The sequence below is a fragment of the Arachis stenosperma genome, chromosome 4, assembly GCF_014773155.1.
Source record: "Arachis stenosperma cultivar V10309 chromosome 4, arast.V10309.gnm1.PFL2, whole genome shotgun sequence".
NCBI classification, from domain to species: Eukaryota; Viridiplantae; Streptophyta; class Magnoliopsida; order Fabales; family Fabaceae; genus Arachis; species Arachis stenosperma.
This window is the reverse complement of record NC_080380.1, coordinates 130,094,751-130,164,311: the sequence shown is the minus strand read 5'-3', so window position 1 is coordinate 130,164,311 and position 69,561 is coordinate 130,094,751. Positions and strand designations below refer to the sequence as shown.

General features: G+C 36.8%; 3 protein-coding genes and 1 non-coding gene across 4 annotated transcripts; all 4 read right to left on the bottom strand.

The window, feature by feature from the left end:
• Positions 1–3,564: 3,564 nt before the first annotated feature.
• On the bottom strand, positions 3,565–5,426 carry LOC130976268 (NADH dehydrogenase [ubiquinone] 1 alpha subcomplex subunit 1). The gene is made up of 3 exons (XM_057901086.1): positions 5,241–5,426; positions 5,026–5,125; positions 3,565–3,798 (listed from the first exon to the last, which is right to left on the bottom strand). Exons 1-2 carry the CDS (start codon positions 5,346–5,348, stop codon positions 5,036–5,038), a joined length of 198 nt encoding a protein of 65 aa, XP_057757069.1. The 5' UTR covers positions 5,349–5,426; the 3' UTR covers positions 3,565–3,798; positions 5,026–5,035.
• A 7,365-nt stretch (positions 5,427–12,791) lies between these two features.
• LOC130977172 (small nucleolar RNA R71) lies at positions 12,792–12,899 on the bottom strand. The gene has a single exon (XR_009084877.1). It is a non-coding gene; the product is annotated as a small nucleolar RNA R71 (small nucleolar RNA).
• A 24,676-nt stretch (positions 12,900–37,575) lies between these two features.
• LOC130975516 (sucrose transport protein SUC1-like) lies at positions 37,576–41,617 on the bottom strand. Its single transcript, XM_057900303.1, has 4 exons — positions 41,492–41,617; positions 39,179–39,619; positions 38,961–39,024; positions 37,576–37,844 (listed from the first exon to the last, which is right to left on the bottom strand). The coding sequence occupies exons 1-4, from the start codon at positions 41,615–41,617 to the stop codon at positions 37,576–37,578; spliced, it is 900 nt and encodes a 299-aa protein (XP_057756286.1).
• Positions 41,618–43,022: 1,405 nt separating this feature from the next.
• On the bottom strand, positions 43,023–43,943 carry LOC130975515 (sucrose transport protein SUC1-like). Its single transcript, XM_057900302.1, has 3 exons — positions 43,701–43,943; positions 43,225–43,614; positions 43,023–43,061 (listed from the first exon to the last, which is right to left on the bottom strand). Exons 1-3 carry the CDS (start codon positions 43,941–43,943, stop codon positions 43,023–43,025), a joined length of 672 nt encoding a protein of 223 aa, XP_057756285.1.
• Between the last annotated feature and the right edge of the window lie 25,618 nt (positions 43,944–69,561).

The window sequence follows — 69,561 nt, the reverse complement described above, 5'->3', positions numbered from 1 at the left end:
AATTGAGATAAATAACACAAATAAAATATTTAAAATTTATATTTACACAAATATAACCATCTGAAACAAATTATGTTTGTATCCTAATTGAAATTTGTGTAAATCGTAGCTGCTTATCACGTTTAAGCATTTACATGTAAATTGTAATTTACATAGAGTCAATTAGGACATAAATATAACATGTTTTAGATTATTATTTTTGTGTAAATATAAATTTTAAATATTTTATTTGTATCATTTGTCTTTAAAATTATGTCTATTTTTAAATTGTAAAAAATTATTAACATGATAATAATTTTTAAAAGTTTTATGATAAATATATTTTTCTTTAGGATTTTGAGTTCTTAAATAAAACTTATTTTAGAATCAAGATTTTGTATTGATTCTAAAAATTTGTGCTACTAGAACTAGCCTTTATTAAAATCATTTTTAATAAATTATTTGCGATAATTTAATATTTTTTTTCTTTTAACTCTTCAAATCTACTAAGTGATTTTATAATATTATTTTTATTATTTTAATTATAATTTTCAAGTATGGTTAAAATTTTATAGATGTCATAATCATTTTAATCATGATAGATAAAACAAAACTAAGTTAAATTTTAATACATTAATAATATAAAATGTTTTGCACGTTCGTAATCGTATTCATTCTTTAGCATTACTATTTACAATGTTAATATAATTATTTTGCTCACGTGACATTACATAATTAGATGCAATGATATTGTATTAAAATTAAATTCTAAAAGTAAATCAAAAATAAAAAATAATAAAAACTTGTTTTTGGCCTGTGACATTTCATTGTCCAATGTAAAGAGTCACAGATTATAGACACAAGAATAGCACATGGTGGCATCAAGGAATCAAGTTCTTGTGCCATGGATTTGAGCTGTGAATCAGTCAAAGCAGCAGCCACATTTATTAGTACCTTTTCAGTTGAAGTGCTCTTCTTACCAAATAAATGAATTTAATGTTGATACACGGTCACTATACAACCATTTTACACGTGCATTTAATTACATAATTTTATATTAAAAAAAATAATTATTTTTTATATTAATCGCATAAATAATCATTAAAGAAAACGATTGTAATTGCACGACTGTTGTAATGAATTAAAATTAAACTCTTAAATAATACATTCAAAATATATAAAATAAATTTAATTGTTTCTAGTTTCTACACTAATAAATCCTAGCAAGAGTGTTTGAAAGCAACATGAAAAGCATATGAATTATTTGTGGCTTGCATGATCTTAAATAATTCTTATGTATCCTTCTGTAAAGCTACCATTATATTATTCTCTGTTTAAATAAATTTAAGTTTGGTCACTATTTTCAATATTTTGTGTGAGTGAAGCACTCAATCTATGCACATTGAACAACCAAAACCAAAATCAAAGAAGAACAATGTCTCAGGCTTCACGCATGAGATGATAAATTGAGTGATGAAGCAAAGTATATCAATTTCACAGCTCAGCACCACCAACCCCTCACAATCATTTCGGTTTCTCAAAAATAATAATTCTCACTTTTTAAGTTGTTTTTAGTAGGTATCTTTAAGATAAAAATAAATATAGAAATATTAAGGATTAAAGAGAAAACTTTTTGTTTGTATCATTGTCCTATCTTATTCCAATTTTTAGGTAAATGAAAAATGGACAAATTTTAATGCAAAACATAGAGTGCATTTTTTTAGTGTAGCTATATTTATGCACTAACACAATTATTAATTGGAATATTATTGTAAGGATAAAATATTTTAGGGAACTATAAATCCAATATTTTAATTCTTTAGACATTTTAGTATTTTTGTCTTAAAAACTTACTTGATACTTTATTTACCAAAATTTTCGATTGAGTTAGTTATTCTGTTACCCTTATTCTTATATATACAAGAATGAATTTTCAGGCCTAAACTCATATAAAAGCTGGCAACCGGAACTCTCGTGAGGCATATATAATGGAGCCACACTCAACAGTCAATACACACAGCAACAACAATCAAAATACTTGAATAGTATTTATTATTTAATAATATTTTGTAAAATAAACCTAGGTCCTATGTGTGTGATAGTGGTCACTATAAAATAGTGTCTTGCTCTCCCTAGTGGGGTCCCAAAAGAAAAAAAAAGGGAAAAAAAAGAAGAAAAATAAGGGAAGTGGACCTAAAGTTGCATAGATCAACCATTCAATCCTATGCACCTCATCCGTATATGTGACACTAACTTGCTATGACAAGGAACTCTTATTTTACATGACAAGATTTTGGCTAGGAATTTTTCACCATGTTTAGTATGGGATAAAAAGTAGCGGAAAAAGTTTTATGCAATTTTACCCTCCATAAGAAACACATAATATGAACGTGGTAAAGTTGTTAGGAAAATACTTTTTGGTACAAAAAATAATTTACTAATATCTAGAAGTAGAAACTACACTACATGTATTCTCCAATTCATGGTAATTCTATTTGAGTATTTAAGATGTTCGTTTGTTCATGTTATTGTCGCACTAAAGAGCATTGCTATCACGGGGAAGGTAAAATGTCGCTAGCTACGATTGATGCCAAATACCATACATGCAATCACCACAGATATTTGCTTTCTTTTTCTAAACGCCTTCCCGTTAATCATTCATACAAATTTCTACTCTTTAACAACGAATTATTATATTATTATATGAAAACCTTTTTTCATCATCATCATCATCATCATCATTATTATTATTCCAAATGGGAGTTGATTGTCCATAATGTAAAATAATCGAGAATTACAACTGCATGAAGATAATAATAGTACAGAGTAATCTACTAACATTCATTTTACAAATTCTTTTCTTTTTTTGGGTTACGAGTAAAAATATGCTAGCCTTCATTTTCACACCTACCCCAGTTTTCCGTCTCTTTAGAGAGAACATATCCAATAATATTAACACCAGATTACCTGACACCTGTTGAATATCACGTTTGTCTTCAGCTCAAGATTTTTTTCTTTTCATGCCAACCACCTATGCTAGGCAGTAGGCTCTTATTTTAATTCAATTTATATGCAAAATAATTCTCCCAACAATAATGACCACCTTTTCATAAGAAATGGTAGCAGATTGGATTTTTCAGAAAAGGAAGCCGTGGAATGAAACTTCATTATTGAAGCATGCACGCTAAACCACATTATAATTCACACTCATAGCACAAATGATTTACATTGCAAAACTCTTATTTACCTTCTAACTTAGATTGCTGTAGCATGTTTATATTGAATTGTGTAGGCAGAAACAGCTGATTGGGAGGGTATTTGATTGCTTGAGGCTTGAAAGGAAAGGATTACCGTTTTGGTTTGAAAAACGTTTTATATATTCATTTTGTCTTTATACGTATTTAAGTAATAAATAAATCCCTTGAAAATTTTTATGTATGATCCCTTGCTAAACACATTAACTACAATGATAGCCTTTTCTGTTTCCAACTTTCTCTTCATGCTTGGTGGCGCTATGGGATTGGGAATGAAAACTTTGCATAATTATTCATCAGCCAAAGATTTCAACTTAGAGAGATTTGCAGATAAGCGAAATAAAAAAGTTCTAAAGCTTAAAAGGGAACAAATATCTCAAACTAGCTTTCAAATGCCTATTGCTTTGAGAAAGTAACTTGATGGTATCTTTATAAAGCTTACATTGGATAGCATACAAGAAAAGTGAGAGAAATTTTGTAGTAGTGATTCACCTCGCTTCCTCAGAACACAACTGGAACTCCAGGTAAGCAATTTATTCCCCTCGCAACACATTGATTAAACAAACTGCAGTTAGCAGAACAAAGTGTCATGATTTCTATCATATATCCAGATCATAAAGTTTTACACACAAACCAACCGAATTCTCAAATCCCTACACTGCAATTCAAGTTAAACTGTTAGGGCACTACAGACAACCGGAAAAAAGAAAATTACTTGCAGTTGGAAGAATGTTAAAAGCTTTTATGCACATTCAAATATTTCATGAGCGTGAAAATGCGCCAATTACATCATATTAATTATCAACATGGCCATTTGTCCATCTTCTTCATTAAGGAAAGACATATTGTCAACAAAGAAATAAAGTATTAAAAAAAAGAAGAAAAAAAAGAAAAGAGGATATTATACTTAACATCTAAGTGTAAAAATAAACACATCAATACCAATAGATTGTGATTCAAGTTGCAAGCAAGCTGATGATTAGAATTAGTTGTATCACTTATACTAGAAATATCATAACCAAGGGTTAACGATGGGAGGGAGGAAAAGTGTACTTGTGCTTGTGCAGAATACTTGCTGCTAATGTTTTATTCAACTGCTATAAGACCAACAATCTCATGGGCTTGGCCTCGGGCTAGGGCTAAAAAATCTCGATTTGTACACATTGGAATGAACTGAATGTGACTAGTCAAAAAATGAAAACACACGTTATGGATCTCACCAATCACTGCATGAAATTTTTGACAAAGTCATGAAGAAAGCCAGGTGCGATACTATTTCATCACCAAAAAGGGGCTAGGAAGACAATACTCAAGTAAACAGTAATCATGTTTCCAAGCATAGACACTACACTACTACATTTTGCCTTCATTTCTTGACTTACACACCCGAAATTCCTCTATCTCCATTTCTATGATAATCTGTTTCACTAAATTTTAAAACAGACAAACTTCCTCAGGGTAAAAAACAAAAATGCTATGTACACACCAATATAAGAAAAACACGAATTTTATATGTTCAGCTAATTTAGTGACTGATTTCTTGAGTATAAATGATTAGTAAAAACATTAGACAAATAATTTCAATCCACTTCACTCTCTCCTACCGAAAAGGAAAGAAAAAAGAAAAAAGATTTCAGCTTTTCCCAATTTCTCAATTAACTAAAGCCTCTCGACATAAAATTTCTCTAATCGACAAGCTCTAACACATGATTAATCAATAACTAATCACTATCCATCAACTCGATAGAGCAATTGGTGTAAACTGCAAACCCTAGGTTGATTAATAAATTACCAGGTGGCGATCAATTGGAAGAAGCGGAGGCTTGCTCCATGAGCTTCTTGTCCCTCCGTTCCATGGCGACGTCCCACATATCGTTCCCAATGTGCTTAGGCTGAGAAAATCAAGAACAAGACAAACCCTACGTTAGATCATTTAAGAAGCACGATCTGAGAAATCGATTAACTCCATAATTAACGAAGATTAACGTAAAGAGAGTGTGTAATTACTCTGCCGTGAGCGGCTTTGTGAATGGTGTACTGAATGCCACCCATGGCGCAGAGCATTCCCGCTATGATCCCCAGTGGCAGCATCGCTTCCATCCATCGCAAATTCATTTTCACACTTCTCTCTTCTCTCTCCCCCTCTCTTCTCTTCTCTTTCTTGCTTGCTTGCTTGCTTCTTTTTCTTTTTCTTTTTCCTTCTTTCCTTTCAAGCATGTTACCACTTTTTAAAATCATCACCTAATGTGGGATTTTTGTTTCAATATTGGGCCTAACCCAACGTTTTTTGGGCCAACAAAAACATAAAATGTCTATTCGCTTTAGAATCGACTATGAGGCCTATTAAAACTGTATGAAGAAGTACAGGGAGCCAATGAAAATTTTGTACAATATGTACAATGGAGGTTCAGGGAAGTCCGATTCAATATTAGAGATATAATCATTAGTGTTATCTTTTTCTATTAGATTAAGCTTTTGGGATGAGTGGTTTCATGACATGGTATTAGAGCTCTAGATCCGAAAGGTCAAGAGTTCGATATTGGGATGAGTGGTTTTGAGATGTTTATTATCCCGGATATTCGGATAGTTATTCTGGATAATATGAGTGATGTTCATTTTATTCATATTGAGTTAAAGATTTAGCCCATTATACACATTGTACACTTAGACTATTGATTCTCTAAAAGTACTCAAATTGTATAAATGATAACCAACTTGGTTGGTCTTGTAGTCAGCTAATCATTAGCAAAGGAAAATTTTTGCAACTACTTTTATTTGTTATTAATTTTTTTATTTTTGAAAAAAAAAACTTTGCTACTTGCTAGTTACTTTTAATCTAGTTGGATTAATGCTTGTGTACTAATAGCAAAGATATTTGCCTCCTAGTTCTAGATAATAATACCAGGCTCGATCTCCAGCATCATTTAGGCTGTGGTTGAAAAAGAAAAAAGAAAAAAAATTTATAAACAATTACTATTCACCTCCAAAAAAGATTCTTGCTACTTTCTTAACGGAAATATTGTATTCTATTAATAATATTAAAAATATGTAAATTAAATTGATTACAAATTTTTGATAAGGTTTCTTCCTGTCACAAAGTATTTGGTCTTGTAAGAAACAAGTTTGTTAGAATATGTGCCATTAAATTGCCATCTCTCTTTGATATGGGAGATATAGTAAGACCTAAATATGTGCAAAAGGGTCTTAGTGTTGAAAATTAGAAGTCCAAAATTATTATTTGGTGTGGTAGCCGAAAGAGCGAGCATTTACAACCATAAAGAAAATTATCTTTACTGGTTGTCCAAATATAATATTAATATAAAGAAAATATTGCATTCATAAATTAAGTATATTTTATACTCAATCCTGAACCAGTTTTATTGAATTCAAAAAGAGAACAACACAAGAAAATACACCTAATGAAAACCACCAATGGAGAGAACAGTTTTTTTAGTCGCTTCTGATTGCGTATGGTTGTATCGTAGAAGGCAGCAAAAAAATGGTCATGTTGCGGCTCACGGCGGCCGCCACTGCACCTACCAAAAATATGGACAAGTTTTCACCTTCAAACAAGTTGTTCTATGACAGGTTTAGTGTTGCCACTATACCCTGCATACACCATACATACATACATCTTGTTGGCTAATTCAGTTATTCAAAATAAAATTTTTTACCGATAGTTCTAAAAATATTTTAGTATATTTGTCCTGATAGATTAATTATCTCTTATATCAATATTAAAGATATTATCAAATAGATAACATAAATGACACAAAGTAAGGATATTTACTTGATCTAATTAATATATAAGCTAAACATTTAATAAATATATTTCTAACATTTGAAACCCCAGTTGCAAGATTAAGGGGTAAACCTGAAAATCTTCAATATGAAAAATGCTTGAGTATGTGAGACGGGGTAAGCAAGAATTCCTCCTGTCAGATTTCTGATGTTCTTGAGAGCATCCTCTCTAGTAGGACTAAAATAGTACAATAACATAAGATCAAAATTATGCAATGTAAACATTCTTGTTTAAAAAATAAATTAAAGGCAATAAATAAAACAAACAAACAATCTTGTTTTACTTAAAAATGTCTAGTATCAGGATAGTGGTATTAAGCTAGAGTTTCGACCAACAAAAAAAAACATAATTTTATACTTATGGCACATTTCAAAATGCTAAGAAGGGTAAAACAAATGTTGTTAAAGGATTACATAAACAAATGTTAGTTTTAGAAAGTGAGATTATAAGTTTATATTTCGGTATCTTCTTAATTACCTTTATTGATTGTCCAAATATAATATTAATATAAAAAAATATAGCATCTATAAATTAGGTATATTCTAAACTCAATCCTAAACCAGCTTTATTGAATCCAAATAAGAGAACAACACAAGAAAATATACCAAATAGAAACCACCAATGGGGAAAGCATCTTTTTTAGCCGCTTCTGATAGCGTATGGTTGCGTCGTAGATTACAGGAAAAAAATGGTCATTCAGTTGCTCATGGCAGCCGCCACTACCCCTATCAAGAAGGCGGGAAGGTTTCCACCTCCAAACACGTTGTTCCATGGCAGACTTAGTTTTTCCACTATAATCTGCATACATCATACATACATACATCTTGTTGGCTAATTCAGTTATTCAAAATAAAAAAATTTTAGGGGTGATTTTGGAATTAGTTTAGTATATTTGTCCTAATAGATTAATTAGCTTTTATAGCAGTACTAAAGATATTTTGAAATAGATAACATACATGACACAAAGTAAAAATTTTTAATTGCTCTAATTAATATATAAGTTATACATTTAAAAAATATATTCTGACCTTCGAAATCCCACTTGCAAGATTTAGAGATGTTCATACACTGGTCCAAGCTATAAGGTCGGGCTGGCCAAAGACAAGGGAACCGACCTCATGAAAGGTTGGCTTGCTACCGACCTAGTTATTTAAAAGCTCGGACCATCTCCGCAGAGGCCCAAAGGAGGCCCAAAATAAGGGACCACTGCCTACTAGAAGGCGGTTAGAAAAAGTTGCGATCTCACTCGCCAAAGATAAGATAAGATAACAAACTTATCTCAAAGAAAGATCACCAAGCACCATTATAAATATACTGGAGCACCCAAGTATAACTCATACTCCAATTACATAGAAAACCTACCTAAAGTCCGTACTGACTTAAGCATCGAAGTCTCTTGCAAGTACTATCACCCCCCGGTGAACGGAGATCAGCTGCATCCCGCACTCCAACAAGTCAGACACGACAGATTCGATCAAGCCAGAAGATATCGTCTGAGATCGACCTCAACATTTCAGGTAACCCTCGGAACATTGGCGCCGTTGCCGGGGACCTTGGAAGTCATCCCAAGATCATGGCAAACAACCCTCCTAACAACAACTACCCCGACCTCACCCAAAGGAACCAACCACCCTAAAGGGGACAAACAACCTCAAAACACAGAAATTTTAGACGCCATCCGAGAGCAGCAAGATCGCCTAAAACAGCTCGAGCGAGAAGCTGAACGACAACGGGAGGCCGAGCGAGTCTTACGAAGAGAAACAAGATGACGACGAGAGCTGGAAGAGAAACTCCAGAAGCTCGAAGCCGACCTCAAGCAAAGGACTACTCGATCCAATTGTGAAGCTAGCCCTCACAGAGAACAGGATCCATTTACGGAAGAAATCATGAAGGCAAAAGTCCCAAAGGACCTCAAAGTCCCCGATATGACCCCATACGACGGAACATCCGACCCAAGCCACCATCTCAGCAACTTTAGAAGTCGAATATACCTCACGGACGCCTCAAACGCAACTCGCTATAAGGCTTTCCCGACCACCCTCTCCAAGATGGCTATAAAGTGGTTTGACAGCCTGCTGATGAGCGGATAATTTGTACGCTTTTTGGCATTGTTTTTAGTATGTTTTTAGTAGTTTTAGTTGAGTTTTTATTATATTTTTATTAGTTTTTAGTTAAAATTCACTTTTCTGGACTTTACTATGAGTTTGTGTGTTTTTCTGTGATTTCAGGTATTTTCTGGCTGAAATTGAGGGATCTGAGCAAAAATCTGATCCAGAGACTCAAAAGGACTGCAGATGCTGTTGGATTCTGACCTCCCTGCACTCGAAGTGGATTTTCTGGAGCTACAGAAGCCCAATTGGCGCGCTCTCAACGGCGTTGGAAAGTAGACATCCTGGGCTTTCCAGCAATATATAATAGTCCATATTTTGCCCAAGATTTGATGGGCCCAAACCGGCGTTCAAAGTCACCTCAAGAAATTCCAGCGTTAAACGCCGGAACTGGCACCTAAATGGGAGTTAAACGCCCAAACTGGCATAAAAGCTGGCGTTTAACTCTAAGAAGAGTCTCTACACGAAAATGCTTCATTGCTCAGCCCAAGCACACACCAAGTGGGTCCGGAAGTGGATTTTTATGTCTTTTACTCATCTCTGTACACCCTAGGCTACTAGTTTCCTATAAGTAGGACCTTTTACTATTGTATTTTTCATCTTGGTTCTTCTGGTTCCCTCTCTGGGGCCGAAACCAATGATCACTCTTGTTCTTATGTATTTTCAACGGTGGAGTTTCTACACACCATAGATTAAGGTGTGGAGCTCTGCTGTACCTCGAGTATTAATGCAATTACTATTGTTCTTCTATTCAATTCCACTTGTTCTTTGTCCAAGATATCACTTGTTCTTCAACTTGATGAAGGTGATGATTGACGCCCATCACCATTCTCACCCATGAACAAGGTGACTGACAACCACTCTTGTTCTACAAGCATATGAGGCTTAGTGAATATCTCTTGGATTCTTTAATCGGAATCTTCGTGGTATAGGCAGGACCTGATGGCGGCATTCAAGAGAATCCGGAAGGTCTAAACCTTGTCTGTGGTATTCTGAGTAGGATTCAATGATTGAATGACTGTGACGTGCTTCAAACCTGTAACCTACTGGGCGTTAGTGACAGACGCAAAAGAGGGATTCTATTCCGGTAGGGGAGGGAACCAAACCGGTGATTGGCAGTACTGTGACAGAGTGCGTGCATTAGCTTTCACTGCGAGGATGGGAGGTAGCCATTGACAACGGTGAAACCCTACACGAGCTTGCCATGGAAAGGAGTAAGAAGGATTGGATGAAGGCAGTAGGAAAGCAGAGAGACGGAAGGGAAGGCATCTTCATACGCTTGTCTGAAGCTCTTACATCAATGATATACATAAGTATCTCTATCTTTATCTTTATGCTTTATTCGTTTATCACTATACCATTTGAGTCTGCCTGACTGAGATTTACAAGGTGACCATAGCTTACTTCATACCAACAATCTCCGTAGGATCGACCCTTACTCACGTAAGGTATTACTTGGACGACCCAGTGCACTTGCTGGTTAGTTGTGCGAAGTTGTAGTGATCACAATTTCGTGCACCAAGTTTTTGGCGCCGTTGCCGGGGATTGTTCTTGTGTATGGACAACTGACGGTTCATCTTGTTGCTTAGATTAGGTATTTTTCTTCAGAGTTCTTAAAAATGAATTCTAGTGTTTCAAGGTGATGTTCTTATCATCACCAAAGCTGATTGATCATCATCAATTTAGCTCTTGAATGCAATGTCTTGCTGAAGCTTAGCTAGCTATGTCTAATTCCTTTAGACTAAAGCTTTAGACTAACATTGCATGATTCCTGGAATTCTCATTAAGAATTTTGATACCTTTATTTTCCTTTTCACTTAATTTTCGAAAAAGCACAAAAAAAAAATTATAAAATCATAAAATCCAAAAATATTTCTTGTTTAAGTCTAGTGTCTCATTTTAAGTTTGGTGTCAATTGCATGTTTCTGTTTTTCTTGCATTTTTTGAATTTATGCATGTGTCTTCACTAATCTTCAAGTTGTTCTTGATGATTTCCTTGTTTTGATCTTTGAATTCTATTGACTTGAGTGTTTTGTTGTTTCTCATATGCATTCTCATCTTGTTAGTGTCAGTAGTATACAAACTGCTAAGTTTGGTGTCTTGCATGCATTGTTATTTGATTATTCCTCATTATTAAAAATCCAAAAATATTTTTAATTTGTGTCTTTTCAAGTCAATAATACAGAGAATTGAAGATTCAGAACATACTGCAGAGAAATCACACAGAAAAAGCTGAGCATTCAAAAATGCCCAGTGAAGAAGACAGACTGGCGTTTAAACGCCAGCCAGGGTGCCTGGCTGGGCGTTTAACGCCCAAAAGGGTAGTAGTTTGGGCATTAAACGCCAGAATGTGCACCATTCTGGGCGTTTAACGCCAGGATGGCAAAGGGGGAAAGATTTTGTTTTCAAAATCAATTTTTTTCAAGTTTTCAAAGTTTTTCAAAATCAAATCTTTTTCAAATCAAATCTTTTCAATCAAATCTTTTTCAAAATCAATTTCTTTCCTTTTTCAAAGATACTTACTAACGATTAATGATTTGATTGAACATTTTTTGCCTTTTCTGTTAAGGAAGGTTTTATGTTTGAATCATATCTTTTCTTGTTAGGCAAGTTATTAATTTTTAAAATCATATCTTTTAAAATTGTTTTCAAATCATATCTTTTAAAATTATTTTCAAATCAAATCTTTTTAAAATTGTTTTCAAATCATATCTTCTCAATCACATCTTTTTGAAACCAATCATATCTTCTTAACCACATCTTTTTCAAAATAGTTTTCAATCAAATCTTTTTAATTTCTAATTTCAAAATCTTTTTCAAAAATCACTTTACTTCTTTCCCACTTTTGTTTTCGAAAATCAATTAGTGTTTTTCAAAATGTTTTCAAAATCTTTTATTTAATTTTCGAAAATTACTTCCCTTCTTCTCACATCCTTCTATTTATGGACTAACACTATTCCTTAATGCAAAATTCGAACTCCATCTTCTTTGATAAGTTCGAATTTTCTACTTCTGTCTTCTACTCTTCTTTTCTTCTGACACCTAAAGGAATCTCTATACTGTGACATAGAGGATTCCATATTTTCTTGTTCTCTTCTCTTTCATATGAGCAGGAACAAAGACAAAGGCATTCTTGTTGAAGCTGACCCTGAACCTGAAAGGACCTTGAAGCGAAAGCTAAGAGAAGCTAAGACTCAACTCTCTGTTGAGGACCTGACCGAATTCTTCAAGGAAGAAGAACCCATGGCAGCCGAAAACAACAACAATGCCAACAATGCAAGGAAGGTGCTGGGTGACTTTACTGCACCTACTCCCAATTTCTATGGGAGAAGCATCTCTATCCCTGCCATTGGAGCAAACAACTTTGAGCTTAAGCCTCAGTTAGTTTCTCTAATGCAACAGAATTGCAAGTTCCATGGACTTCCAATGGAAGATCCTCATCAGTTCTTAGCTGAATTCTTGCAAATCTGTGACACAGTCAAGACTAATGGGGTAGACCCTGAGGTCTATAGACTGATGCTATTCCCTTTTGCTGTAAGAGACAGAGCTAGAATATGGTTGGACTCTCAACCTAAAGAAAGCCTGGACTCTTGGGAAAAGCTAGTCAATGCCTTCTTGGCAAAGTTCTTTCCACCACAAAGATGGAGTAAGCTTAGAGTGGAAGTCCAAACCTTTAGACAGAAGGATGGAGAATCCCTCTATGAAGCTTGGGAAAGATACAAACAATTAATCAGAAAATGTCCCTCAGACATGCTTTCTGAATGGAGCATCATAGGTATTTTCTATGATAGTCTCTCTGAACTATCTAAGATGTCCTTGGATAGCTCTGCTGGAGGATCTCTTCATCTGAAGAAGACGCCTACAGAAGCTCAAGAGCTAATTGAAATGGTTGCAAATAACCAATTCATGTACACTTCTGAAAGGAATCCTGTGAACAATGGGACTAGTCAGAAGAAAGGAGTTCTTGAGATTGATACTCTGAATGCCATACTGGCTCAGAATAAGATATTGACTCAACAAGTCAATTTGATTTCTCAAAGTCTGTCTGGAATGCAAAATGCACCTGGCAGTACTAAGGATGCTTCATCTGAGGAAGAAGCCTATGATCCTGAGAACCCTTCAATAGAAGAGGTGAATTACCTAGGAGAACCCTATGGAAACACCTATAATTCTTCATGGAGAAATCACCCAAATTTCTCATGGAAGAATCAAGAGAGACCTCAACAAGGTTTCAATAACAACAATAATGGAAGAAACAGGTTTAGCAATGGCAAGCCTTTTCCATCATCTTCTCAGCAACAGACAGAGAGTTCTAAGCAGAATACCTCTGACTTGGCAACAATGGTCTCTGATCTAATCAAAACCACTCAAAGTTTCATGAATGAAACAAGGTCCTCCATCAGAAATTTGGAAGGACAAGTGGGTCAGCTGAGCAAGAAAACTACTGAACTCCCTCCTAGTACTCTCCCAAGTAATACAGAAGAAAATCCAAAAGGAGAGTGCAAAGCCATAAACATGGCCGAATATGGAAAGGAAAGAGAGGAGGTGGACGCCATTGAGGAAGACCTCAATGGGCGTGCACCAATCTCCTCTGAGTTCCCCAATGAGGAACCATGGGAATCTGAGGCTCAAAATGAGACCATAGAGATTCCATTGGACTTACTTCTGCCTTTCATGAGCTCTGATGAGTATTCTTCCTCTGAAGAGGATGAGTATGTCACTGAAGAGCAAGTTGCTAAATACCTTGGAGCAATCATGAAGCTAAATGACAAGTTATTTAGAAATGAGACTTGGGAAGATGAACTTCCCTTGCTCACTAAAGAACTGGATGACTTGTCTAGGCAGAAACTGCCTCAAAAGAGGCAAGATCCTGGGAAGTTTTCTATACCTTGCACCATAGGCACCATAACCTTCAAGAAGGCCTTGTGTGACTTAGGGTCAAGTGTAAACCTCATGCCCCTCTCTGTAATGGAGAAATTAGGGATCCTTGAGGTGCAAGCTGCAAAAATCTCACTAGAGATGGCAGACAACTCAAGAAAACAAGCTCATGGACTTGTAGAGAATGTTTTGGTAAGAGTTGAAGACCATTACATCCCTACTGATTTCATAGTCCTAGAGACTGGGAAGTGCATGGATGAATCCATCATCCTTGGCAGACCCTTCCTAGCCACAGCAAAGGCTGTGATTGATGTTGATAGAGGAGAGTTGATCATTCAAGTGAATGAAGAATCCTTGGTGTTTAAGGCCCAAGGACATCCCTCTATCATCATGGAGAGGAAGCATGAAGAGCTTCTCTCAAAACAGAGCCAAGCAGAGCCCCCACAGTCAAACTCTAAGTTTGGTGTTGGGAGGCCACAACCAAACTCTAAGTTTGGTGTTGAACCCCCACATTCAAACTCTAAGTTTGGTGTTGGGAGGTTCCAACACGGTTCTGAGTATTTCTGAGGCTCCATGAGAGTCCTCTGTCAAGCTAATGACATTAAAGAAGCGCTTGTTGGGAGGCAACCCAATGTTTTATGGTTAACTATTTTCTTTTGTTATTTTATCTTTTTTTTTTTAGGTTGATGATCATAAGAAGTCACAAAAACAATGAAAAAAGCAAAAACAGAATGAAAAACAGGAAGAAAAACAGCACACCCTGGAGGAAGAAGCTGCTGGCGTTTAAACGCCAGTAAGCCTAGCAGTTGGGCGTTTAACGCCCAGTCTGGCACCATTCTGGGCGTTTAACGCCAGAAAGGGGCACCAGACTGGCGTTAAACGCCAGAAAAGGGCAACAACCTGGCGTTAAACGCCAGGAATGGGCACCAGCCCGGCGTTTAACGCCAGAAATAGCTCAAAACGTGATTTTGAGCAACATTTGGTGCAGGGATGACTTTTCCTTGACACCACAGGATCTGTGGACCCCACAGGATCCCCACCAACCCCACCACTCTCTCTTCTTCTTCACCCATTCACCAATCACCTCAATACCTCTTCACCACTCACATCCATCCTTCATAAAACACCACTTCTTCCCCTCTTTTGGCCTAACCACAAAGCCATATCCCTCTCCTCCATATCTTCTTCTTCTACTCTCTTCTTTCTTCTTTTGCTCGAGGACGAGCAAACCTTTTAAGTTTGGTGTGGTAAAAGCATTGCTTTTTTTGTTTTTCCATAACCATTTATGGCATCCAAAGCCGGTTCAACTGAGAAGGCATGACCTCAAGCCCATCACTAAGAAGAAGATGGAGCAAACAAGAGACCCCTCTCATCAAGAAATCCCTAAGATACCTCAAGGGATGCACTATCCTCCACAAGACTACTGGGAGCAAATTAACACCTCCCTAGGAAAATTAAGTTCCAACATGGGACAACTAATGGTGGAGCACCAAGAACACTCCATCATCCTCCATGAAATTAGAGAAGATCAAAGAATCATGAGAGAGGAGCAACAAAGACAAGGAAGAGACATTGAGGAGCTCAAGCACTCCATAGGATCTTCAAGAAAAAGAAAGAGCCGCCATCACTAAGGTGGACCCGTTCTTTAATCTCCTTGTTCTTTATTTTTCTGTTTTTCGAATTTTAGTGCTTTATGATTATCCATGTTTGTGTCTTATGATCATTAGTGTCTTAGTGTCTATGCCTTAAAGCTATGAATATGAATCCATCACCTTTCTTAAATGAAAACTGTTTTTATCACAAAAGAACAAGAAGTACAGGATTTCAAATTCATCTTTAAAACTAGCTTAATTAGTTTGATGTGGTGACAATACTTGTTGTTTTCTGAATGTATGCTTAAACAGTGCATATGTCTTTTGAATTTGTTGTTCATGAATGTTAAAATTGTTGGCTCTTGAAAGAATGATGAAAAAGGAGACATGTTACTGAGGATCTGAAAAATCATAAAAATGATTCTTGAAGCAAGAAAAAGCAGTGAATACAAAAAAAAAAAGAGAAAAAGAAGGAGAAAAACGAAAAAAAAAGGAGAAAGAGAAAAAGAAAGAAAAAGAAAGAAATAAAGTTGTGATCCAAGGCAATAAGAGTGTGCTTAAGAACCCTGGACACCTCTAATTGGGGACTTTAGCAAAGCTGAGTCACAATCTGAAAAGGTTCACCCAATTATGTGTCTGTGGCATGTATGTATCCGGTGGTAATACTGGAAGACAGAGTGCTTTGGGCCATGGCCAAGACTCAATAAGTAGCTGTGTTCAAAAATCATCATACTTAACTAGGAGAATCAATAACACTATCTGGATTCTGAGTTCCTAAAGAAGCCAATCATTCTGAATTTCAAAGGATAAAGTGAGATGCCAAAACTGTTCGGAGGCAAAAAGCTACTAGTCCCGCTCATCTAATTTGGAGCTTAGTTTCATTGATAATTTGGAGTCTATAGTATATTCTCTTCTTTTTATCTTATTTGATTTTCAGTTGCTTGGGGACAAGCAACAATTTAAGTTTGGTGTTGTGATGAGCGGATAATTTGTACGCTTTTTGGCATTGTTTTTAGTATGTTTTTAGTAGTTTTAGTTGAGTTTTTATTATATTTTTATTAGTTTTTAGTTAAAATTCACTTTTCTGGACTTTACTATGAGTTTGTGTGTTTTTCTATGATTTCAGGTATTTTCTGGCTGAAATTGAGGGATCTGAGCAAAAATCTGATCCAGAGACTCAAAAGGACTGCAGATGCTGTTGGATTCTGACCTCCCTGCACTCGAAGTGGATTTTCTGGAGCTACAGAAGCCCAATTGGCGCGCTCTCAACGGCGTTGGAAAGTAGACATCCTGGGCTTTCCAGCAATATATAATAGTCCATATTTTGCCCAAGATTTGATGGGCCCAAACCGGCGTTCAAAGTCACCTCAAGAAATTCCAGCGTTAAACGCCGGAACTGGCACCTAAATGGGAGTTAAACGCCCAAACTGGCATAAAAGCTGGCGTTTAACTCCAAGAAGAGTCTCTACACGAAAATACTTCATTGCTCAGCCCAAGCACACACCAAGTGGGCCCGGAAGTGGATTTTTATGTCTTTTACTCATCTCTGTACACCCTAGGCTACTAGTTTCCTATAAGTAGGACCTTTTACTATTGTATTTTTCATCTTGGTTCTTCTGGTTCCCTCTCTGGGGCCGAAACCAATGATCACTCTTGTTCTTATGTATTTTCAACGGTGGAGTTTCTACACACCATAGATTAAGGTGTGGAGCTCTGCTGTACCTCGAGTATTAATGCAATTACTATTGTTCTTCTATTCAATTCCACTTGTTCTTTGTCCAAGATATCACTTGTTCTTCAACTTGATGAAGGTGATGATTGACGCCCATCACCATTCTCACCCATGAACAAGGTGACTGACAACCACTCTTGTTCTACAAGCATATGAGGCTTAGTGAATATCTCTTGGATTCTTTAATCGGAATCTTCGTGGTATAGGCAGGACCTGATGGCGGCATTCAAGAGAATCCGGAAGGTCTAAACCTTGTCTGTGGTATTCTGAGTAGGATTCAATGATTGAATGACTGTGACGTGCTTCAAACCTGTAACCTACTGGGCGTTAGTGACAGACGCAAAAGAGGGATTCTATTCCGGTAGGGGAGGGAACCAAACCGGTGATTGGCAGTACTGTGACAGAGTGCGTGCATTAGCTTTCACTGCGAGGATGGGAGGTAGCCATTGACAACGGTGAAACCCTACACGAGCTTGCCATGGAAAGGAGTAAGAAGGATTGGATGAAGGCAGTAGGAAAGCAGAGAGACGGAAGGGAAGGCATCTTCATACGCTTGTCTGAAGCTCTTACATCAATGATATACATAAGTATCTCTATCTTTATCTTTATGCTTTATTCGTTTATCACTATACCATTTGAGTCTGCCTGACTGAGATTTACAAGGTGACCATAGCTTGCTTCATACCAACAATCTCCGTGGGATCGACCCTTACTCACGTAAGGTATTACTTGGACGACCCAGTGCACTTGCTGGTTAGTTGTGCGAAGTTGTAGTGATCACAATTTCGTGCACCACCTGCCCCCAAGGTCGATTGCCAGCTTTGATCATCTCGCCTAAAAGTTCCTAGCCAGGTTCTCCATCCAGAAAGATAAAGCCAAACACGCTCCAAGTCTACTAGGGATTAAACAGGGAGACAAAGAAAGCATCCGGAATTACATGGAAAGATTCAACAAAACATGCCTCGACATACAAAATCTCCCCACCGAAACAGCTATCATGGGACTGATCAACGGCCTGCGAGAAGGGCCCTTCAGCCAATCCATATCCAAAAAACACCCCACGACCCTGAACAAAGTACAAGAACGGGCTGAGAAATACATCAACATGGAAGAAAATTCCCGACTAAGGGAAACCTCCAAGATCGGATTCTTCTATCCCTCCTAAGACAAAGACAAAGATCCAAGGAAAAAGGAGGACCCAACCGCAGAGAAGCCTAGAAAATACCATAACTATACCCCTCTCCGGATATCTTTAGTGGATGTCTACAGGGAAATATGCAACACGGAGAAGATCCCACCCCCCGACCAATCAAGCACAAAAGGGGAGAAAGTCGTAACGAATACTGCGAATACCACAAGATCTACAGAAACACCACTAACGGATGCTACGACTTAAAGAATGCCATCGAGAAGTTGGCTCGAGAAGGAAGGCTCGATCGATTTCTAGCCAGCAGATCGAACGAGCCCAAGAAGAGAATGAGGGATGAAGAGGGAGGACAGGCCGATCGCCCCCCTCACACCTCAGAAAGACATGTCCACATGATCAATGGAGGGTTTGTCGGAGGAGGGATCTCAAATTCATCCCGCAAAAGACACCTCAAAGAAGTATACCACGTTGGAGAAGGGAGCAGGTCGCCCGACCTCCCCACCATTTCCTTCACCAAGGAAGACGCCACTGGCATCATCCCCGGGCACAACGATCCTGTGGTCATTACCATCATACTAGCCAACGTAAACCTCCACCGAACACTGGTCGACTAGGGAAGCTCGGCAGACATCCTATTCAAATCTGCCTTCGACAAACTCGGACTAAAAGAAAAAGAGTTAAGAGTATATCCCAACAACCTATTCGGGTTAGGAGACGCTCCGATCTAGCCCCTAGGGTACATCCCACTACACACCACCTTTGGGAAGGGAGCCCAGTCCAAGACACTAAGCATAGACTATGGCAAATAAAAACAAAAACTAATGAAAGAAGCAAATATTTACAATAACCAATCACTAGACACACGTTTGCAATTTCCTGGCAACGGCGCCAAAAATTGATGGGGGAAAAATCGTCGGTAAAGAATTTACAGAAATAACTTCGTTGCAAGTATAGATCTAAACCGACAATTAAACCTCAATCAAATTTAATTTGTTTGTCACTTAAGCAAACCCAATAAAAATTAACCGAAATATTTAAACCTTGGGTCGTCTCTCAAGGAATTGCAGGGAAGTGTATTTATTATTGGTTATGGAAAAATATATTTTTGGGTTTTTGAAATAAGAAACAAGAAAATATAAATTGCAAGAAGAATAAACTAATAATTAAGTAAGCTCTTAGCAAGGAACGATAATTAGAAATCCTATCCTTATTATCATCGTCAATTACGATGGTAATTACCTTTTGCTTTCACTTAGTTAACCTCTAACAATGAAGGAAAGTCAAGTGAGCAAAATCAACTTAAGTTCACAAGCCCTAATCAAAGACTAGATTTAGTGAAGGTTAAGTCAACTAGCAATTCTCAATTACCAATCAACAAAAGAGTTTGATAACTCAAGAGTCTCTAAATAATCAACCCAAGTTAAGAGTATAAGAATCTAATTTAAAATCCTCCCAAGCATTTCATCAAATACTTGGAAGGCACAAAATAAAAATGTAGAAAACTAACAAGGAAAAATAAATCCAAACAACCAGTTGTAAACATCAATGACTAACAAATAAAAATAGAGGAATTAACAAAATAAAAATAAAGGAACATAAATTGCATTAATGAAAATTGAGAGTAACATATGAACTCATAAACTAAATTAGCAAAATAAAGGAATCAATGAGAGAAGTAGATAAACTAAAGTAATAGAACAATTAAAGTGGAAAAAACCTAAATTAAAGCAATGTAGAAATCTGAAATTGGGAAGAAATAAACCTTAAAACCCTAAAACCTAGAGAGAGGAGAGAGCCTCTCTCTAGAAAACTACATCTAAACCTAAAATTATGAAAAGTGAATGAATGATTGAATGATTCCCATTCTGCTCCACTCTGCAGCCTCTAATATGTGTTTTTGGACTTGAATCTGGGCCAAAAATAGCCTAGAAATTTCCCCCAGCGATTTTTGATACGTGCAGCACGTGGCTCTGCCACGCGTACGCGTCACCCACGTGTACGCGTCGATGAACTTTCGCAAGATCTCGCGTGCGCGTTGCCTAACTGCATGGCAACTATGGCAAATTGCATATCATTTTGAAGCCCCGGATGTTAGCTTTCCAACTTAACTAAAACCGCCTCGTTTGGACCTCTGTAGCTCAAGTTATGATCGATTAAGCGTGAAGAGGTCGAGTTTGACAGCTTAGCGATTCCTTCAATATCTTTGTATTCCTTCCACTTTTGCATGCTTCCTTTCTATCCTCTAAATCATTCCTGCCCTAAAACCCTGAAAACACTCAGCAAATATATCACGACATCGAATGGTAATAATAGAGGATTAAAATTAGCAAATTTAATGCCAAAGAAGCATTTTTCAATCATAGCATAAAATCAGGAAGAAAATATAAAACATGCAATTTCTATGAATAAGTGTGAGAATAATGGATAAAATCCACTAAATTAAGCACAAGATAAACCGTAAAATAGCAGTTTATCAATCTCTCCACATTACATGCTAAGTCAAGAGAACTAAAAGGGTGAAGAAGAATGGTAGGATTTATGAAATGCAACCTATCTATATGAATGCAGCTAAATGCAAAATGCTTTTACCTACTTGGTTAAAAGTAAATCAAGTTCTCCAAGAGCAAATATGAACTGGATTCCACTAATTCAAATCATATAATAAAGTATAAGTAAACTTGCAAGAAGAAAGCTCGTGAAAGCCGGGAACAAAGAATCGAGCATCGAACCCTCACCGGAAGTGTATACACTCTAATCATTCTGGTGTTTAAGGTTTGATTCTCTCAATTCTCTACTAAGCTTGCTTTCTAAGACTTCCTCTTCATCTAACAATCAACAAAAATTTAATGCACAAATACACATATCAAGAGGTCTTTTAAGGGTTGTAATGGAGTTAGGGTCAAGGTAGAATTGTATTTGGTTAAGTGGACTAAAATCTGAATCCTTGATTAACCTAAACTTCTCACCTAACCTAAGACATTTCAAGTCATTACAATGCAAAACCTACTACCCATTGAATATTTTTATTTGTCAGAAATTCATGCACTTTAATGTTTTTTGAATACCAATCATATGCATTAATTTAATTATTTCACTTGGGGTATTTTGTCCCCTTTTTATTGCTCTCTTTTTTTTTCTTTTTTTTTTTTGATATGCATAAAGGAGGCATATGATTAAAATGTTAGATGCATGACCAAGTGCCCAACTATATTCACATTTTCAGATAAGAATATATAATACCCAATTTCCTAAACATGTATTCCCTAATTCAATTTCCCCACACTTAGTTTATGTACACCTCACTAGTCTAAGCTAATCAAGGATTCAAATTAGGGACATTTATTGTTTTACGTTTAGAGTTAATAATGTGCTAATATGAAGAATAAATGGGGTAAAACAGGCTCAACATTGGTTTGCAAAGAATAATGAAAGGTTAAGGCCATATGGGTATGTAAGCTTAGTGAAACAAGGCCTCAATCATATAAGTGCATGCATACATCAAACAATGGAAATATAGAATCAAGCAAGACAAAGATCACAATTTTAGAGAGAACAACACACACCAAAATAAAACATTGGTTGATAAGATACAACCAATCAAATAGGTTCAAAATCTCACTGATTTTGTGTGTTCGAGCTCTAAAACTATGTTCCAAAATAAATTTCTTCAAACAAGTTTAACAAAATTTTTAATTTAAATTAGTGAATTGCTCTAAAAAGTTTCTTTGGAAAGGAATTTATCACGTCAACCAAGTAGTGGTAAAGTATGCACGAAATCTAACAAACATGCAATCAAATATACAAAAGCAATAACTAACTAATTAAACATTGGTGTTAGAAAAGGAAGTAACTAACCCGCGAAAGTCGGTATCAACTTCCCCACACTTAAAGATTGCACCGTCCTCGGTGCATGCAAAGATGTGCAAGTGGACGAGGGTTGTGAGCTACAACTGCTACGTTTTGTCCAAAGAATGTGCGGAGAATTTGTTTGTCGCCCCAATTAGAAGTTTTTCATTTCCCTTTTTGGTGGTCATCCTGAAAGAAGAGGAAAAAGGAAGAGGAATAATCCACAAACAAAGATATAAAAAGAAATAAAATATATGTGGGCTATTGCCAAACAATAAGGTTCTCAACTACATGGTAGTTACAACATGCAAGTGAGAAAATAGTAGAAGCAAATGACATATCAATAGTGCAAAAATTGCACAATGGGGGAGAGAGTGGGTAATGAAAGACAATATAACTTCATATAGATGCAAAAAGAAAACAATTGTCATAAAAGATTAGTATTGACTTATAAATAACATCACCCAACAATATAAAAGAAGTCACTAAGCACCAAAATAATGCAAGAAAAAAATGCAACAGATGAGGAAGAAAATATAACACCAATAGAAAAATAGTAAACTTATAAAAGAAAATAAAAGCATGCACAAAGTTAAATTGCAATGAATTAAGGTATGCAAATGCAAGAAGTAAAAGGGAATAAGGATGAGAGGCTAAAGAAATGAAGAAGAAGAAAGTAAGAAGGGAGGAAGAAGAAAGGAGATAGGAGAGAAGAAAGGAGGAAAAATGAAAAATAGGAAGTGACGGCGCGCGCAGGTTACGCGTGCACGTGAAGACAGAAACAGGAAGCGACGCGTACGCGTCGTCCACGCGTACGTGTGGATGGCCAAAAGTGAGCACTGACGCGTGAGCGTCGGTCATGCGTACGCGTGACTACTTGCGTGCGAAATGCGCAATTCCAGCACAGTGGCAGCCTAACTTTCTGTTCGATTCACCAAAAACGCCATTTTTCATTCCACGCGTACGCGTCGTTGACGCTTACGCGTGGGTTGACGAAAATGCATGGGACGCATATGCGTGGAGTGGCTTGTGCGCCAGGCACCCCTCCCACATGTTTCCAGCGTAACTCTCTGCCCATTTTCAATATAGAGCAAACCTCCCATCGATGAGTACGCGTATCCCCTCTTTTTTTTAAAGTTGATTGAAAATCTAACAAGTTACCAAAATAAATCCAAACATTATTAAATAAGATAAATCACAAATTCAACTAAATAATCTTCATTAAAAATGAAAATTTAACTTATTACCAATAGAAATAAAAGAGATAATAGAAAGAATTTACCATGGTGGGGTGTTTCCCACCTAGCACTTTTAGTTAAAGTCCTTAAGTTGGACATTTGGTGAGCTCCTTGTCATGGTGTCTTGTGCTTGAACTCATCTTGAAACTTCCACTAATGCTTGGACTTCCAATAAGCTCCAACATCTCCAGGTGAATTCACCAAGCCTTGATGGAGTTCCTCACAAGCTTTGAGCTCCCAAAGTTGATCCTCTTGTATGTCGGGATCCCAAATCTTGTTCCTACACCCGTCTTGAAGTGGATCATTATTGTTTCAACCGGGTGGCAAGCAATTTGAATTCTCAAGGATGTACCAAACTCTTCTTTTAGATCCAATCAATCGATCACTAGTCCAACCCTTGCATCTAGCTCTTGAAATATTATCCTGTATGAGACTTGATTTGCAATTCTAACCACTAAACATCCTTCTCTTGTGCTTCATTCCATAAAGTCTCCTGAGTTGGCCATCCGTTTCAAGTATACCATACTCAAGTGGGACAATAAGGTTAATGGAGATAAGTTTTACCCACTCAAATAAAGGAGTAGATGGCAAACTAGGTAGAGAAGTTTCCAACGATCTTAATAGAGCATATTCAACTCCCGGCCAACCTCGCTGAAGGACTTCCACCTTTTGAAGAGATTCTTCAACTTCAAGTTCTTCCTCACCGGATTCATCCAACTCTTCTCCGTCGCTCGAATTATGAGGTGGAGAGAAGTCTACCTCAATGTTTCTTTCAATCTCATCGGAAGAAGGTTGGTTTGATTCATGATCATCATCACCAAGGGAGCTTGCTTCTTGATCTATCCCGTCCAATTCTTCATAAGGAACATGCCTTGGAGGTTGTGCACTATCCTCCTCAACATCATTCTCAAGCTTCTTGGAGGAATACTCTACAACTCTAGATTCCCATGGAGGTTCAGCATCTCCTAAGTCTTCAACCACTTCTTTCTCTTCAACAATTACAGCTTCCTCCAACTATTCCAATACAAAGTCGCATTCCTCACTTTCCACCAAAGTTTCTAACTTCTCCTTCATGCTACGTTCTTCATTAGATTCTTCACATGCGGCCATGGGAGTACTTTGAGTGTTGAAATGTAGTGAAGCTAAATTACCTACTACCTCAGTCAAGGTAGCTACGAACTCTTATGTCGTCCTCTGCATTTCTCTTTGCTCTTGAAGAAGAATACCAAAAGTGTCATCTATTGGAGATGGGAGTAGATATGAGGGTTCATTACTTAGGAAGAAGAGTTCATGATAAGAGACTGGTTCATCATGATAAAGATGTAGAGGTTCAACACTCTCCATCTTTTCCACTTGTTGCACAACACAATTCAGTCCCTTGCTCTTATATAGGTCGAACTTTTGACGGATGGTTGCTTGAAGTCAATCCATTGCTTCCTTGAAATGATCCTGTGGCTCTTGTTCCGCTTGGCTATCATAAGTAGGATCATAATGCTCTTGGATTGATGGATATGGACATTCTTCTATAGAGGGTTGTGGTGGAAAAGAAAATTCATCTTGTGGTTGAAAATTTTCATACATTAGAGGTGGTTCATCTTAGTCATAGTATGGAGGAGGTGGTTCTTGGATGTATTGAGGTTGGAATGGTGGTAGTTTTGTGTGTGGCTCATATGGCTCAAAGGGTGGTTGGTATGGTGGATATAGATTAGGGTCATATGAGAGTGTTTAGTGAAATGGGGTCTGTGAGTATGGTTGTGGGCTATATTGAGAAGGGGGTTCATAGGTATATGGTGGAGCTTGTTGGTAACTACAAGGGGGTCCACCATAGGTATTGGATTGATATGCACCTTGGAATGGCTCTTGCTCATAGTAAGTTGGTGGGAGTTGTTGCCAAGATGGTTGATCAAATCCTTGTGACTCCTCCCATCTTTGATTGTTCCATCTTTGATGCATGTTCTCATTGTAGCTTCCATTTCCTACAACATAATCTGAACCAAACTCATAGCCAAAGGGGTGAGAATTTATAGTAGCAAATAAAAAAAAACTAATAAAATAAGCAAATATTGACAATAACCAATCACTAGACACACGTTTGCAATTCCCCGGCAACGGCACCAAAAATTGATGGGAAAAAAATCGTCGGTAAAAAATTCACAGAAATAACTTCGTTGCAAGTATAGATCTAAACCGACAATTAAACCTCAATCAAATTTAATTTATTTGTTACTTAAGCAAACCCAATAAAAATTAACCGAAGTATTTAAATCTCGGGTCGTCTCTCAAGGAATTGAAGGGAAGTGTATTTATTATTGGTTATGGAAAAATATTTTTTTGGATTTTTGAAATAAGGAACAAGAAAATATAAATTGCAAGAAGAATTAACTAATAATTAAGTAAGCTCTTAACAAGGAAAGATAATTAGAAGTCCTATCCTTATTATCATCGTCAATTACGATGGTAATTGCCTTTTGCTTTCACTTAGTTAACCTCTAACAATGAAGGACAGTCAATTGAGCAAAATCAACTTAAGTTCACAAGCCCTAATCAAAGACTAGATTTAGTTAAGCTTAAGCCAACTAGTAATTCTCAATTACCAATCAACAAAAGAGTTTGATAACTCAAGAGTCTCTAAATAATCAACCCAAGTTAAAAGTATAAGAATCTAATTTAAAATCCTCCCAATCATTTCATCAAATACTTGGAATGCACAAAATAAAAATGTAGAAAACTAACAAGGAAAAATAAATCCAAACAACTAGTTGTAAACATCAATGACTAATAAATAAAAATAGAGGAATTAACAAAATAAAAATAAAGGAACATAAATTGCATTAATGAAAATTGAGAGTAACATATGAACTCATAAACTAAATTAGCAAAATAAAGGAATCAATGAGAGAAGTGGATAAACTAAAGTAATATAATAATTAAAGTAGAAGAAACCTAAATTAAATCAATGTAGAAATCTGAAATTGGAAAGAAATAAACCTAAAAACCCTAAAACCTAGAGAGAGGAGAGAGCCTCTCTCTCTAGAAAACTACATCTAAACCTAAAATTATGAAAAGTGAATGAATGATTGAATGATTCCCATTCTGCTCTACTCTGCAGCCTCTAATTTGTGTTTTTGGGCTTGAATCTGGGCCAAAAATAGTCCAAAAATCGCCCCCAGCGATTTCTGATACGTGCAACACGTGGCTCTGTGACGCGTACGCGTCGCCCACGCGTACACGTCGATGAACTTTCACAAGGTCACATGTACGCGTGATCCACATGTGTGCTCGCCTAACTGCATGAAAACTATTGTAAATTGCATATCATTTTGAAGCCCCGGATGTTAGCTTTCCAACGCAACTGAAACCGCCTCATTTGGATCTCTGTAGCTCAAGTTATTAAGCACGAAGAGATTGGGCTTGACAGCTTCGTAATTCTTTCAATCTCTTTGTATTCCTACCACTTTTGCATGCTTTCTTTCTATCATTTAAGCCATTCCTGCCTTATAAACCCTGAAAACACTCAGCAAACATATCACGGCATCGAATGGTAATAAAAGAGGATAAAAATTAGCAAATTTAAGCACAAGATAAACCGTAAAATAACAGTTTATTACCGACGTGTCGTCGGGATACCAATACCTTTCCTTCATGGATGCCTACTCAGGGTACAACTAGATCCTAATGCATAAACCCGACCAAGAAAAAACCTTGTTCCTAACCCCGAAAGAAAACTACTGTTACGTAGTAATGCCGTTTGGACTAAATAACGCGGGGCCCATATATTAGAGGTTAATGAACAAAGTATTTGCCGACCACATCAGAAAGCTGATGGAAGTCTACATGGACAACATGCTGGTAAAAACAAAAAAGAGGAAATACTGCTGCCCGACCTCGCCGAAGTATTCGACACCATAAGAAAGCACGGGATGAAGCTAAATCCCACAAAGTGTACCTTTGCGGTAGAAGCTGGCAAGTTTCTAGGGTTCATGCTTACCCAGAGAGGCATTGAGGTAAACCCAGACAAATGTCAAGCCATACTCGACATGAAAAGTCCGACCTGCGTGAAAGTGGTACAGTAGCTAAATGGAAGACTAGCGGCCCTGTCCAGGTTTCTAGCCGGATCGGCTCTAAGATCTCTCTCTTTCTATACAATACTAAGGAAAGGAAAGAAGTTCAGATGGATCCCAGAGTGCGAAAAAGCTTTCGAAGACTTCAAAATATTCATGGAGCAACCACCCATCCTAACCCGACCTCAATAAGGAGAAGAACTGATACTATACCTCGCTGTAGGAAGTCGGGTGATAGCATCAGCGCTAGTCAGAGAAGGTAACAATGGACAATAACACATCTACTTCATCAGCAAAGCTTTACAGGGGGCCGAATTGAACTATCAAAAGATAGAAAAGTTCCCTTACGCCCTCATACTCTCCTCCCGGCGACTTCGACCATATTTTTAAGCCCGCAACATCAGGGTACGGACTAATCAACCCATGAAAGGCATCTTACAGAAAATAGACTTGGCTGGAAGAATCCTCAATGGGTAATCGATTTGTCCGAGTTTGACCTGAAGTATGAAGCCCGCACTGCTATAAAATCCCAGTACCTGGCCGACTTTGTTGCAAAGTACACGAATACCCCGGGGACCCCCAAAGAATGGAGCCTCTACGTTGACGACTCATCAAATAAAACTAGAAGTGGGGCGGGAGTTATTCTAGAAAGTGAACAAGGGACCCAACTTGAACTCTCATTAAGATTCGAGTTCCCTGCCTCAAATAATCAAGCGGAGTATGAAGCCCTACTGGCTGGCTTGAAGCTAGCTAAGGAGGTTGGAGCACAAAAGCTTACCATCTTCAACGACTCACAAGTAATCACCTCGCAGATAGGAGGAAGCTACCAGGAAAAGGATCCCACTATGAAAAGTACCTAGATAATACCAAATAACAGCTCGGGAACTTCAGAGAATATGAGATCCGACATATACTTCGGGAGCAAAACGCCCAAGCTGACGCACTTTCAAAACTAGCCAGCACCAAACCAGGGGGCAACAATAGAAGCCTCATACAAGAAATCCTACAGCACCCATCAACCTCAAAGGAAGAAAATGTCTTAAGTATATCAGACCAGGACCAAAGGTGGATGACCCCTATAATCAACTACCTCAAGTCTGAAACATTTCCCGCAAAAAAGAAGGACGCAAAGAGGCTCATACGGAAGGCACAATACTACACTCTAGTACACGATGTCCTCTACAGGAGAGAAGTTTCAACACCCCTCCTAAAATGCATCCCGACTTCTGCCTCAAAGGAGGTCCTAGAAGAAGTCCACAACAGAATGTGCGGCAACCACCTCGGAGCACGAGCACTATCCAAAAAGATACTCCGAGCCTACTTCTACTGGCCGACCTTACAGAAGGAAGCGGCCGAGTTCGTCAAAACATGCCCTCCATGCCAGAAGCACGTCAACTTCCACATCGCCCCGCCTGAAGAGCTTATTTGCATCACCTCACCCAGGCCATTCGCAAAGTGGGGGCTCGACCTCCTCGAACCGTTCCTCCAGGGTCAGGGCAAGTCAAATTCCTTATTGTAGGAATAGATTACTTCACAAAGTCGATCGAGGTAGAGCCATTGGCCGCCGCCACTGCCCAGAAAAGTCAAAAGTTCCTATACAGAAACATTGTCGCAGGGTTTAGGGTTTTCCACTCCATTACCACGGACAATGGGACTCAGTTCACCGACACTGGCTTCAGGAACCTGGTAGCTGATCTAAAAATCAAGCACCAGTTCACTTCAGTAGAACACCCACAAGCCAACGGACAGGCGGAGGCCGCCAACAAAGTCATATTGGCCAGGTTAAAGCGTCGATTACAGGACGCAAAAGGAGCTTGGGCTGAAGAGCTTCCCCAAGTCCTATGGGCGTACCGAACAACACCACACTCCACCACAGGAGAATCACCCTTCCGACTCGCTTACGAAATAGAGGCAATGATCCCTGTAGAAGTAGAAGAAAGATTCTCTAGGGTTATCTTCTACAATGAGGATACCAACTCCCAAGCACAAAAGAAAGAACTCGACCTGCTTCCAGATGTTCGAGAAAGAGCTCGGATTAGAGAGGAAGCCCTGAAGTGTCGAATGGCCTCAAGGTACAACCGAAAGGTAATCCAACGAAGCTTCGCTACCAACGACCTCATCCTAATTCAAAATGATATCGGAGCAAGTCAGTCAGGAGAAGGGAAGCTAGCAGCTTACTGGAAAGGACCATATCGGGTTACGGAAGTACTAGGAAAAGGTTACTATAGGGTAGCCGACCTCTAAGGCAGGGAGCTCCCGAGGTCATGACACGCCTGTAACCTAAGAAGGTACTACAGCTAGAGAAAGGTCTTGAGCCAAGGTGTGCTCTTTTTCCCACTAAAAGGGTTTTTGTAATGAGGCACCAGGCCAATACCTGAAGGCGGCCCGACTTGTAGGGTAACCCCACACATGTATGTACTCTTATTTACATTTTTTAATTCATTGCATTTTATTCCAATAAAAATAGAGATTCCCTAAAAACGTTTCCTACCAAGGCGCATTAATTTATGCTCGACAAAAGGCAAAATTCATCACCCGACCAGGAAAGGTCGGCAAGGTGAAGCGACAAAGCCCAAATTAATGTGATAAGTTATAAAAACAACCTGTATAAAGTGACCTAACGAGGTCGGATAAAAAACAGGGTTGTGAAAAATAACTTGAAAAGGTACGACTAAAGGATCACTTAAATGGGAAGGAGTTTCAAAAAGTTAAAGCAATAAAAATTCAAAGGTTACCTAAACAGCAACCCAAGAGTGAAGGTGCTTTGATTAAAAACTAAAAAGTTGCTAGAGAGCAACTACAAGTGTCAGAGAACTACTCAAAAAGTTACAAAATAAAGAGTTTAAAGGTCCACAAGTCAGACCAAACCAACAAATAATCAAAAGATCAGTAAAAAGAAAAGTCACAAGGGATCCAGCTTCGCCCTCGTCGCCACATCATTAGGAGCTGGAGGAATGACTAAAATCAGGACAGCTCCGATGACACGATCTGGGCCATTTAAGATCTCTACCTCAGGGTTTGCTTCAGGTCGGGATGTCTCAGCAGAAGGGGCTGTAGAAGCCTTGGCCGTTGAATCAGAAGGAGGAATCTCATCATCATCAGGGGTAGGCATAATCTTGCCATCCTCCACAATGTTGTCCATACTAAATAAGGAGAGGTCGGCATCAGGAGCAAAAAGTCGGACCTAAGCTTTCAAATTCTCGTACAGAGCGGTCATGCCATTCACTACATGACCCTGTAACTCAGCATAATCATCGTAGGAGGACTGCAGCTTTTCCTTTACCTCAAGTAGCTCGCCATAAGTCCGAGTGTAACTCTCCTTTGCCTTCTTGGCCATCTCCTCTGCCAAATTAGCCGCCGCCTCCGCCGCAGTAGCCCGGGCCTTCTCCTTCTCCAAAGACAGCTCCAGCCCAACATTCTTCGCCTCCAGCTCAAGCCTCAATCCCTCTACCTTATCATAATCAGCCTTAGCCCTCCCAAGAAAGGCACTGGTAGCGTTAATAGGGGATTTCTTGAACTCCCTTGACAGCGCGGCGCTGAGGTTGGTCATTCGGACACTGCTGCTAGATATAAAAGATGCTTAAAGATGGACACATCATCGGTTGGAACAAACCCATAAGGAGCAATATGCTCCGCTGCAAAAGCCACACCATCAAAATCCTTATCATCAAGGTTGTAAGCACCAGCAGTTCTTTGCCTCTTGGGAGAAGGCCCAGATGAAGAAAGGGAAGAGGCAACACTAGAAGTCGTCTGAGGCAGATCAATAGAGGCCACACGAACTTGAGGGGTCGGGATGACCTTCCTCGATCCCTGAGGACCCGAGTCCGGCTTCTTCGGTGGAACTTGGGAAAGACCTTCCCCCGACGTCTTTCTCTACAGATTCTGGGAAGCCACTGTCTTCTTGGTCTTTTGGAGGGCCCTCATCGAATCAGAGCTAGAAGCCATCTCTGAAAAAGAAAACCACAAGAACAATTATGAAGGGGATGATAACAAACAAAGACAATAAATTTTTTTTCGGAAGTTGGGCACTACCTAGCTCAGAACGGAGAAGTGTAGGATCCCTTAAAAACTTCTTTGTATCCAAATGAGGAGGCTCCCCCCAATGCTCCTCCAAAACACTCACAAAGGCCCTCTCTACCTCATCAAGACTCTCTAATGAATATTTAAGAACTACGGGGTTCTCTTGCCACCGAAGAGTAAAAAAGGGCTCTTTATTCTCGTCCAAAAAAAAGGGATGAACATCATCCACAGCTCGAACCTTAAAGTAGAAATTTTTAAAATCATGGAAGGAGTCATCAAATATAGAGAACATCTTCTTACCCTGGGCATCCCGGACGAAGGAGATCCAAGAAGCCTTCTTCTTGGCCACCCTGGCTTAGTCATTACAAACAAGTAAAGAAACAGACAGAGTGAAGGTCAGACACCCAGCTCCTGACACAACAACTGAAAAATTTTCATAAAAGTCCAAGAGTTGGGATGAAGCTGAGAAGGGGCCAGATTACATTTCCAAAGGATGTCGGTCTCAAACTCAGCAAAAGGAAGGGTAACACCTAACTTGGTAAAAAAGCAATCATATGCATAAAAGAATGGATGCTCTGCCCGACTTAAGGAAGGGAAACTGACCCTCTCCTCGGGGTCAGGCGACACCAGCTCATAATCCTTCTCATCCTCCCTATTTCTACAAATCCTGTGATACCTCCTAAATTTTTCACAGTATTCCCAATCCGCTACAGTAACACATCCTAATACCACAGAATCTAACCACTCAGTCATACCAGGAGGAACGTTTGTGGATATTTCAATAATATTTCTATGAGTAGACATAGAAACTACACCTAGAGCAAGAAAATGAAAGAAGCGTCACTACCATATAACTCGGGTAAAAAAGGAAAAAATGAAGAAACAACCAGCAAGCAGCCAACAAGACAGCAAAGGGCGCCCTAGGGTTCACAAAAGCAAAATCACCACCACAACCCAGAGTCACCCTTTGGAGGCAATACAGACACAGAAAAGAAAAAGCACAAAAGATCAAAGAAAAGCAAAAGCCATAGCCCTAACCTTTTTCAACAACAGTAAGATGAAAAGATCAAAACTTTAAAAACAAAAAACAGAAGCATGCAACCAAAACAAAACACTAAGCAGAAGGATCGCAACCAATCGAAAAGAAATGCGAAATGCACAAGGAAAAGTACCAAGCTAAAATGAAAAGAAGCAGAAGCGACGAACGCACGGCAAAATCGCGGACGATCCACACCAACAAGCGCCTCGAAGCTTCAAGGAAAGAAAAAACTTGGGGCAAACTAACGAAATAAAGAGAAAGAAGGTTTTTCTCTCAGAAAGCAAAAGAAAGCATATGGAAGCAAGAAACTGAAGAAAGCAAAACCCCTTTGATGTCGAACAAAATACAAAGAGGGAAATAAAACGACAAAGGAATAAAGGCCCAATTAAAAGGCTTTAAAAGCACACACAGATATCTAAGAAACTGCCACACTCGAGAACAACACAACATTTAAAGGGCAAAAGAAAAAATGCCTCGAGTTTCAGAACAGCATTAAAAAATGCAAAGCACGCCCGAATGGAACAAAAGCACCTTGGACACAGTCAACAATAATATGCTTGAGCTCGACATCCCCCTAAAAAATGTCGAAGCTCGGAAACGAGCACAACCTTAGGAAAAGGTCAAAGCTTAAGCAGGGGCACTGTTTATACACTAGTCCGAGCTATAAGGTCGGGCTGGCCAAAGACAAGGGGACCGACCTCATGCAAGGTTGGCCCGCTACCGACCTAGCTGTTCAAAAGCTCATACCATCTCCCCAGAGGCCCAAAAGAAGCCCAAAATAAAGGACCACCGACAAAGGTGCGATCTCACTCGCCAAGGATAAGATAAGATAACAAACTTATCTCAAAGAAAGATCACCAAGCACCATTATAAATATACTGGAGCACCTAGGTATAACTCATACTCCAATTACATAGAAAACCTGCCTAAAGCCTTACTGACTTAAGCATCGGAGTCTCTTGCAGGTACCATCACCCCCCGATGAATGGAGATCAGCTGCATCTCGCACTCCAACAAGTCAGACACGACATATTTGATCAAGCCAGAAGATCTCGCCCGAGATCGACCTCAACGTTTCAGGTAACCCTCGAAACAAGAGGTAACCCTAAAAATTTCCAACATGAAAAATGCATGAGTATGTGAGACGTAATAAGCAAGAATTTTTCCTGACATTTTTCTAATATTCTTGAGAACATCCTCTCTAGTATGACTAAAATAGTACAATAACATAAGATCAAAACTATGCAATATAAATATTCTTGTTTAAAAAACTAATTAAAGGCAATAAATACAACAAACAAACAATATTGTTTTACTTAAAAACGTCTAGTATAAGGATAGTGGTGCTAAGCCAGAGTTTTTACTAGTCAGAAGAATTAACATGGTTTTATATATATAACACGTTTTCAAAAAGCTAATCAGGGTAAAATAAATGTTGTGAAAGGATTTTATAAACAAATGTTTGTTTTAGAAAGTGAGATTATAAGTTTATATTTTGGTATCATCTTAATTATCTTCATTAATTATCTAAATATAATATTACTATAAAGAAAATATTACATCTATAAATTAAGTATATTTTAAACTCAATCCTAAACCAGCTTCATTCAATCCAAATAAGAAAACAACACAAGAAAATACACCTAATGGAAACCACCGATGGGAGAACAGCCTTTTTAGCCGCTTCTAATTGCGTATGGTTGTGTCGTAAAAAGCAGCAAAAAATGGCCACACTGCTCACGGCGGCTGCCACTGCACCTACCAGGAAGGTGGGCAAGTTTTCACCTCCAAACACGTTGTTCCATGGTAAGCTTAGTGTTGCCACTATAATCTGCATACAATATACATACATACATCTTGTTGGCTAATTCAGTTATTCCAAATAATTTTTTTGTGGTTGTGAAAATAGTTTAGTATATTTTTCCTAATAAATTAATTAGATGTAATATCACTATTAAAGATATTATCAAATAGATAACGTAAATGACACAAAGTAAGGATATTTACTTGCTCTAATTAATATATAAGTTAAACATTTAATAAATAAATTTCTGACCTTTGAAACCCCAATTGCAAGATTGAGGGGTAAACCTAAAAATTTCCAACATGAAAAATACTTTAGTTTGTGAGACGGGGCAAGCAATAATTCCTCCTGGCGGATTTCTGATGTTCTTGAGAACATCCTCTCTGGTAGGACTAAAATAGTACAATAACATAAGATCAAAACTATGCAATGTAAACAATCTTATTTAAAAAATAAATTAAAGGCAATAAATACAACAAACAAACAATCTTGTTTTACTTAAAATCGTCTAGTATCAGGATAGTGGTGCTAAGCCAGAGTTTCTACCAACAAGAAAAATAAACATAATTTTAGACCTATAGCACGTTTTAAAATGCTAAGAATAGTAAAACAAATGACGTGAAAGGATTACATAAACAAATGTTAGTTTTATAAAGTGAGATTATAAGTTTATATATCAGTATCATCTTAATTACCTTTATTGATTGTCCAAATATAATATTAATATTAAAAGAAAATATAGCATTCATAAATTAGGTATATTCTAAACCCAATCCTAAACCAGCTTCATTGAATCCAAATAAGAGAACAACACAAGAAAATATACCAAATAGAAATCACTGATGGGGAGAACAACTTTTTTAGCTGCTTCTGATAGCGCATGATTTTGTCGTAGAATGCAGGAAAAAATGGTCATTCAGCCGATCACGGCGGCTGCCAATGCACCTACATTGAAGGTGGACAGGTTTTTACCTCCAAATACGTTGTTCCATGACAGGCTTAGTGTTGTCACTATAATCTCCATACATCATTACATCATGCATACATACATCTTGTTGGTTAATTCAGTTATTCTAAATAAAAAATTTTTAGGAGTGGTTCTGAAAATAGTTTAGTATATTTGTCCTGATAGATTAATTAGCTTTTATATGAGTATTAAAGATATTTTCAAAAAAATAACATAAACAAGACAAAATAAGGATATTTACTTGCTCTGATTAATATATCAGTTATACATTTAATAAATATATTCTGACCTTCAAAACCCCAATTGTAAGATTGAGAGGTAAACCTGTAAATTTTCAACATGAAAAAGCGGATCAATTTTTTTACTATAATTTTTCATATAAGTTGACGAAAATTCAAAATAAAATAAAAAATACTCTAATATGTGGTTTTGACTAAAAGATAATTGGTTTCTAATTTTTTTCCTAAAAAATATTAGTGAGTTCTATTTTGCTTATTTGTCATGGCTTATCTGTAAATAAATTATATTCTACTTTACTTTTTTAAAAAAGTGGATGTCATCCTATTTTAGTATAATACAAGTGTAATTATCCATGCCATGCACCTGATAAGATCGAATAAAATATCAAAACGATAATTAAATAAAACAGAAAAATAGTATTATGAAATTTATAAAAAAATAATAATAAATAAAGCAAATCTCTGAAAAAATTTTCATTAAAATTTTAAATTGTAAACAAATTATAAAATTGGTATCAGGGTCAAATTAATAATTTTAAGAATATAACACATTTAATCTATGTTATGTGTCAAAAATCTAATATATAATAATCTATTCAACGAATGAGATCAAACCCCATGTTTTAAACGTCTTTGCCTAAGTATTTGTCTTTGGCGAAAATACAAAAACAAAAAATTATTGTTAAATTGGACGATTTTAATACGAAAAAAACGTTAAGTAAGATTCTAAATAAAAACATATGTTGGGGAGTGTTTCAATTCTGACCCTCAACGTTAGGGACCAAAACAATACTTATCCTTATAATTATTACTATTATTATTATTATTATTATTATTATTATTATTATTATTATTATTATTATTATTATTATTATTATTATTATTATTATTATTATTATTTTCGATTGATAATTGATAAGTAGTTTAATAATGCATTAAATATTGATTTTATATAACTATAATAAAGATATTTTCCTAAATTAGTATGATTATGCATTATTACTTAAATGCTAATTATAGTATAAGTATAATAAATATATTTTTATAAAATATACTTAGAAGAGAAAATAGTGCATTCATTTTGGCGAAAAAATTGATTCATGAGGAATTGACACCTCACTTTTTATTAGCTGGGGAAAACCCAGTTTTAGTATATTAAGGAGATTATTTGTAGTGTATAATTTACGGTGAGTATCATACCTTTTCCTGCACCACTCTCGTTTGAGTAGATGGATGGTAGTGCAGGCGCGACACTCAATGTTATCTGAAATCCAAATAAGAGTATGGTTAATATGTCTAAAAGTAAGAATTCACATGCTCAATTTTATGGAGGTAAAAATAAATAATCATTTAAGACAAGAATATATCTTAATATGGCATACAATTTATATCTGATACGATAAAAAGATATTAATTACCGTAAAGGAAATGCGAAGAACGTTGAAAAAATGCAAGACCCAAGCCAGCAAGCCTGAATGCTGTTGGAGGGCTCACGAGTAAAGGTTAAATCATTGCGCTTGAGGCGCTCGTTCGTAGCTAGCTTGTTGATGTAAAGCGTCATAGCGAAGCCACCAACAAGAATAAAATTTCCAGCTGCCCAAAGGTTCTTGGCGCCACCAAGCGCTCGCCCAATGGGCTCCACAGCCAAGGACATAAGACCCGTAACCGACCAAGTTAGCATAAGACACCGAGCTCCATACCAGTAGCCTATGGTATATAATGGTATTGCAATAGAGTAGAGCTTTCCATGTTCTCCACTATACACCTCGCTCTCCATCCAATCAGAGATGTACGAGAAGAACCAGAACAAGGCCACCCAGTTGAATGCCACAACCGCCATCAGCCGTAACATCGGTTTCTTCAACCCCTTCATGGTCCAAAATATTTCCAGAAGTATTTAACCACTGTCCGTCTATCATCTTCCTCTTCCCTCTCACGTGACTCCTCCTCAGGTAATGCCAGCTTGTCTTGGACGTAAGACAGAGCCACAGCCATCAAGAATAGAAGAAGATGGATCGAGAAAATTGATAAGGTTTTCACATTTGCGCAGAGCCCGTGGCATGCTTTTGTCACCGTGAATGGCAACATATCATCGAATCTTCTACAGAAGACGGCGAAGTAATCCAGTTCATTTCTCACTGCCATGAAGAATAAGAAGTACGTGTATGCCAGTCTAATCATCCATTAGTCTCTGCTGGCAATGTCATCAAGGAAGTTTTACTTAAAAATATATTTTATCAATTATTATATATTATTTTTGTTTTAGTAAGTAAATATTGATTTTATTATAAACTTAATTAATAATATCTATTCAAATATCTAAATTAAAATAATATGATAATATAAAAAATTATTTAAGTTGATGTTTATTTTGGTAAAATTTTTTTATTTAAAAGTGATTTTGAGTTGTGTAATCTAAATATCTGTTTTACTATAATTCATTTTGATACAAGTGTAAATACCCATGTCATGCACGAGATAAGATCGAATAAAATATCAAAATGAATAATTAAATAAAATAGAAAATTAGTATTATAAAATTTATAAAAAACAATAATAAATAAAGCAAATCTTTGAAAAAAATTTCATTAAAATTTTAAATTGTAAACAAATTATAAAATTGGTATTAGGGTAAAATTTATAATTTTAAGAATATGACACATTTAATCTATGTCACGTGTCAAAAATCTAATATATAATAATATATTCAACGAATGAGATCAAACCCCATGTTTTAAACGTCTTTGCCTAAGTATTTGTCTTTGGCAAAAACACAAAAACAAAAAATTATTGTTAAATTGGACGATTTTAATGCGAAAAAAACGTTAAGTAAGATTCTAAATAAAAAATTACGTTGGGGAGTGTTTCGATTCTGACTCTCAACGTTAGGGACCAAAACAATACTTATCCTTATTATTATTATTATTATTATTATTATTATTATTATTATTATTTTCGATTGATAATTGATAAGTAGTTTAATAATGCATTAAATATTGATTTTATATAACTATAATAAAGATATTTTCCTAAATTAGTATGATTATGCATTATTACTTAAATGCTAATTATAGTATAAGTATAATAAAGATATTTTTATAAAATATACTTAGAAGAGCAAATAGTGTATTCATTTTGGCGGAAAAATGGATTCTTGAGGAATTGATACCTCACTTTTTATTAGCTGGGAAAAACCCAATTTTAGTATATTAAGGAGATTATTTGTAGTGTATAATTTACGGTAAGTATCATACCTTTTCCTGCACCACTCTCGTTTGAGTAGATGGATGGTAGTGCAGGCGCGACACTCAATGTTATCTGAAATCCAAATAAGAGTATGGTTAATATGTCTAAAAGTAAGAATTCACACGCTCAATTTTATGGAGGTAAAAATAAATAATCATTTAAGACAAGAATATATCTTAATATGGCATACAATTTATATCTGATACGATAAAAAGATATTAATTACCGTAAAGGAAATGCGAAGAACGCTGAAAAATTGCAAGACCCAAGCCTGAATGCCGTTGGAGGGCTCACGAGTAAAGGTTAAATCATTGCACTTGAGGCGCTCGTCCTGAGCTAGCTTGTTGATGTAAAGCATCATAGCGAAGCCACCAACAAGAATAAAATTTCCAGCTGCCCAAAGGTTCTTGGCGCCACCAAGCGCTCGCCCAATGGGCTCCACAGCCAAGGACATAAGACCCGTAACCGTCCAAGTTAGCATAAGACACCGAGCTCCATACCAGTAGCCTATGGTATAAAATGGTATTGCAATAGAGTAAAGCTTTCCATGTTCTCCACTGTACACCTCGCTCTCCATCCAATCAGAGATGTACCAGAAGAACCAGAACAAGGCCACCCAGCTGAATGCCACAACCGCCATCAGCCGTAACATCGGTTTCTTCAGCCCCTTCATGGTCCAAAATATTTCCAGAAGTATTTAACCACTGCCTGTCTATCATCTTCCTCTTTCCTCTCACGTGACTCCTCCTCAGGTAATGCCGGCTTGTCTTGGACATAAGACAGAGCCACAGCCATCAAGAATAGAAGAAGATGGATCGAGAAAATTGATAAGGTTTTCACATTTGCTCAGAACCCGTGGCATGGTTTTCTCACTGTGAATGGCAACATATCATCGAATCTTCTAAAGAAGACGGCGAAGTAATCCAGTTCATTTCTCACTGCCAGGAAGAATGAGAAGTACGTATATGTCAATCTAATCGTCCGTTGGTCTCTGCTGGCAAGGTCATCAAGGAAGTTTTACTTAAAAATATATTTTATCAATTGTTATATATTATTTTTGTTTTAGTAAGTAAATATTGATTTTATTATAAACTTAATTAATAATATCTAATCAAATATCTAAATTAAAATAATAGGATAATATAAAAAATTATTTAAGTTGATATTTATTTTAGTAAATTTTTTTATTTAAAAGTGATTTTGAGTTGTGTAATCTAAATATTTGTTTTACTATAATTCATTTTGATATAAGTGTAATTACACGTGCCATGCACAAGATAAGATCGAATAAAATATCAAAATGATAATTAAATAAAAACAGAAAAATAGTATTATAAAATTTATAAAAAAAAATAATAAATAAAGCAAACCTCTAACAAAGTTTTCACAGAAAATTTAAATTGTAAACAAATTAAAAAATTTGTAAAGGTGTCAAATTAATAATTTTAAGAATATAACTCATTTAATCTAAGTCACGTGTCAAAAATCTAATATATAATAATCTTTTCAACGAATTAGATCAAACCCCACGTTTTAAACGTCTTTGCCTAAGTATTTGTCTTTGGTAAAAATACAAAAACAAAAAATTATTGTTAAATTGGACGATTTTAATACGAAAAAAATGTTAAGGAAGATTCTAAATAAAAAATTATTTTGGAGAGGGTTTCGTTTCTGACCCTCAACGTTAGAGACCAAAACAATACTTATCCCTATAATTATCATATTATTATTATTATTATTATTATTATTATTATTATTATTATTATTATTATTTCAAATATTTTCGATTGATAATTGATAAGTAGTTTAATAATGCATTAAATATTGATTTTATATAACTATAATAAAGATATTTTCCTAAATTAGTATGATTATGCATTATTACTTAAATGCTAATTATAGTATAAGTATAATAAAGATATTTTTATAAAATATACTTAGAAGAGAAAATAGTTCATTCATTTTGGTGAAAAAATAGATTCATGAGGAATTGACACCTCAGTTTAATTAGATGGGAGAATACTCAGTTTTAGTATATTAAGTAGATTATTTATAGTGTAAAATTTACGATGAGTATCATGCCTTTTCCTGCACCACTCTCGTTTGAGTAGATGGATGGTAGTACAGGCGCGACACTCAATGTTATCCGAAATCCAAATAAGAGTACGGTTAATATGTCTAAAAGTAAGAAATTCACATGGTCAATTTTATTGAGGTAAAAATGAATAATCATTTAAGACAAGAATATATCATAATATGGCATACAATTTATATCTGATACGATAAAAAGATATTAATTACGATAAAAGAAATGCGAAGAACGCTAAAAAAATGCAAGAACCAAGCCTGAATGCCATTGGAGGGCTCACGAGTAAAGGTTAAATAATTGTGCTTGAGACGCTCGTCCTTAGCTAGCTTGCTGATGTCAAGCGTCATAGCCAAGCCACCAGTAGCTTATGGTATATAATAGTTTAGAACAGAGTAAAGCTTTTCATGCTCCTCACTGTACACCTTGCTCCCCATCCAATTAATGATGTACCAGAAGAACCAGAACAAGGCCACCCAGTTGAATGCCACAACAGCCATCAGCCGTAACATCGGTTTCTTCATCCCCTCCATGGTCCGAAATATTTCCAAAAGCATTTAACCATAGCCCATCTATCATCTTCCCCTTCCCTCTCACTTGACTCCTCCTCAGGTAATGCCGGCTTGTGTTGGACTTAGGACAGAGCCACAGCCATCAAGAATAGAAGAAGAAGCATCGAGAAAATTGATAAGGTTTTCACATTTGTGCAGAGCCCGTTGGATGCTTTTATCACCGTGAATGGCAACATATCATCAAATCTCCTAAAGAAGATGGCGAAGTAACCCAGTTCATTTCTCACTGCCATGAAAAATGAGAAGTACGTGTAAACCAGTCTAATCGTCCGGTGGTCTCTGCTGGCAAGGTAATCAAGGAAGTTTTACTTAAAAATATATTTTGTCCATTGTTATATATTATTTTTGTTTTAGTAAGTAAATATTGATTTTATTATAAACTTAATTAATAATATCTATTCAAATACCAAAATTAAAATAATAGGATAATATAAAAAATTATTTAAGTTGATGTTTATTTTGGTAAATTTTTTTATTTAAAAGTGATTTTGAGTTGTGTAATCTAAATATCTGTTTTACTATAATTCATTTTGATACAAGTGTAAATACCCATGTCATGCACGTGCCATGCACGAGATAAGATCGAATAAAATATCTAAATGATAATTAAATAAAAACAGAAAAATAGTATTATAAAATTTATAAAAAAACAATAATAAATAAAGCAAACCTCTAACAAAGTTTTCATTAAAAATTTAAATTGTAAACAAATTAAAAAATTCGTATCATGGTCAAATTAATAATTTTAAGAATATAACTCATTTAATCTATGTCACGTGTCAAAAATCTAATATATAATAACCTATTCAGTGAATGAGATCAAACCCCACGTTTTAAATGTCTTTGCCTAAGTATTTGTCTCTGACAAAAATACAGAACAAAAAATTATTGTTAAATTGGACGATTTTAATACAAAAAAAATGTTAAGGAAGATTCTAAATCAAAAATTATGTTGGGGATGGTTTCGATTCTGACCCTCAACGTTAGGAACCAAAACAACACTTATCCTTATAATTATCATATTATTATTATTATTATTATTATTATTATTATTATTATTATTATTATTATTATTAATAAAAATATTTTTGATTGATAATTGATATGTAGTTTAATAATGCATTAAATATTAATTTTATATAAATATAATAAAGATATTTTCCTAAATTAGTATGATTATGCATTATTACTTAAATGCTAATTATAGTATAAGTATAATAAAGATATTTTTATAAAATAAACTAAGAAGAGAAAATAGTGTATTCATTATGGCGGAAAAATGTATTCATGAGGAATTGACACCTCACTTTTATTAGCTGGGGAAAAACCTAGTTTTAGTATATTAAGTAGATTATTTGTAGTGTATAATTGACGGTGAGTATCATACCTTTTCCTGCACCACTCTTGTTTGATTAGATGGATGGTAGTACAAGCGCGACACTCAATGTTATCTGAGATCCAAATAAGAGTACGGTTAATATGTCTAAAAGTAAGAAATTCACATGGTCAGTTTTATTGAGGTAAAAATGAATAATCATTTAAGACAAGAATATATCTTAATATGGCATACAATTTATATCTGATACGATAAAAAGATATTAATTATTTAATTACCGTAAGGAAAATGTCGAGAACACCGAAAAAACGCAAGACCCAAGCCTGAATGCCGTTGAAGGGCTCACGAGTAAAGGTTAAATCATTGCGCTTGAGCCGCTCGTCCATAGCTAGCTTGCTGATGTAAAGCGTCAAAGCCAAGCCACCAGCAAGAATAAAATTTCCAGTTGCCCAAATGTTCTTGGCACCACCAAGTGCTCGCCCAATGGGCTCCACAGCCAAGAACATAAGACCCGTAACCCCCCAAGTTAGCATAAGACATCGAGCTCTATACCAGTAGCCAATGGTATATAATGATATTGCAACAGAGTAAAGCTTTCCATGCTCCCCACTGTACACCTCGCTCCCCATCCAATCAGAGATGAACCAGAAGAACCAGAACAAGGCAACCTAGTTGAATGCCACAACCGCCATCAGCCGTAACCTCGGTTTCTTCATCCCCTTCATGGTCCGAAATATTTCCAGAAGTATTTAACCACTGCCCATCTATCATCTTCCTCTTCCCTCTCACGTGACTCCTCCTCAAGTAATGTCGGCTTGTCTTGGACATAAGACAGAGCCACAACCATCAAGAATAGAAGAAGAAGGATCGAGAAAATTGATAAGATTTTCACATTTGCACAGAGCCCGTTGCATGCTTTTGTCACAGTGAATGGCAACATATCATCGAATCTCCTAAAGAAGACGGCGAAGTAATCCAGTTCATTTCTCATTACCATGAATAATGAAAAGTACGTGTATGCCAGTCTAATCATCCGTTGGTCTCTGCTGGCAAGGTCATCAAGGAAGTTTTACTTAAAAATATATTTTATCAATTGTTATATATTATTTTTGTTTTAGTAAGTAAATATTGATTTTATTATAAACTTAATTAATAATATCTATTCAAATATCTAAATTAAAATAATAGGATAATATAGAAAATTATTTAAGTTGATGTTTATTTTAGTAAATTTTTTTTATTTAGAAGCGATTTTGAGTTATGTAATCTAAATATTTGTTTTACTATAATTCATTTTGATACAAGTGTAATTACCGTGCCATGCACGTTCCATGCACGAGATAAGATCGAATAAAATATCAAAAAGATAATTAAATAAAAACAGAAAAATAGTATTATAAAATTTATAAAAAACAATAATAAATAAAGTAAGCCTCTAACAAAATTTTCATTAAAAATTTAAATTGTAAACAAATTAAAAAAGTGGTAAAAGGGTCAAATTAATAATTTTAAGAATATAACTCATTTAATCTATGTCACGTGTCAAAAATCTAATATATAATAATCTATTCAACGAATGAGATCAAACCCCACATTTTAAACGTCTTTGCCTAAGCATTTGTCTCTGGCAAAAATACAAAAACAAAAAATTATTGTTAAATTGGACGATTTTAATACGAAAAAAACGTTAAGGAAGATTCTAAATAAAAAATTATGTTGGGGAGGGTTTCGTTTCTGACCCTCAACGTTAGAGACCAAAATAATACATATCCCTATACTTATCATATTATTATTATTATTATTATTATATTATTATTATTATTATTATTATTATTATTATTATTATTATTATTATTATTATTATTATTATTATTATTTCAAATATTTTCGATTGATAATTTATTAGTAGTTTAATAATGCATTAAATATTGATTTTATATAACTATAATAAAGATATTTTCCTAAATTAGTATGATTATGCATTATTACTTAAATGCTAATTACAGTATAAGTATAATAAAGATATTTTTATAAAATATACTTAGAAGAGAAAATAGTGCATTCATTTTGGTGGAAAAATAGATTCATGAGGAATTGACACCTCACTTTAATTAGCTGGGGGAAAACCCGGTTTTAGTATATTAAGTAGATTATTTATAGTGTATAATTTACGATGAGTATCATACCTTTTCCTGCACCACTCTCGTTTGAGTAGATGGATGGTAGTGCAGGCACGACACTCAATGTTATCCGAAATCCAAATAAGAGTACGGTTAATATGTCTAAAAGTAAGAAATTCACATGGTCAATTTTATTGAGGTAAAAAATGAATAATCATTTAAGACAAGAATATATCTTAATATGGCATACAATTTATATCTCATAAGATAAAATGATATTAACTACCGTAAGAGAAATGCCGACAATGTCGAAAAAACGCAAGACCCAAGCCTGAATGCCGTTGGAGGGCTCACGAGTAAAGGTTTAATCATTGCGCTTGAGCCGCTCGTCCTTAGCTAGCTTGCTGATGTAAAGCGTCATAGCCAAGCCACCAGCAAGAATAAAATTTCCAGCTGCCCAAAGGTTCTTGGTGCCACCAAGCGCTCGCCCATTAGGCTCCACAGCCAACGAGATAAGATCCGTAACCACCCAAGTTAGCAAAATACACCGTGTTCCATACCAGTAGCCTATGGTATATAATGGTATTACAACAGAGTAAAGCTTTCCAAGCTCCCCACTGTACACCTCGCTCCCCATCCAATCAATGATGTACCAGAAGAACCACAACAAGGCAACCCAGTTGAATGCCACAACCTCCATCAGCCGTAACATCGGTTTCTTCAGCCCCTCCATGGTCCGAAATATTTCCAAAAGTATTTAACCGTTGCCCATCTATCATCTTCCCCTTCCCTCTCACGTGACTCCTCCTCAGGTAATACCGGCTTGTCTTGGCGCAGGACAGAGCCACAGCCATCAAGAATAGAAGAAGAAGGATCGAAAAAATTGATAAGGTTTTCACATTTGTGCAGAGTCCGTGGTATGCTTTTGTCACCCTAAATGGCAACATATCATCGAATCTTCTAAAGAAGATGGCGAAGTAACCCAGTTCATTTCTCACTGCCATCAAGGAAGTTTTACTTAAAAATATATTTTGTCCATTGTTCTATATTATTTTTGTTTTAGTAAGTAAATATTGATTTTATTATAAACTTAATTAATAATATCTATTCAAATATCTAAATTAAAATAATAGGATAATATAAAAAATTATTTAAGTTGATGTTTATTTTGGTAAATTTTTTTATTTAAAAGTGATTTTGAGTTGTGTAATCTAAATATCTGTTTTACTATAATTCATTTTGATACAAGTGTAATTACCCATATCATGCACGTGCCATGCACGAGATAAGATCGAATAAAATATCAAAATGATAATTAAATAAAAACAGAAAAATAGTATTATAAAATTTATAAAAAAACTAATAATAAATAATGCAAACCTCTAACAAAGTTTTCATTAAAAATTTAAATTGTAAACAAATTAAAAAATTGGTATCAGGGTCAAATTAATAATTTTAAGAATATAACTCATTTAATCTATGTCACGTGTCAAAAATCTAATATATAATAACCTATTTAGTGAATGAGATCAAACCCCACGTTTTAAACGTCTTTTCCTAAGTATTTGTCTCTGGCAAAAATACAAAACAAAAAATTATTGTTAAATTGGACGATTTTAATACGAAAAAATGTTAAGGAAGATTCTAAATCAAAAATTATGTTGGGAATGGTTTCGATTCTGACCCTGAACGTTAGGAACCAAAACAACACTTATCCCTATAATTATCATATTATTATTATTAAAAATATTTTTGATTGATAATTGATATGTAGTTTAATAATGCATTAAATATTGATTTTATATAACTATAATAAAGATATTTTCCTAAATTAGTATGATTATGCATTATTACTTAAATGCTAATTATAGTATAAGCATAATAAAGATATTTATATAAAATAAACTAAGAATAGAAAATAGTGCATTCATTTTGGCGGAAAAATGTATTCATGAGGAATTGACACCTCACTTTTATTAGCTAGGGAAAAACCTAGTTTTAGTATATTAAGTAGATTATTTGTAGTGTATAATTTATGGTGAGTATCATATCTTTTCCTGCACCACTCTCGTTTGAGTAGATGGATGGTAGTACAGGCGCGACATTCAGTGTTATCTGAGATCCAAATAAGAGTACGGTTAATATGTCTAAAAGTAAGAAATTCACATGGTCAATTTTATTGAGGTAAAAATGAATAATCATTTAAGACAAGAATATATCTTAATATGGCATACAATTTATATCTGATACGATAAAAAGACATTAATTATTTAATTACCGTAAGAAAAATACCGAGAACGCCAAAAAAACGCAAGACCCAAGTCTGAATACCGTTGGAGGGATCACTAGTAAAGGTTAAATCATTGCGCTTGAGCCGCTCGTCCTTAGCTAGCTTGCTGATGTAAAGCGTCAAAGCCAAGTCACCAGCAAGTATAAAATTTCCAGCAACCCAAAGGTTCTTGGCGGCACCAAGTGCTTGCCCAATGGGCTCCACAGCCAAGGACATAAGGCCCGTAACCGCCCAAGTTAGCATAAGACACCGAGCTCCATACCAGTAGCCAATGGTATATAATGATATTGCAACAGAGTAAAGCTTTCCATGCTCCCCACTGTACACCTCACTCCCCATCCAATCAGAGATGTACTAGAAGAACCAGAACAAGGCCACCCAGTTGAATGCCACAACTGCCATCAGCCGTAACATCGGTTTCTTCATCCCCTTAATGGTCCGAAATATTTCCAGAAGTATTTAACCACTGCCCATCTATCATCTTCCTCTTCCCTGTCACGTGACTTCTCCTCAGGTAATGCCGGCTTGTCTTGGTCGTAAGACAGAGCCACAACCATCAAGAATAGAAGAAGAAGGATCGAGAAAATTAATAAAGTTAGCCCGTGGCATGATTTTGTCACCATGAATAGTAACATAGCATCGAATCTCCTAAAGAAGACGGCGAAGTAATCCAGTTTATTTCTAATTGCCATGAATAATGAGAAGTACGTGTATGCCAGTCTAATCGTCTGTTGGTCTCTGCTGGCAAGGTCATCAAAGAAGTTTTACTTAAAAATATATTTTATCAATTGTTATATATTATTTTTTTTTAGTAAGTAAATATTGATTTTATTATAAACTTAATTAATAATATCTATTCAAATATCTAAATTAAAATAATAGGATAATATAAAAAATTATTTAAGTTGATGTTTATTTTAGTAAATTTTTTTTATTTAAAAATGATTTTGAGTTGTGAATCTAAATATTTGTTTTACAATAATTCATTTTGATACAAGTATAATTACCCGTGCCATGCACGTTCCATGCACGAGATAAGATCGAATAAAATATCAAAATGATAATTAAATAAAAACATAAAAATAGTATTATAAAATTTATAAAAAACAATAATAAATAAAGCAAACCTCTGACAAAATTTTCATTAAAAATTTAAATTGTAAACAAATTAAAAAATTAGTAACAGGGTCAAATTAATAATTTTAAGAATATAACTCATTTAATCTATGTCACGTGTCAAAAATCTAATATATAATAATCTATTCAACGAATGAGATCAAACTCCACGTTTTAAACGTCTTTGCCGAAGTATTTGTCTCTGGCAAAAATACAAAAACGAAAAATTATTGTTAAATTGGACGATTTTAATACGAAAAAAAACATTAAGGAAGATTCTAAATAAAAAATTACGTTGGGGATGGTTTCGTTTCTGACCCTCTAACGTTAGGGACCAAAACAATACTTATCCCTATAATTATCATATTATTATTATTATTATTATTATTATTATTATTATTATTATTATTATTATTATTATTATTATTACAAATATGTTCGATGGATAATTGATAAGTAGTTTAATAATGCATTAAATGTTGATTTTATATAACTATAATAAAGATATTTTCCTAAATTAGTATGATTATGCATTATTACTTAAATGCTAATTATAGTATAAGTATAATAAAATATATTTTTATAAAAACGGATTCATGAGGAATTGACACCTCACTTTTATTAGCTGGGAGAAAACCCAGTTTTAGTAAATTAAGTAGATTATTTGTAGTTTATAATTTACGGTGAGTATCATACCTTTTTCTGCACTATCGTTTAAGTAGATGGATGGTAGTGCAGCCGCGACACTCAATATCAACCGAAATCCAAATAAGAGTACGGTTAATATGTCTAAAAGTAAGAAATTCACATGGTCAATTTTATTGAGATAAAAATAAATAATCATTTAAAACATGAATGTATCTTAATATGGCATACAATTTATATTTGATACGGTAAAACGATATTAATTACCGTAAGGAAAATGCCGAGAACGCCGAAAAAACGCAAGACCCAAGCCTGAATACCGTTGGAGGGCTCACGAGTAAAGGTTAAATCATTGCGCTTGAGCCGCTCGTTCTTAGCTAGCTTGCTGATGTAAAGCGTCATAGCCAAGCCACCAGCAAGAATAAAATTTTCAGCTGTCCAAAGGTTCTTGGCGCCACCAAGCGCTCGCCCAATTGGCTCCACAGCCAACGACATAAGACCCGTAACCACTCAAGTTAGCATAATACACCGAGCTCCATACCTGTAGCCTATGGTATATAATGGTATTGCAACAGAGTAAAGCTTTCCATGCTCTCCACTGTACACCTTGCTTCCCATCCAATCAATGATGTACGAGAAGAACCAGAATAAGGCCACCCAGTTGAATGCCACAACCTCCATCAGCCGTAACATCGGTTTCTTAAGCCCCTTCATGGTCCAAAATATTTCCAAAAGCATTTAACCACTGCACATCTATCATCTTCCTCTTCCCTCTCACGTGACTCCTCCTCAGGTAATGTTGGCTTGTCTTGGACGCAGGACAGAGCCACAGCCATCAAGAATAGAAGAAGAATGATCGAGAAAATTGATAAGGTTATCACATTTGTGCAGAGCCCGTGGCATGCTTTTGTCACCGTGAATGACAACATATCATCGAATCTCCTAAAGAAGATGGTGAAGTAACCCAGTTCATCTTTCACTGCCATGAAGAATGAGAAGTACGTGTAAGCTTGTCTAATCGTCCGTTGGTATCTGCTGGCAAGGTCATCAAGAAAGTTTTACTTAAAAATATATTTTATCAATTGTTATATATTATTTTTGTTTTAGTAAGTAAATATTGATTTTATTATAAAGTTAATTAATAATATCTATTCAAATATCTAAATTAAAATAATAGGATAATATAAAAAATTATTTAAGTTGATCTTTATTTTGGTAAATTTTTTTTATTTAAAAGTGATTTTGAGTTGTGTAATCTAAATATCTGTTTTACTATAATTCATTTTGATACAAGTGTAATTACCATACCATGCACGTGCCATGCACGAGATAAGATCGAATAAAATATCAAAATGATAATTAAATAAAAACGAAAAAATAGTATTATAAAATTTATAAAAAAAATAATAAATAAAGCAAACCTGTAACAAAGTTTTTATTAAAAATTTAAATTGTAAACAAATTAAAAAATTGGTATCAGGGTCAAATTAATAATTTTAAGAATATAACTCATTTAATCTATGTCACGTGTCAAAAATCTAATATATAATAACCTATTCAGTGAATGACATCAAACCCCACGTTTTAAACGTCTTTGTTTAAGTATTTGTCTCTCGCAAAAATACAAAACAAAAAATTATTGTTAAATTGGACGGTTTTAATACGAAAAAAACGTTAAGAAAGATTCTAAATCAAAAATTATGTTGGGATGGTTTCGATTCTGACCCTCAACGTTAGGAACCAAAATAATACGTATCCTTATAATTATCATATTATTATTATTATTATTATTATTATTATTATTATTATTATTATTATTATTATTATTATTAAAAATAATTTCGATTGATAATTGATAAGTAGTTTAAATAATGCATTAAATATTGATTTTATATAACTATAATAAAGATATTTTCCTAAATTAATATGATTATGCATTATTACTTAAATGCTAATTATAGTATAAGTATAATAAAGATATTTTTATAAAATAAACTAAGAAGAGAAAATAGTGCATTCATTTTGGCGAAAAAATGTATTCATGAGGAATTGACACCTCACTTTTATTAGCTTGGGGAAAACCTAGTTTTAGTTTATTAAGTAGATTATTTGTAATGTATAATTTACGATGAGTATCATACCTTTTCCTGCACTACTCTCGTTTGAGTAGATGGATGGTAGTGCAGACGCGACACTCAATATTATCCGAAATCCAAATAAGAGTACGGTTAATATGTCTAAAAGTAAGAAATTCACATGGTCAATTTTATTGAGGTAAAAAAGAATAATCATTTAAGACAAGAATATATCTTAATATGGCATACAATTTATATCTGATACGATAAAATGATATTAATTACCGTAAGAGAAATGCCGAGAACGCCGAAAAAATGCAAGACCCAAGCCTGAATGCCGTTGGAGGGCTCACGAGTAAAGGTTAAATAATTGCGCTTGAGCCGCTCGTCCTTAGCTAGCTTGCTGATGTAAAGCGTCACAGCCAAGCCACCAGCAAGAATAAAATTTCCAGCTGTCCAAAGGTTCTTGGCGCCACCAAGCGCTCGCCCAATAGGCTCCACAGCCAACGACATAAGACCCGTAACCACCCAACTTAGCATAATTCACCGAGCTCCAAACCTATAGGCTATAGCCTATGGTATATAATGGTATTGCAACAGAGTAAAGCTTTCCATGCTCCCCACTGTACACCTCGCTCCCCATCCAATCAATGATGTACCAGAAGAACCAGAACAAGGCCACCCAGTTGAATGCCACAACCGCCATCAGCCGTAACATCGGTTTCTTCAGCCCCTTCATCGTCCGAAATACTTCCAAAATCATTTAACCACTGCCCATCAATCATCTTCCTCTTCCTTCTCATGTGACTCCTCCTCAGGTAATGCCGACTTGTCTTGGACAAAGGACAGAGCCACAGCCATCAAGAATAGAAGAAGAAGGATCGAGAAAATTGATAAGGTTTTCACATTTGTGCAGAGCCCGTAGCATGCTTTTGTCACCGTGAATGGCAACATATCGTCGAATTTCCTAAAGAAGATGGCGAAGTAACCCAGTTCATTTCTCACTGCCATGAAGAATGAGAAGTACGAGTAAGCCAGTCTAATCGTTCATTGGTTTCTGCTGGCAAAGTCATCAAGGAAGATTTACTTAAAAAATATTTTATCAATTGTTATATATTATTTTTGTTTTAGTAAGTAAATATTGATTTTATTATAAACTTAATTAATAATATCTATTCAAATATCTAAATTAAAATAATAGGATAATATAAAAAATTATTTAAGTTGATCTTTATTTTGGTAAATTTTTTTTCTTTAAAAGTGATTTTAAGTTGTGTAATCTAAATATCTGTTTTACTATAATTCATTTTGATACAAGTGTAATTACCCATATCATGCACGTGCCATGCACGAGATAAGATCGAATAAAATATCAAAATGATAATTAAATAAAAACAGAAAAATAGTATTATAAAATTTATAAAAAAAACTAATAATAAATAATGCAAACCTCTAACAAAGTTTTCATTAAAAATTTAAATTGTAAACAAATTAAAAAATTGGTATCAGGGTCAAATTAATAATTTAAAGAATATAACTCATTTAATCTATGTCACGTGTCAAAAATCTAATATATAATAACCTATTCAGTGAATGACATCAAATCCCACGTTTTAAACGTCTTTGCCCAAGTATTTGTCTCTGGCAAAAATACAAAACAAAAAATTATTGTTAAATTGGATGATTTTAACACGAAAAAAAAACGTTAAGGAAGATTCTAAATAAAAAATTATGTTGGGGATGGTTTCGATTCTGACCCTCAACGTTAGGAACCAAAATAATACTTATCCCTATAATTATCATATTATTATTATTATTAAAAATATTTTCGATTGATAATTGATAAGTAGTTTAATAATGCATTAAATATTAATTTTATATAACTATAATAAAGATATTTTCCTAAATTAGTATGATTATGCATTATTACTTAAATGCTAATTATAGTATAAGTATAATAAAGATATTTTTATAAAGTAAACTAAGAAAATAAAATAGTGCATTCATTTTGGCGGAAAAATGTATTCATGAGGAATTGACACCTCACTTTTATTAGTTGGGGGAAAACCTAGTTTTAGTTTATTAAGTAGATTATTTGTAGTGTATAATTTACGTTGAGTATCATACCTTTTCCTGCACCACTCTCGTTTGAGTAGATGGATGGTAGTGCAGGCGCGACACTCGATGTTATCCGAAATCCAAATAAGAGTACGGTTAATATGTCTAAAAGTAAGAAATTCACACGGTTAATCTTATTGAGGTAAAAATGAATAATCATTTAAGACAAGAGTATATCTTAATATGGCATACAATTTATATCTGATACGATAAAACGATATTAATTACCATAAGAGAAATACCGAGAACACCGAAAAAATGTAAGACCCAAGGCTGAATGCCGTTGGAGGGCTCACGAGTAAAGGCTAAATCATTGCGCTTGAGCCGCTCGTCCTTAGCTATCTTGCTGATGTAAAGCGTCATAGCCAAGTGGTGCGCGAAATTGTGAACAATACTTTTTCACAACTCTCATAATCCCCGGTCATGAACCCCAAAAACTTGGTGGCTCAATACCATGGCATTACACAACTTCGCACAACTAACCAGCAAGTACACTGGGTCGTCCAAGTAATAAACCTTACGCGAGTAAGGGTCGATCCCACGGAGATTGTTAGTATGAAGCAAGCTATGGTCATCTTGTAAATCTTAGTCAGGCAAACTCAAGTGTATAATGGTGATGAACGCATAAAACATAAAGATAAAGATAGAGATACTTATGTAATTCATTGGTAGGAACTTCAGATAAGCGCATGAAGATGCCTTCCCTTCCGTCTCTCTGCTTTCCTACTGTCTTCATCCAATCCTTCTTATTCCTTTCCATGGCAAGCTCGTGTAGGGTTTCACCGTTGTCAATGGCTACCTCCCATCCTCTCAGTGAAAACGTTTGCCTATGCTCTGTCACAGCATGGGGTAATCAGCTGTCGGTTCTCGGTCAGGCCGGAATAGAATCCATCGATTCTTTTGCGTCTGTCACTAACGCCCCGCCTGCTAGGAGTTTGAAGCACGTCACAGTCATTCAATCATTGAATCCTACTCAGAATACCACAGACAAGGTTAGACCTTCCGGATTCTCTTGAATGCCGCCATCAGTTCTTGCCTATACCACGAAGACTCTGATCCCACGGAATGGTTGGCTCGTTTGTCAGGCGAGCATTCGGTTGTCAGGCGATCAACCATGCATCGTGCAATCAGGAATCCAAGAGATATTCACTAGAGCCTTGGTTGCTTGTAGAACAGAAGTGGTTGTCAGTCACCTTGTTCATAGGTGAGAATGATGATGAGTGTCACGGATCATCACATTCATCAAGTTGAAGAACAAGTGATATCTTGGACAAAGAACAAGTGGAATTGAATAGAAGAACAATAGTAATTGCATTAATACTCGAGGTACAGCAGAGCTCCACACCTTAATCTATGGTGTGTAGAAACTCCACCGTTGAAAATACATAAGCATAAGGTCTAGGCATGGCCGAATGGCCAGCCTCCCAAAGTGAGTTCAATCATAAAACATGATCAAAAGCTCTCCAGATGATCTAAGAACTAGATGTCCGAAGATGAAAAATACAATAGTAAAAGGTCCTATATATAGAGGACTAGTAGCCTAAGGTTTACAAAGATGAGTAAATGACATAAAAATCCACTTCCGGGCCCACTTGGTGTGTGCTTGGGCTGAGCAATGAAGCATTTTTCGTGTAGAGACTCTCCTTGGAGTTAAACGCCAGCTTTTATGCCAGTTTGGGCGTTTAACTCCCATTTGGGTGCCAGTTCCAGCGTTTAACGCTGGAATTCCTGAGGGTGACTTTGAACGCCGGTTTGGGCCATCAAATCTTGGGCAAAGTATGGACTATCATATATTGCTGGAAAGCCCAGGATGTCTACTTTCCAACGCCATTGAGAGCGCGCCAATTGAATTTCTGTAGCTCTAGAAAATCCACTTCGAGTGCAGGGAGGTCAGAATCCAACAGCATCTGCAGTCCTTTTTAGTCTCTGAATCAGATTTTTGCTCAGGTCCCTCAATTTCAGCCAGAAAATACCTGAAATCACAGAAAAACACACAAACTCATAGTAAAGTCCAGAAAAGTGATTTTTAACTAAAAACTAATAAAAATATACTAAAAACTAACTAGATCATACCAAAAACATACTAAAAACAATGCCAAAAAGTGTATAAATTATCCGCTCATCACAACACCAAACTTAAATTGTTGCTTGATGAGCGGATAATTTATATACTTTTTGGCATTGTTTTTAGTATATTTTTGGTATGATCTAGTTAGTTTTTAGTATATTTTTATTAGTTTTTAGCTAAAATTCACTTTTCTGGACTTTACTATGAGTTTGTGTGTTTTTCTGTGATTTTAGGTATTTTCTGGCTGAAATTGAGGGACCTGAGCAAAAATCTGATTCAGAGACTGAAAAGGACTGTAGATGCTGTTGGATTCTGACCTCCCTGCACTCGAAGTGGATTTTCTGGAGCTACAGAAGCCCAATTGGCGCGCTCTCAACGGCGTTGGAAAGTAGACATCCTGGGCTTTCCAGCAATATATGACAGTCCATACTTTGCCCAAGATTTGATGGCCCAAACTGGCGTTCAAATTCACCTCAAGAAATCCCAGCGTTAAACGCTGGAACTGGCACCCAAATGGGAGTTAAACGCCCAAACTGGCATAAAAGCTGGCGTTTAACTCCAAGAAGAGTCTCTGCACGAAAATGCTTCATTGCTCAGCCCAAGCACACACCAAGTGGGCCCGAAAGTGGATTTTTATGTCATTTACTCATCTCTGTACACCCTAGGCTACTAGTTTTCTATAAGTAGGACCTTTTACTATTGTATTAAGGAGGTCTCGGTAGCTATCTTCGTGTTTTATGCTATCTTAGATCATTGGGAGGCTGGCCATTCGGCCATGCCTAGACCTTATGCTTATGTATTTTCAACGGTGGAGTTTCTACACACCATAGATTAAGGTGTGGAGCTCTGCTGTACCTCGAGTATTAATGCAATTACTATTGTTCTTCTATTCAATTCCACTTGTTCTTTGTCCAAGATATCACTTGTTCTTCAACTTGATGAATGTGATGATCCGTGACACTCATCATCATTCTCACCTATGAACAAGGTGACTGACAACCACTTCTGTTCTACAAGCAACCAAGGCTCTAGTGAATATCTCTTGGATTCCTGATTGCACGATGCATGGTTGATCGCCTGACAACCGAATGCTCGCCTGACAAACGAGCCAACCATTCCGTGGGATCAGAGTCTTCGTGGTATAGGCAAGAACTGATGGCGGCATTCAAGAGAATCCGGAAGGTCTAACCTTGTCTGTGGTATTCTGAGTAGGATTCAATGACTGAATGACTGTGACGTGCTTCAAACTCCTAGCAGGCGGGGCGTTAGTGACAGACGCAAAAGTATCGATGGATATTATTCCGGCCTGACCGAGAACCGACAGCTGAATTCCGCGTGCTGTGACAGAGCATATGCAATCGTTTTCATGAGAGGATGGGAGGTAGCCATTGACAACGGTGAAACCCTACACAAGCTTGCCATGGAAAGGAGTAAGAAGGATTGGATAAAGACAGTAGGAAAGCAGAGAGACGGAAGGGAAGGCATCTTCATGCGCTTATCTGAAGTTCCTACCAATGAATTACATAAGTATCTCTATCTTTATCTTTTATGTTATTTTCGTTCATCACCATATCCATTTGAGTCTGCCTGACTAAGATTTACAAGATGACCATAGCTTGCTTCATACTAACAATCTCCGTGGGATCGACCCTTACTCACGTAAGGTATTACTTGGACGACCCAGTGCACTTGCTGGTTAGTTGTGCGAAGTTGTGTAATGCCATGGAATTGAATCACCAAGTTTTTGGAGTTCATGACCAGGGATTATGAGAGTTGTGAAAAGTATTGTTCACAATTTCGCGCACCAAGTTTTTGGCGCCGTTGCCGGGGATTGTTCAGTTTGGACAACTGAAGGTTCATCTTGTTGCTTAGATTAGGTATTTTTTTTTTCGAAATTCTTGAAGATGAATTCTAGAGTTTCATGATGATTTGTTGAAGTCTGGCTGGCTGAGAAGCCATGTCTAATTTCATTGGACCGAGGTTTCAACTTATCATCACAAGAGCTTGTTGATTTTCATCAATCTTGCTTTTGGAGCAGTGATTTGCTAAGGCTTGGCTGGCCTTTGGCCATGTCTAGTGTTTTGGACCGAAGCTTTCTTTGAAAGCTTGGCTGGCTGTGAAGCCATGTCTAATTCCTGGACCAGAGTCTTAGACTGGCATTGCACTGATTCCTGGAATTCTCATTAAGAATTTTGATACCTTTTTCCACTTAATTTTCGAAAAACACAAAAAAATTCAAAAAAATCATAAAAAGACCAAAAATATGTTATGTTTCTTGTTGAGACACTAGTCTCATCTTAAGTTTGGTGTCAATTGCATGCATTCATTCATGTGTCTTAGTGATCTTCAAGATGTTCTTGATGATTTACTTGCTCTGATCTTTGAATTCTTTTGACTTGAGTGTTTATGTGTCTCATATAGTGTCAGTAGTATACAAACTGCTAAGTTTGGTGTCTTGCATGCATTGTTATTTGATCTTAGTTGCATTTTGATTATTCTTTATTATTAAAAATCCAAAAATATTTTTAATATTGTGTCTTTTCAAGTCAATAACACAGAGAATTGAAGATTCAGAACATACAGCAGAGGAATTGCACAGAAAAAGCTGGGCGTTCAAAACGCCCAGTGAAGAAGGACAGACTGGCGTTTAAACGCCAGCCAGGGTACTTGGTTGGGCGTTTAACGCCCAAAAGGGTATAGTTTTGGGCGTTAAACGCCAGAATGTGCACCATTCTGGGCGTTTAACGCCAGGATGGCACAAGGGGGAGAATTTTGTTTTCAAATCAATTTTTTTTCAAGTTTTCAAAGTTTTTCAAAATCAAATCTTTTTCAAATCATATCTCTTCAATCAAATGTTTTCAAAATCAATTTCTTTCCTTTTTCAAAGATACTTGCTAACAATTAATGATTTGATTGAACATTTTAAGTATGTTGCCTTTTCTGTTGAGAAAGGTTTAATGTTTGAATCATATCTTTTCTTGTTAGGCAAGTCATTAATTTTTAAAACCAAATCTTTTTTTTAAAATGTTTTTCAAATCATATCTTTTCAATCACATTTTTTTTAAAAACCAATCATATCTTCTTAACCTCATCTTTTTCAAAATAGTTTTCAATCAAATCTTTTTGATTTCTAATTTCAAAATCTTTTTCAAAAATCATTTTATTTCTTTCCCACTTTCATTTTCGAAAATTAAGTAATGTTTTTCAAAAATATTTTCAAAATCTTTCACTTAATTTTCGAAAATTACTTCCCTTCTCCTCACATCCTTCTATTTATGAACTAACAATATCCCTTAATGCAAAATTCGAACTCCATTCTTTCTGATAAGTTCGAATTTTCTACTTCTGTCTTCTACTCTTCTTTTCCTCTGACACTTCAAGGAATCTCTATACTGTGACATAGAGGATTCCACATTTTCTTGTTCCCTTCTCTTTCTTATGAGCAGGAGCAAAGACAAAAGCATTCTTGTTGAGCCTGATCCTGAACCTGAAAGGACCTTGAAGAGAAAGCTAAGAGAAGCTAAAGCACAACTCTCTTTAGAGGACCTGACCGAATTCTTCAAAGAAGAAGAACACATGGCAGCCAAAAACAACAATGCTAACAATGCAAGGAAGGTGCTGGGTGACTTTACTGCACCTACTCCCGACTTCTATGGGAGAAGCATCTCTATCCCTGCCATTGGAGCAAACAACTTTGAGCTTAAGCCTCAATTAGTTTCTCTAATGCAACAGAATTACAAGTTCCATGGACTTCCATTGGAAGATCCTCATCAGTTCCTAGCTGAATTCTTGCAAATCTGTGACACTGTCAAGACTAATGGGGTTGACCCTGAGGTCTACAGACTCATGCTATTCCCTTTTGCTGTAAGAGACAGAGCTCGAATATGGTTGGATTCTCAACCTAAAGAAAGCCTGGACTCTTGGGAAAAGCTAGTCAATGCCTTCTTGGCAAAGTTCTTTCCACCTCAAAAATTGAGTAAGCTTAGAGTGAAAGTCCAAACCTTCAGACAGAAGGATGGAGAATCCCTCTATGAAGCTTGGGAAGATACAAACAATTAATCAGAAGTGTCCTTCTGACATGCTTTCTGAATGGAGCATCATAGGTATTTTCTATGATGGCCTCTCTGAACTATCCAAGATGTCTTTGGATAGCTCTGCTGGAGGATCTCTTCATCTGAAGAAGACGCCTGCAGAAGCTCAAGAACTAATTGAAATGGTTGCAAATAACCAATTCATGTACACTTCTGAAAGGAATCCTGTGAACAATGGGACTAATCAGAAGAAAGGAGTTCTTGAGATTGACGCTCTGAATGCCATTCTAGCTCAGAACAAAATATTGACTCAACAAGTCAATTTGATCTCTCAAAGTCTGTCTGGAATGCAAAATGCACCAAGCAGTACTAAGGAAGCTTCATCTGAGGAAGAAGCCTATGATCCTGAGAACCCTTCAATGGAAGAGGTGAATTACCTAGGAGAACCCTATGGAAACACCTATAATTCTTCATGGAGAAATCACCCAAATTTCTCATGGAAGAATCAAGAGAGATCTCAACAAGGTTTCAACAACAATAATGGTGGAAGAAATAGGTTTAGCAATAGCAAGCCTTTTCCATCATCTTCTCAGCAACAGACAGAGAATTCTAAGCAGAATACCTCTGACTTAGCAACAACGGTCTCTGATCTAATCAAAACCACTCAAAGTTTCATGACTGAAACAAGGTCCTCCATTAGAAATTTGGAAGGACAAGTGGGTCAGCTGAGCAAGAAAATTACTGAACTCCCTCCTAGTACTCTCCCAAGCAATACTGAAGAAAATCCAAAAGGAGAGTGCAAGGCCATTAACATGGCCGAATTCTGGGAGGAAGAAGAGGCAGTGAACGCCACTGTGGAAGGCCTCACTGGACGTCCACTGGCCTCCAATGAGTTCCCCAATGAGGAACCATGGGAATCTGAGGCTCAAAATGAGACCATAGAGATTCCATTGGAATTAATTCTACCATTCATGAGCTCTGATGAATATTCTTCCTCTGAAGAGGATGAGTATGTCACTGAAGAGCAAGTTGCTAAATACCTTGGAGCAATCATGAAGCTAAATGACAAGTTATTTGGAAATGAGACTTGGGAGGATGAACCCCCTTTGCTCACCAAATAACTGGATGACTTGTCTAGGCAGAAATTGCCTCAAAAGAGGTAGGATCCTGGGAAGTTTTCAATACCTTGTACCATAGGCACCATGACCTTCAAGAAGGCCTTGTGTGACTTAGGGTCAAGTGTAAACCTCATGCCCCTCTCTGTAATGGAGAAGCTAGGGTTCTTTGAGGTGCAAGCTGCAAAAATCTCACTAGAGATGGCAGACAACTCAAGAAAACAAGCTCATGGACTTGTAGAGGATGTTTTGGTGAAAATTGAAAACCATTACATCCCTGCTGATTTCATAGTCCTAGAGACTGGGAAGTGCATGGATGAATCCATCATCCTTGGCAGACCCTTCCTAGCCACAGCAAAGGCTATGATTGATGTTGATAGAGGAGAGTTAATCATTCAAGTGAATGAAGAATCCTTTGGGTTTAAGGCTCAAGGATATCCCTCTGTCACCATGGAGAGGAAGCTTGAAGAGCTTCTCTCAAATCAGAGTCAAACAGAGCCCCCACAGTCAAACTCTAAGTTTGGTGTTGGGAGGCCACAACCAAACTCTAAGTTTGGTGTTGAACCCCCACATTCGAACTCTAAGTTTGGTGTTGGGAGGTTCCATCATTGCTCTGATCTTTTGTGAGGCTCCATGAGAGTCCTCTGTCAAGCTAATGACATTAAAGAAGCGCTTGTTGGGAGGCAACCCAATGTTTTATATTTAACTATTTCCTTTTGTTATTTTATCTTTTTTGTAGGTTGATGATCATAAGAAGTCACAAAATCAATGAAAAAAGCAAAAACAGAATGAAAAACAGGAAGAAAAACAGCACACCCTGGAGGACGCACTTACTGACGTTTAAACGCCAGTAAGGTTAGCTGTTGGGCGTTTAACGCCCAGTCTGGCACCATTCTGGGCGTTTAACGCCAGAAAGGGGCACCAGACTGGCGTTAAACGCCAGAAAAGGGCAAGAAACTGGCGTTAAACGCCAGAAATGGGCACCAGCCCGGCGTTTAACGCCAGAAATGGCACAAAACGTGATTTTGTTAGCCATTTGGTGCAGGGATGACTTTTCCTTGACACCACAGGATCTGTGGACCCCACAGGATCCCCACCAACCCTACCACTCTCTCTCTCATTCACCAATCACCTCAACTCCTCTTCCCCAAAAAACCCCTCACCTATCAAATCCCCTCTTTCTCTTCACCACTCACATCCATCCTTCATAAAAATCCACCTACCCCTTCATTCAAATTCAAACCACTTTCCCACCCAAACCCACCCTCAAATGGCCGGACCACCCTCTCCCTCTCTCCTATATAAACCCTCCTTCACTCCTTCAATTTCACACACCTTAAACACCATCTCTCTTCCCTTTGGCCGAATACAAAGCCATTCCCTTTCTCCTCATTTCTTCTTCTTCTACTCTCTTCTTTCTTCTTTTGCTCGAGGACGAGCAAACATTTTAAGTTTGGTGTGGTAAAAGCATTGCTTTTTGTTTTTCCATAACCATTTATGGCATCCAAGGCCGGAGAAACCTCTAAAAAGAGGAAAGGGAAGGCAAAAGCTTCCACCTCCGAGTCATGGGAGATGGATAGATTCATCTCAAGGGTGCATCAAGATCACTTCTATGAAGTTGTGGCCTTGAAGAAGGTGATCCCCGAGGTCCCCTTTTCACTCAAAAAGGGTGAATATCCGGAGATCCGACATGAGATCCGAAGAAGAGGTTGGGAAGTTCTTACCAACCCCATTCAACAAGTCGGAATCTTGATGGTTCAAGAGTTCTATGCCAATGCATGGATCACCAAGAACCATGATCAAAGTGTGAACCCGAATCCAAAGAATTATCTTACTATGGTTCGGGGGAATTACTTGGATTTTAGTCCGGAAAGTGTAAGGTTGGCATTCAATTTGCCCATGATGCAAGGAGATGAACATCCTTACACTAGAAGGGTCAACTTTGATCAAAGGTTGGACCAAGTCCTCACAGTCATATGTGAAGAGGGCGCACAATGGAAGAGAGATTCAAGAGGCAAGCCGGTTCAATTGAGAAGGCATGACCTCAAACCCATGGCTAGAGGATGGTTGGAGTTCATTCAACGCTCAATCATTCCCACTAGCAACCGGTCCGAAGTTACTCTAGACCGGGCCATCATGATTCATAGCATCATGATTGGAGAAGAAGTGGAAGTTCATGAGGTTATAGCCCAAGAACTTTATAAGGTGGCGGACAAGTCCTCTACCTTAGCAAGGTTAGCCTTTCCTCATCTCATTTGTCACCTCTGTTATTCAGTAGGAGTTGACATAGAGGGAGACATCCCCATTGATGAGGATAAGCCCATCACTAAGAAAAGGATGGAGCACACAAGAGACCCTACTCATCATGAGATCCCTGAGATGCCCCAAGGGATGCACTTTCCTCCACAAAACTATTGGGAGCAACTGAACACCTCCCTAAGAGAACTAAGTTCCAACATGGGACAACTAAGGGTGGAGCATCAAAAACACTCCATCATCCTTCATGAAATTAGAGAAGACCAAAGAGTCATGAGGGAGGAGTAACAAAGACAAGGAAGAGACATTGAGGAGCTCAAGCACTCCATAGGATCTTCAAGAGGAAGAAAGAGCCGCCATTACTAAGGTGGACCCGTTCCTTGATTTCCTTGTTCTTTATTCTTCTGTTTTTCGAATTTTATGCTTATGTTTATCCATGTTTGTGTCTTGTGATCATTAGTGTCTTAGGTCTATGCCTTAAAGTTATGAATGTCCTATGAATCCATCACCTTTCTTGAATAAAAACGTGCTTAATTGAAAAAAAGAAAAGAATTGCATGAATTTTGAATTTTATAATAGTTTAATTATTTTGATGTGGTGGCAATACTCTTGTTCTCTGAATGTATGCTTAAACAGTGCATATGTATGTTGAATTTGTGGTTCATGAAGGTTGGCTCTTGAAAGAATGATGAAAAAGGAGACATGTTACTGAGGATCTGAAAAATCATTAAAAATGATTCTTGAAGCAAGAAAAAGCAGTGAATACAAAAAAAAAAACCGAAAAAAAAAGAAAAAGAAAAAGAAAAAAAGAAAGAAAAAGAAAGAATAAAGTTGTGATCCAAGGCAAAAAGAGTGTGCTTAAGAACCCTGGACGCCTCTAATTGGGGACTTTAGCAAAGCTGAGTCACAATCTAAAAAGGTTCACCCAATTATGTGTCTGTGGCATGTATGTATCCGGTGGTAATACTGGAAGACAGAGTGCTTTGGGCCACGGCCAAGACTCATAAAAGTAGCTGTGTTCAAGAATCATCATACTCTACTAGGAGAATCAATAACACTATCTGGATTCTGAGTTCCTAAAGAAGCCAACCATTCTGAATTTCAAAGGATAGAGTGAGATGCCAAAACTGTTCAGAGGCAAAAAGCTAAAAGCCCCGCTCATCTAATTAATACTGATCTTCATAGATGTTTTGGAATTCATTGCATATTCTCTTCTTTTTATCTTATTGATTTTCAGTTGCTTGAGGACAAGCAACAATTTAAGTTTGGTGTTGTGATGAGCGGATAATTTATATACTTTTTGGCATTGTTTTTAGTATGTTTTTGGTATGATCTAGTTAGTTTTTAGTATATTTTTATTAGTTTTTAGCTAAAATTCACTTTTCTGGACTTTACTATGAGTTTGTGTGTTTTTCTGTGATTTCAGGTATTTTCTGGCTGAAATTGAGGACCTGAGCAAAATCTGATTCAGAGACTGAAAAGGACTGCAGATGCTGTTGGATTCTGACCTCCCTGCACTCAAAGTGGATTTTCTGGAGCTACAGAAGCCCAATTGGCGCGCTTTCAACGGCGTTGGAAGGTAGACATCCTGGGCTTTCCAGCAATATATGATAGTCCATACTTTGCCCAAGATTTGATGGCCCAAACCGGCGTTCAAAGTCACCTCAAGAAATCCCAGCGTTAAACGCTGGAACTGGCACCCAAATGGGAGTTAAACGCCCAAACTGGCATAAAAGCTGGCGTTTAACTCCAGAAGAGTCTCTGCACGAAAATGCTTCATTGCTCAGCCCAAGCACACACCAAGTGGCCCGGAAGTGGATTTTTATGTCATTTACTCATCTCTGTACACCCTAGGCTACTAGTTTTCTATAAGTAGGACCTTTTACTATTGTATTAAGGAGGTCTCGGTAGCTATCTTCGTGTTTATGCTATCTTAGATCATTGGGGGCTGGCCATTCGGCCATGCCTAGACCTTATGCTTATGTATTTTCAACGGTGGAGTTTCTACACACCATAGATTAAGGTGTGAGCTCTGCTGTACCTCGAGTATTAATGCAATTACTATTGTTCTTCTATTCAATTCCGCTTATTCTTTGTCCAAGATATCACTTGTTCTTCAACTTGATGAATGTGATGATCCGTGACACCCATCATCATTCTCACCTATGAACAAGGTGACTGACAACCACTTCTGTTCTACAAGCAACCAAGGCTCTAGTGAATATCTCTTGGATTCCTGATTGCACGATGCATGGTTGATCGCCTGACAACCGAGTGCTCACCTGACAAACTAGCCAACCATTCCGTGAGATCAGAGTCTTCGTGGTATAGGCAAGACTGATGGCGGCATTCAAGAGAATCCGGAAGGTCTAACCTTGTCTGTGGTATTCTGAGTAGGATTCAATGACTGAATGACTGTGACGTGCTTCAAACTCCTAGCAGGCGGGGCGTTAGTGACAGACGCAAAGTATCGATGGATATTATTCCGGCCTGACCGAGAAACCGACAGCTGAATTCCGCGTGCTGTGACAGAGCATATGCAATCGTTTTCACTGAGAGGATGGGAGGTAGCCATTGACAACGGTGAAACCCTACACAAGCTTGCCATGGAAAGGAGTAAGAAGGATTGGATGAAGACAGTAGGAAAGCAGAGAGACGGAAGGGAAGGCATCTTCATGCGCTTATCTGAAGTTCCTACCAATGAATTACATAAGTATCTCTATCTTTATCTTTTATGTTATTTTCGTTCATCACCATATCCATTTGAGTCTGCCTGACTAAGATTTACAAGATGACCATAGCTTGCTTCATACTAACAATCTCCGTGGGATCGACCCTTACTCACGTAAGGTATTACTTGGACGACCCAGTGCACTTGCTGGTTAGTTGTGCGAAGTTGTGTAATGCCATGGAATTGAACCACCAAGTTTTTGGAGTTCATGACCAGGGATTATGAGAGTTGTGAAAAGTATTGTTCACAATTTCGCGCACCATTGCTTGTCCTCAAGCAACTGAAAATCAAATAAGATAAAAAGAAGAGAATATGCAATGAATTCCCAAAACATCTATGAAGATCAGTATTAATTAGATGAGCGGGGCTTTTAGCTTTTTGCCTCTGAATAGTTTTGGCATCTCACTCTATCCTTTGAAATTCAGAATGGTTGGCTTCTTTAGGAACTCAGAATCCAGATAGTGTTATTGATTCTCCTAGTAGAGTATGATGATTCTTGAACATAGCTACTTATTGAGTCTTGGCTGTGGCCCAAAGCACTCTGTCTTCCAGTATTACCACCGGATACATACATGCCACAGATACATAACTGGGTGAACCTTTTCAGATTGTGACTCAGCTTTGCTAAAGTCCCCAATTAGAGGTGTCCAGGGTTCTTAAGCACACTCTTTTTGCCTTGGATCACAACTTTATTTCTTTCTTTTTCTTTTTCTTTTTTCGTTTTTTTTTCTTTCGCCTCTTTTTTTTTTCTTCCCTTTTTTTTTTCACTGCTTTTTCTTGCTTCAAGAATCATTTTTATGATTTTTCAGATCCTCAGTAACATGTCTCCTTTTTCATCATTCTTTCAAGAGCCAACCTTCATGAACCACAAATTCAAAAGACATATGCACTGTTTTAAGCATACATTCAGAAGACAAAAGTAATGCCACCACATCAAAATAATTAAACTGCTATAAAATTCAAAATTCATGCAATTCTTTCTTTTTTTTTTTTCAATTAAGCACGTTTTTATTCAAGAAAGGTGATGGATTCATAGGACATTCATAACTTTAAGGCATAGACACTAATGATCACAAGACACAAACATGGATAAACATAAGCATAAAATTCGAAAAACAGAAGAATAAAGAACAAGGAAATCAAAGAACGGGTCCACCTTAGTGATGGCGGCTCTTTCTTCCTCTTGAAGATCCTATGGAGTGCTTGAGCTCCTCAATATCTCTTCCTTGTCTTTGTTGCTCCTCCCTCATGATTCTTTGGTCTTCTCTAATTTCATGAAGGACGATGGAGTGTTCTTGATGCTCCACCCTTAGTTGTCCCATGTTGGAACTCAACTCTCCTAGGGAGGTTTAGTTGCTCCCAATAGTTTTGTGAAGGAAGTGCATCCTTGAGGCATCTCAGGGATCTCATGATGAGTGGGGTCTCTTGTGTGCTCCATCCTTTTCTTAGTGATGGGCTTGTCTTCATCAATGGGGATGTCTCCCTCTATGTCAACTCCTACTGAATAACAGAGGTGACAAATGAGATGAGGAAAGGCTAACCTTGCCAAGGTAGAGGACTTGTCCGCCACCTTATAGAGTTCTTGGGCTATAACCTCATGAACCTCTATTTCTTCTCCAATCATGATGCTATGGATCATGATAGCCCGGTCTATGGTAACTTCGACCGGTTGCTAGTGGGAATGATTGAGCGTTGTATATACTCTAACCATCCTCTAGCCACGGGCTTGAGGTCATGCCTTCTCAATTGAACCGGCTTTCCTCTTGAATCTCTCTTCCATTGGGCGCCCTCTTCACATATGACTGTGAGGACTTGGTCCAACCTTTGATCAAAGTTGACCCTTCTAGTGTAAGGATGTTCATCTCCTTGCATCATAGGCAAGTTGAATGCCAACCTCACATTCTCCGGACTAAAACCCAAGTATTTCCCCCGAACCCTAGTAAGATAATTCTTTGGGTTCGGGTTCACACTTTGGTCATGGTTCTTGGTGATCCATGCATTGGCATAGAACTCTTGAACCATCAAGATTCCGACTTGTTGAATGGGGTTGGTAAGAACTTCCCAACCTCTTCTTCGGATCTCATGTCGGATCTCCGGATATTCACCTTTTTTAAGTGAAAAAGGGATCTCGGGGATCACCTTCTTCAAGGCCACAACTTCATAGAAATGGTCTTGATGCACCCTTGAGATGAATCTCTCCATCTCCCATGACTCGGAGGTGGAAGCTTTTGCCTTCCCTTTCCTCTTTCTAGAGGTTTCTCCGGCCTTGGATGCCATAAATGGTTATGGAAAAACAAAAGCAATGCTTTTACACACACACCAAACTTAAAATGTTTGCTCGTCCTCGGCAAAAGAAGAAAGAAGAGTAGAAGAAGAAGAAATGAGGAGAAAGGGAATGGCTTTGTATTCGGCCAAAGGGGAGAGAGATGGTGTTTAAGGTGTGTGAAAATGAAGGAGTGAAGGAGGGTTTTATAGGAGAGGGAGAGGGATGTTCGGCCATTTAAGGGTGGGTTTGGGTGGGAAAGTGGTTTGAATTTGAATGGTGGGGTAGGTGGGGTTTTATGAGGATGGATGTGAGTGGTGAAGAGAAAGAAGGGATTTGATAGTGAGGGTTTTTGGGGAAGAGGTGTTGAGGTGTTAGTGAAGAAGAGAGAGTGGTAGGGTAGGTGGGGATCCTGTGGGTCCACAGATCCTGAGGTGTCAAGGAAAGTCATCCCTGCACCAAATGGCATGCAAAATCACGTTTTGTGCCATTTCTGGGTTAACGCCGGGCTGGTGCCCATTCCTGGCATTTAACGCCAGCTTCTTGCCCCTTTCTGGCGTTTAACGCCAGTCTGGTGCCCCTTTCTGCGTTAAACGCCCAATGGTGCCAGACTGGGCGTTAAACGCCCAAGCAACCTGGCGTTTAAAACGCCAGTAGGTGCGTCCTCCAGGGTGTGCTATTTTTCTTCCTGTTTTTCATTCTGTTTTTGCTTTTTCATTGATTTTGTGACTTCTCATGATCATCAACCTACAAAAAAGATAAAATAACAAAGAAAATAGTTAATTATAAAACATTGGGTTGCCTCCCAACAAGCGCTTCTTTAATGTCATTAGCTTGACAGAGGACTCTCATGGAGCCTCACAGATACTCAGAGCCATGTTGGAACCTCCCAACACCAAAACTTAGAGTTTGAATGTGGGGGTTCAACACCAACTTAGAGTTTGGTTGTGGCCTCCCAACACCAAACTTAGAGTTTGACTGTGGGGGCTCTGTTGACTCTGATTTGAGAGAAGCTCTTCATGCTTCCTCTCCATGGTGACAGAGGATATCCTTGAGCCTTAAATACCAAGGATTCTTCATTCACTTGAATGATTAACTCTCCTCTATCAACATCAATCACAGCCTTTGCTGTGGCTAGGACGGGTCTGCCAAGGATGATGGATTCATCCATGCACTTCCCAGTCTCTAGGACTATGAAATCAGTAGGATGTAATGGTCTTCAACTTTTACCAGAACATCCTCTACAAGTCCATAAGCTTGTTTTCTTGAGTTGTCTGCCATCTCTAGTGAGATTTTTGCAGCTTGCACCTCAAAGATCCCTAGCTTCTCCATTACAGAGAGGGGCATGAGGTTTACCTTGACCCTAAGTCACACAGGCCTTCTTGAAGGTCATGGTGCCTATGGTACAAGGTATTGAAAACTTCCCAGGATCCTGCCTCTTTTGAGGCAGTTTCTACCTAGACAGTCTCCAGTTCTTGGTGAGCAAAGGGGGTTCATCCTCCCAAGTCTCATTTCCAAATAACTTGTCATTTAGCTTCATGATTGCTCCAAGGTATTTAGCAACTGCTCTTCATGACATACTCATCCTCTTCAGAGGAAGAATACTCATCAGAGCTCAGAATGGCAGAAGTAATTCCAATGGAATCTCTATGGGTCTCATTTGAGCCTCAGATTCCCATGGTTCCTCATTGGGGAACTCATTGAGGCCATGGACGTCCAGTGAGGCTTCCTCAGTGGCGTTCACTGCCTCTTCTTCCTCCCCGAATCGGCCATGTTAATGGCTTTGC

Coding starts and splice junctions, on each gene's coding strand:
- LOC130976268 (XM_057901086.1), bottom strand. CDS start 5,348: ATGAATTTGCGATGGATGGAAGCGATGCTGCCACTGGGGATCATAGCG. Junction 5,126..5,240: donor ACAAAGCCGCTCACGGCAGA/GTAATTACACAC, acceptor TGATTTTCTCAG/CCTAAGCACATTGGGAACGA.
- LOC130975516 (XM_057900303.1), bottom strand. CDS start 41,617: ATGATAGATGGGCTATGGTTAAATGCTTTTGGAAATATTTCGGACCAT. Junction 39,620..41,491: donor GCCTTGTTCTGGTTCTTCTG/GTACATCATTAA, acceptor TGGACCATGAAG/GGGCTGAAGAAACCGATGTT. Junction 39,025..39,178: donor TTCTTCGCATTTCCTTTACG/GTAATTAATATC, acceptor TTTGGATTTCAG/ATAACATTGAGTGTCGCGCC.
- LOC130975515 (XM_057900302.1), bottom strand. CDS start 43,943: ATGGTAATGAGAAATGAACTGGATTACTTCGCCGTCTTCTTTAGGAGA. Junction 43,615..43,700: donor AAGATGATAGATGGGCAGTG/GTTAAATACTTC, acceptor GCATTCAACTAG/GTTGCCTTGTTCTGGTTCTT. Junction 43,062..43,224: donor TTCTCGACATTTTCCTTACG/GTAATTAAATAA, acceptor TTTGGATCTCAG/ATAACATTGAGTGTCGCGCT.